Genomic DNA, 72,089 nt, shown 5'->3' on the forward strand with positions numbered 1-72,089 from the left:
AGGAGAGCCGTGAACCCCGTATAAAGCAGAGTGGGAGGAGAGCGGTGAACCCAGTATGACGCAGAGCGGGAGGAGCGGTGAACCCAGTATAAAGCAGAGTGGGAGCATAGTGGTGAACCCAGTATAAAGCAGAGCGGGAGGAGAGCGGTGAACTCAGTATAAAGCAGAGCAGGAGGAGAGCGGTGAACCCAGTATAAAGCAGAGTGGGAGGAGAGCGGTGACCCCAGTATAAAGCAGAGCGGGAGGAGAGCGATGTACCCAGTATAAAGCAGAGTGGGAGGAGAGCGGTGAACCCAGTATGAAGCAGAGCGGGAGGAGAGCGGTGAACCCAGTATGAAGCAGAGCAGGAGGAGAGCGGTGAACCCAGAATAAAGCAGAGTGGGAGGAGAGCGGTGAACCCAGTATAAAGCAGAGCGGGGTACCCAGTATAAAGCAGAGCAGGAGGAGAGCGGTGAACCCAGTATAAAGCAGAGCGGGAGGAGAGCGGTGAACCCAGTATAAAGCAGAGTGGGAGGAGAGCGGTGAACCCAGTATAAAGCAGAGTGTGAGGATAGCGGTGAACCCAGTATAAAGCAGAGCGGGAGGAGAGCGGTGGACCCAGTATAAAGCAGAGTGGGAGGAGAGCGGTGAACCCAGTATAAAGCAGAGTGGGAGGAGAGCGGTGAACCCAGTATAAAGCAGAGCGGGAGGAGAGCGGTGAACTCAGTATAAAGCAGAGTGGGTGGAGAGCGGTGAACCCAGTATAAAGCAGATTTGGAGGAGAGCGGTGAACCCAGTATAAAGCAGAGTGAGAGGAGAGCAGTGAACCCAGTATAAAGCAGAGCGGAGGAGAGCGGTGAACCCAGTATAAAGCAGAGTGGGAGGAGAGCCGTGAACCCAGTATAAATCAGAGCAGGAGGAGAGCGGTGAACCCAGTATAAAGCAGAGTGGGAGGAGAGCCGTGAACCCCGTTAAAGCAGAGTGGGAGGAGAGCGGTGAACCCAGTATGACGCAGAGCGGGAGGAGCGGTGAACCCAGTATAAAGCAGAGTGGGAGCATAGTGGTGAACCCAGTATAAAGCAGAGCGGGAGGAGAGCGGTGAACTCAGTATAAAGCAGAGCAGGAGGAGAGCGGTGAACCCAGTATAAAGCAGAGTGGGAGGAGAGCGGTGACCCCAGTATAAAGCAGAGCGGGAGGAGAGCGATGTACCCAGTATAAAGCAGAGTGGGAGGAGAGCGGTGAACCCAGTATGAAGCAGAGCGGGAGGAGAGCGGTGAACCCAGTATGAAGCAGAGCAGGAGGAGAGCGGTGAACCCAGAATAAAGCAGAGTGGGAGGAGAGCGGTGAACCCAGTATAAAGCAGAGCGGGGTACCCAGTATAAAGCAGAGCAGGAGGAGAGCGGTGAACCCAGTATAAAGCAGAGCAGGAGGAGAGCGGTGAACCCAGTATGAAGCAGAGTGGGAGGAGAGCGGTGAACCCAGTATGAAGCAGTGCGGGAGGAGAGCGGTGAACCCAGTACAAAGCAGAGTGAGAGGAGAGCGGTGAACCCAGTATAAAGCAGAGCGGGAGGAGAGCGGTGAACTCAGTATAAAGCAGAGTGGGAGGAGAGCGGTGAACACAGTATAAAGTAGAGTGGGAGGAGAAGTGAACCCAGTATGAAGCAGAGCGGGAGGAGAGCGGTGAACCCAGTATGAAGCAGAGTGGGAGGAGAGCGGTGAACCCAATATAAAGCAGAGTGGGTGTAGAGCGGTGAACCCAGTATAAAGCAGATTTGGAGGAGAGCGGTGAACCCAGTATAAAGCAGAGTGGGAGGTGAGCGGTGAACTCTGTATAAAGCAGAGTGAGAGGAGAGCAGTGAACCCAGTATGAAGCAGAGTGGGAGGAGAGCAGGGAACTCAGTATAAAGCAGAGTGGGAGGAGTGCAGTGAACCCAGTATAAAGCAGAGTGGGAGGTGAGCGGTGAACCCAGTATAAAGCAGAGTGGGAGGTGAGCGGTGAACCCAGTATAAAGCAGAGTGGGAGGAGAGCGGTGAACCCAGAATAAAGCAGAGCGGGAGGAGAGCGGTGAACTCAGTATAAAGCAGAGCGGGAGGAGACCGGTGAACTCAAAATAAAGCAGAGCGGGAGGAGAGCGATGAACCCAGTATAAAGCAGAGCGGGAGGAGAGCGGTGAACCCAGTATAAAGCAGAGCGGGAGGAGAGCGGTGAACCCAGTATAAAGCAGAGTGGGTGGAGAGCGGTGAACTCAGTATAAAGCAGAGTGGGAGGAGCAGTGAACTCAGTATATAGCAGAGCGGGAGGAGAGCGGTGAACTCAGTATAAAGCAGAGTGGGAAGAGAGCGGTGAACACTGTATGAAGCAGATTTGGAGGAGAGCGGAGAACCCAGTATAAAGCAGAGTGAGAGGAGAGCAGTGAAACCAGTATAAAGCAGAGCGGAGGAGAGCGGTGAACCCAGTATGAAGCAGAGTGGGAGGAGAGCCGTGAACCCAGTATAAAGCAGAGCAGGAGGAGAGCGGTAAACCCAGTATAAAGCAGAGTGGGAGGAGAGCCGTGAACCCCGTATAAAGCAGAGTGGGAGGAGAGCGGTGAACCCAGTATGACGCAGAGCGGGAGGAGCGGTGAACCCAGTATAAAGCAGAGTGGGAGCATAGCGGTGAACCCAGTATAAAGCAGAGTGGGAGGAGAGCAGTGAACTCAGTATAAAGCAGAGTGGGAGGAGAGCAGTGAACCCAGTATAAAGCAGAGTGGGAGGAGAGCAGTGAACTCAGTATAAAGCAGAGCGGGAGGAGAGCAGTGAACTCAGTATAAAGCAGAGTGGGAGGAGAGCAGTGAACCCAGTATAAAGCAGAGTGGGAGGAGAGCATTGAACTCAGTATAAAGCAGAGTGGGAGGAGAGCAGTGAACCCAGTATAAAGCAGAGTGGGAGGAGAGCAGTGAACTCAGTATAAAGCAGAGCGGGAGGAGAGCGGTGAACTCAGTATAAAGCAGAGCAGGAGGAGAGCGGTGAACCCAGTATAAAGCAGAGTGGGAGGAGAGCGGTGACCCCAGTATAAAGCAGAGCGGGAGGAGAGCGATGAACCCAGTAAAAAGCAGAGTGGGAGGAGAGCGGTGAACCCAGTATGAAGCAGAGCGGGAGGAGAGCGGTGAACCCAGTATGAAGCAGAGCAGGAGGAGAGCGGTGAACCCAGAATAAAGCAGAGTGGGAGGAGAGCGGTGAACCCAGTATAAAGCAGAGCGGGGTACCCAGTATAAAGCAGAGCAGGAGGAGAGCGGTGAACCCAGTATAAAGCAGAGCAGGAGGAGAGCGGTGAACCCAGTATAAAGCAGAGTGGGAGGAGAGCGGTGAACCCAGTATAAAGCAGAGCGGTAGGAGAGCGGTGAACCCAGTATAAAGCAGAGTTTTAGGAGAGCCGTGAACCCAGAATAAAGCAGAGTGGGAGGAGAGCGGTGAACCCAGTATAAAGCAGAGTGGGAGGAGAGCGGTGAACCCAGTATAAAGCAGAGTGGGAGGAGAGCAGTGAACCCAGTATAAAGCAGAGTGGGAGAAGAGCGGTGAACCCAGTATGAAGCAGAGTGGGAGGAGAGCAGGGAACTCAGTATAAAGCAGAGTGGGAGGAGAGCAGTGAACTCAGTATAAAGCAGAGTGGGAGGAGAGCAGTGAACCCAGTATAAAGCAGAGTGGGAGGAGAGCAGTGAACTCAGTATAAAGCAGAGCGGGAGGAGAGCGATGAACCGAGTATAAAGCAGAGTGGGAGGAGAGCGGTGAACCCAGAATAAAGCAGAGCGGGAGGAGAGCGGTGAACTCAGTATAAAGCAGAGCGGGAGGAGACCGGTGAACTCAAAATAAAGCAGAGCGGGAGGAGAGCGATGAACCGAGTATAAAGCAGAGCGGGAGGAGAGCGGTGAACCCAGTATAAAGCAGAGCGGGAGGAGAGCGATGAACTCAGTATAAAGCAGAGTGCGAGGAGCGGTGAACTCAGTATATAGCAGAGCGGGAGGAGAGCGGTGAACTCAGTATAAAGCAGAGTGGGAGGAGCGGTGGACTCAGTATAAAGCAGAGCAGGAGGAGAGCGGTGAACCGAGTATAAAGCAGAGTGGGAGGAGAGCGATGAACCCAGTATAAAGCAGAGTGGGAGGAGAGCGGTGAACCCAGTATAAAGCAGAGTGGGAGGAGCGGTGAACTCAGTATAAAGCAGAGCGGGAGGAGAGCAGTGAACTCAGTATATAGCAGAGCGGGAGGAGAGCGGTGAACTCAGTATAAAGCAGAGTGGGAGGAGCGGTGGACTCAGTATAAAGCAGAGCAGGAGGAGAGCGGTGAACCGAGTATAAAGCAGAGTGGGAGGAGAGCGATGAACCCAGTATAAAGCAGAGTGGGAGGAGAGCGGTGAACCCAGTATAAAGCAGAGTGGGAGGAGCGGTGAACTCAGTATAAAGCAGAGCGGGAGGAGAGCGGTGAACCCAGTATATAGCAGAGCGGGAGGAGAGCGGTGAACCCAGTATAAAGCAGAGTGGGAGGAGAGCGGTGAACCCAGTATAAAGCAGAGTGGGTGGAGAGCGGTGACCTCAGTATAAAGCAGAGCGGGAGGAGAGCGGTGAACCCAGTATAAAGCAGAGTGGGAGGAGAGCGGTGAACCCAGTTTGAAGCAGAGCGGGAGGAGAGCGGTGAACCCAGTATAAAGCAGAGTGTGAAGAGAGCGGTGAACATTGTATCAAGCAGAGTGGGAGAAGAGCGGTGAACCCAGTATAAAGCAGAGCGGTAGGAGAGTGGTGAACCCAGTACGAAGCAGAGCGGGAGAAGAGCGGTGAACCCTGTATAAAGCAGAGTGGGAGGAGAGCGGTGAACCCAGTATAAAGCAGAGTGGGAGGAGAGCGATGAACCCAGTATGAAGCAGAGCAGGAGGAGAGCGGTGAACCCAATATAAAGCAGAGCGGTGAACTCAGTATAAAGCAGAGTGGGAGGAGAGCGGTGAACCCAGTATAAAGCAGAGCGGGAGGAGAGCGATGAACTCAGTATAAAGCAGAGTGCGAGGAGCGGTGAACTCAGTATATAGCAGAGCGGGAGGAGAGCGGTGAACTCAGTATAAAGCAGAGTGGGAGGAGCGGTGGACTCAGTATAAAGCAGAGCAGGAGGAGAGCGGTGAACCGAGTATAAAGCAGAGTGGGAGGAGAGCGATGAACCCAGTATAAAGCAGAGTGGGAGGAGAGCGGTGAACCCAGTATAAAGCAGAGTGGGAGGAGCGGTGAACTCAGTATAAAGCAGAGCGGGAGGAGAGCAGTGAACTCAGTATATAGCAGAGCGGGAGGAGAGCGGTGAACTCAGTATAAAGCAGAGTGGGAGGAGCGGTGGACTCAGTATAAAGCAGAGCAGGAGGAGAGCGGTGAACCGAGTATAAAGCAGAGTGGGAGGAGAGCGATGAACCCAGTATAAAGCAGAGTGGGAGGAGAGCGGTGAACCCAGTATAAAGCAGAGTGGGAGGAGCGGTGAACTCAGTATAAAGCAGAGCGGGAGGAGAGCGGTGAACCCAGTATATAGCAGAGCGGGAGGAGAGCGGTGAACCCAGTATAAAGCAGAGTGGGAGGAGAGCGGTGAACCCAGTATAAAGCAGAGTGGGTGGAGAGCGGTGACCTCAGTATAAAGCAGAGCGGGAGGAGAGCGGTGAACCCAGTATAAAGCAGAGTGGGAGGAGAGCGGTGAACCCAGTTTGAAGCAGAGCGGGAGGAGAGCGGTGAACCCAGTATAAAGCAGAGTGGGAAGAGAGCGGTGAACATTGTATCAAGCAGAGTGGGAGAAGAGCGGTGAACCCAGTATAAAGCAGAGCGGTAGGAGAGTGGTGAACCCAGTACGAAGCAGAGCGGGAGAAGAGCGGTGAACCCTGTATAAAGCAGAGTGGGAGGAGAGCGGTGAACCCAGTATAAAGCAGAGTGGGAGGAGAGCGATGAACCCAGTATGAAGCAGAGCAGGAGGAGAGCGGTGAACCCAATATAAAGCAGAGCGGTGAACTCAGTATAAAGCAGAGTGGGAGGAAAGCGGTGAACCCAGAATAAAGCAGAGCGGGAGGAGAGGGGAGAACCCAATATAAAGCAGAGCGGGAGGAAAGCGGTGAACTCAGTGTAAAGCAGAGTGGGAGGAGAGCGGTGAACTCAGTATAAAGCAGAGTGGGAGGAGAGCGGTGAACCCAGTACGAAGCAGAGCAGGAGGAGAGCGGTGAACCCAGTATAAAGCAGAGTGGGAGGAGAGCGGTGAACCCAGTATGAAGCAGAGCGGGAGGAGACCGGTGAACCCAGTATAAAGCAGAGCGGGAGGATAGTGGTGAACCCAGTATGAAGCAGAGTGGGAGGAGAGCGGTGAACCCAGTATAAAGCAGAGCGGGAATGGAGCGGTGAACCCAGTATAAAGCAGAACGGGAGGAGAGCCGGGAACCCAGTATAAAGCAGAGCGGGAGGAGAGCGGTGAACCCAGTATAAAGCAGAGTGGGTGGAGAGCGTTGAACCGAGTATAAAGCATAGCGGGAGGAGAGCGTTGAACCGAGTGTAATGCAGAGTGGGAGGAGAGCAGTGAACTCAGTATAAAGCAGAGCGGGAGGAGAGCATTGAACCCAGTGTAATGCAGAGTGGGAGGAGAGCGGTGAACCCAGCATGAAGCAGAGCGGGAGGAGAGCGGTGAACCCAATATAAAGCAGAGTGGGAGGAGAGCGGTGAACCCAGTATAAAGCAGAGTGGGAGGAGAGCGGTGAACCCAGTATAAAGCAGAGCGGGAGGAGAGCGGTGAACCCAATATAAAGCAGAGTGGGAGGAGAGCGGTGAACCCAGTATAAAGCAGAGTGGGAGGAGAGCGATGAACCCAGTATAAAGCAGAGCAGGAGGGGAGCGGTGAACCCAGTATGAAGCAGAGTGGGAGGAGAGCGATGAACCCAGTATAAAGCAGAGCAGGAGGAGAGCGGTGAACCCAGTATGAAGCAGAGTGGGAGGAGAGTGGTGAACCCAGTATAAAGCAGAGTGGGAGGAGAGCGGTGAACCCTGTATAAAGCAGTGAGGGAGGAGAGCGGTGAACCCAGTATGAAGCAGAGTGGGAGGAGAGTGGTGAACCCAGTATGAAGCAGAGTGGGAGGAGAGTGGTGAACCCAGTATGAAGCAGAGTGGGAGGAGAGCGGTGAACCCAGTATGAAGCAGAGTGGGAGGAGAGTGGTGAACCCAGTATAAAGCAGAGTGGGAGGAGAGCGGTGAACCCTGTATAAAGCAGTGAGGGAGGAGAGCGGTGAACCCAGTATGAAGCAGAGTGGGAGGAGAGTGGTGAACCCAGTATGAAGCAGAGTGGGAGGAGAGTGGTGAACCCAGTATGAAGCAGAGTGGGAGGAGAGCGGTGAACCCAGTATGAAGCAGTGCGGGAGGAGAGCGGTGAACCCAGTACAAAGCAGAGTGAGAGGAGAGCGGTGAACCCAGTATAAAGCAGAGCGGGAGGAGAGCGGTGAACTCAGTATAAAGCAGAGTGGGAGGAGAGCGGTGAACACAGTATAAAGTAGAGTGGGAGGAGCAGTGAACCCAGTATAAAGCAGAGCGGGAGGAGAGCGGTGAACCCAGTATGAAGCAGAGTGGGAGGAGAGCGGTGAACCCAATATAAAGCAGAGAAGGTGGAGAGCGGTGAACCCAGTATAAAGCAGATTTGGAGGAGAGCGGTGAACCCAGTATAAAGCAGAGTGGGAGGAGAGCAGTGAACTCAGTATAAAGCAGAGCGGGAGGAGAGCATTGAACCCAGTGTAATGCAGAGTGGGAGGAGAGCGGTGAACCCAGCATGAAGCAGAGCGGGAGGAGAGCGGTGAACCCAATATAAAGCAGAGTGGGAGGAGAGCGGTGAACCCAGTATAAAGCAGAGTGGGAGGAGAGCGGTGAACCCAGTATAAAGCAGAGCGGGAGGAGAGCGGTGAACCCAATATAAAGCAGAGTGGGAGGAGAGCGGTGAACCCAGTATAAAGCAGAGTGGGAGGAGAGCGATGAACCCAGTATAAAGCAGAGCAGGAGGGGTGCGGTGAACCCAGTATGAAGCAGAGTGGGAGGAGAGCGATGAACCCAGTATAAAGCAGAGCAGGAGGAGAGCGGTGAACCCAGTATGAAGCAGAGTGGGAGGAGAGTGGTGAACCCAGTATAAAGCAGAGTGGGAGGAGAGCGGTGAACCCTGTATAAAGCAGTGAGGGAGGAGAGCGGTGAACCCAGTATGAAGCAGAGTGGGAGGAGAGCGGTGAACCCAGAATAAAGCAGAGCGGGAGGAGACCGGTGAACTCAGTATAAAGCAGAGCGGGAGGAGACCGGTGAACTCAAAATAAAGCAGAGCGGGAGGAGAGCGATGAACCCAGTATAAAGCAGAGCGGGAGGAGAGCGGTGAACCCAGTATAAAGCAGAGCGGGAGGAGAGCGGTGAACCCAGTATAAAGCAGAGTGGGAGGAGAGCGGTGAACTCAGTATAAAGCAGAGTGGGAGGAGCGGTGAACTCAGTATATAGCAGAGCGGGAGGAGAGCGGTGAACTCAGTATAAAGCAGAGTGGGAAGAGAGCGGTGAACACTGTATGAAGCAGATTTGGAGGAGAGCGGTGAACCCAGTATAAAGCAGAGTGAGAGGAGAGCAGTGAACCCAGTATAAAGCAGAGCGGAGGAGAGCGGTGAATCCAGTATAAATCAGAGTGGGAGGAGAGCCGTGAACCTAGTATGAATTAGAGCAGGAGGAGAGCGGTGAACCCAGTATAAAGCAGAGTGGGAGGAGAGCCGTGAACCCCGTATAAAGCAGAGTGGGAGGAGAGTGGTGAACCCAGTATGACGCAGAGCGGGAGGAGCGGTGAACCCAGTATAAAGCAGAGTGGGAGCATAGCGGTGAACCCAGCATAAAGCAGAGCGGGAGGAGAGCGGTGAACTCAGTATAAAGCAGAGCAGGAGGAGAGCGGTGAACCCAGTATAAAGCAGAGTGGGAGGAGAGCGGTGACCCCAGTATAAAGCAGAGCGGGAGGAGAGCGATGAACCCAGTATAAAGCAGAGTGGGAGGAGAGCGGTGAACCCAGTATGAAGCAGAGCGGGAGGAGAGCGGTGAACCCAGTATGAAGCAGAGCAGGAGGAGAGCGGTGAACCCAGAATAAAGCAGAGTGGGAGGAGAGCGGTGAACCCAGTATAAAGCAGAGCGGGGTACCCAGTATAAAGCAGAGCAGGAGGAGAGCGGTGAACCCAGTATAAAGCAGAGCAGGAGGAGAGCGGTGAACCCAGTATGAAGCAGAGTGGGAGGAGAGCGGTGAACCCAGTATGAAGCAATGCGGGAGGAGAGCGGTGAACCCAGTACAAAGCAGAGTGAGAGGAGAGCGGTGAACCCAGTATAAAGCAGAGCGGGAGGAGAGCGGTGAACTCAGTATAAAGCAGAGTGGGAGGAGAGCGGTGAACTCAGTATAAAGCAGAGTGGGAGGAGAGCGGTGAACCCAGTACGAAGCAGAGCAGGAGGAGAGCGGTGAACCCAGTATAAAGCAGAGTGGGAGGAGAGCGGTGAACCCAGTATGAAGCAGAGCGGGAGGAGACCGGTGAACCCAGTATAAAGCAGAGCGGGAGGAGAGTGGTGAACCCAGTATGAAGCAGAGTGGGAGGAGAGCGGTGAACCCAGTATAAAGCAGAGCGGGAATGGAGCGGTGAACCCAGTATAAAGCAGAGCGGGAGGAGAGCGGTGAACCCAGTATAAAGCAGAGCGGGAGGAGAGCGGTGAACCCAGTATAAAGCAGAGTGGGAGGAGAGCAGTGAAACCAGAATAAAGCAGAGTGGGAGGAGAGCAGTGAACCCAGTATAAAGCAGAGTGGGAGGAGAGCGGTGAACCCAGTATAAAGCAGAGCGGGAGGAGAGCGATGAACCCAGTATGAAGCAGAGCGGGAGGAGATCGGTGAACCCAGTATGAAGCAGAACGGGAGGAGAGCGGTGAACCCAGTATGAAGCAGAGTGGGAGGAGAGCGGTGAACCCAGTATGAAGCAGAGCGGGAGGAGAGCGGTGAACCCAGTATAAAGCAGAGCGGGAGGAGAGCGGTGAACCCAGTATAAAGCAGAGCGGGAGGGGAGCGATGAACCCAGTATAAAGCAGAGCGGGAGGAGAGCGGTGAACCCAGTATAAAGCAGAGTGGGAGGAGAGCGGTGAACCCAGTATAAAGCAGAGCGGGAGGAGAGCGGTGAACCCAGTATAAAGCAGAGTGGGAGGAGAGCAGTGAACCCAGTATAAAGCAGAGTGGGAGGAGACCGGTGAACTCAGTATAAAGCAGAGCGGGAGGAGAGCGGTGAACCCAGTATGAAGCAGAGTGATGGGAGAGCAGTGAAACCAGAATAAAGCAGAGTGGGAGGAGAGCGGTGAACCCAGTATAAAGCAGAGTGGGAGAAGAGCGGTGAACCCAGTATGAAGCAGAGTGGGAGGATAGCCGTGAACCCAGTATAAAGCAGAGTGGGAGGAGAGCAGTGAACCCAGTATAAAGCAGAGTGGGAGGAGAGCGGTGAACCCAGTATGAAGCAGAGCAGGAGGAGAGCGGTGAACCCAGTATAAAGCAAAGTGGGATGAGCGGTGAACCCAGTATAAAGCAGAGCGGGAGGAGAGCGGTGAACCCAGTATGAAGCAGAGTGGGAGGAGAGCAGTGAACCCAGTAAAAAGCAGAGTGGGAGGAGAGCAGTGAACCCAGTATAAAGCAGAGTGGGAGGAGAGCGATGAACCGAGTATAAAGCAGAGTGGGAGGAGAGCGGTGAACCCAGTATAAAGCAGAGTGGGAGGAGAGCAGTGAAACCAGAATAAAGCAGAGTGGGAGGAGAGCAGTGAACCCAGTATAAAGCAGAGTGGGAGGAGAGCGGTAAACCCAGTATAAAGCAGAGCGGGAGGAGAGCGATGAACCCAGTATGAAGCAGAGCGGGAGGAGATCGGTGAACCCAGTATGAAGCAGAACGGGAGGAGAGCGGTGAACCCAGTATGAAGCAGAGTGGGAGGAGAGCGGTGAACCCAGTATGAAGCAGAGCGGGAGGAGAGCGGTGAACCCAGTATAAAGCAGAGCGGGAGGAGAGCGGTGAACCCAGTATAAAGCAGAGCGGGAGGGGAGCGATGAACCCAGTATAAAGCAGAGCGGGAGGAGAGCGGTGAACCCAGTATAAAGCAGAGTGGGAGGAGAGCGGTGAACCCAGTATAAAGCAGAGCGGGAGGAGAGCGGTGAACCCAGTATAAAGCAGAGTGGGAGGAGAGCGGTGAACCCAGTATAAAGCAGAGCGGGAGGAGAGCGATGAACCCAGTATGAAGCAGAGCGGGAGGAGAGCGGTGAACCCAGTATAAAGCAGTGCGGGAGGAGAGCGGTGAACCCAGTATAAAGCAGAGTGGGAGGAGAGCCGTGAACCCAGAATAAAGCAGAGCGGGAGGAGAGCGGTGAACCCAGTATAAAGCAGAGTGGGAGGAGAGCGGTGAACCCAGTATAAAGCAGAGCAGGAGGAGAGCGGTGAACCCAGTATAAAGCAGTGCGGGAGTAGAGCGGTGAACCCAGTATAAAGCAGAGTGGGAGGAGAGCCGTGAACCCAGAATAAAGCAGAGCGGGAGGAGAGCGGTGAACCCAGTATAAAGCAGAGTGGGAGGAGAGCGGTGAACCCAGTATAAAGCAGAGTGGGTGGAGAGTGGTGAACCCAGTATAAAGCAGAGCAGGAGGAGACCGTTGAACCCAGTATGAAGCAGAGCGGGAGGAGAGCGGTGAACCCAGTATAAAGCAGAGTGGGAGGAGAGCGGTGAACCCAGTATAAAGCAGAGTGGGAGGAGAGTGGTGAACCCAGTATAAAGCAGAGCAGGAGGAGAGCGATGAACCCAGTATGAAGCAGAGCAGGAGGAGAGCGATGAACCCAGTATGAAGCAGAGCGGGAGGAGAGCGAAAAACCCAGTATGAAGCAGAGCAGGAGGAGAGTGATGAACCCAGTATGAAGCAGAGCGGGAGGAGAGCGGTGAACCCAGTATAAAGCAGAGTGGGAGGAGAGCGGTGAACCCAGTATGAAGCAGAGCGGGAGGAGAGCGGTGAACCCAGTATAAAGCAGAGTGGGAGGAGAGCCGTGAACCCAGTATAAAGCAGAGTGGGTGGAGAGCGGTGAACCCAGTATAAAGCAGAGCGGGAGGAGAGCGGTGAACCCAGTATGAAGCAGAGCAGGAGGAGAGCCGTGAACCCAGTATAAAGCAGATTGGGAGGAGAGCGATGAACCCAGTATAAAGCAGAGTGGGAGAAGAGCGGTGAACCCAGTATAAAGCAGAGTGGGAGGATAGCGGTGAACCCAGTATAAAGCAGAGTGGGAGGAGAGCAGTGAACCCAGTATAAAGCAGAGATGGAGGAGAGCGGTGAACCCAGTATGAAGCAGAGCAGGAGGAGAGCGGTGAACCCAGTATAAAGCAGAGTGGGATGAGCGGTGAACCCAGTATAAAGCAGAGCGGGAGGAGAGCGGTGAACCCAGTATAAAGCAGAGTGGGAGGAGAGCAGTGAACCCAGTAAAAAGCAGAGTGGGAGGAGAGCAGTGAACCCAGTATAAAGCAGAGTGGGAGGAGAGCGATGAACTGAGTATAAAGCAGAGTGGGAGGAGAGCGGTGAACCCAGTATAAAGCAGAGTGGGAGGAGAGCAGTGAAACCAGAATAAAGCAGAGTGGGAGGAGAGCAGTGAACCCAGTATAAAGCAGAGTGGGAGGAGAGCGGTGAACCCAGTATGAAGCAGAGCGGGAGGAGAGCGATGAACCCAGTATGAAGCAGAGCGGGAGGAGATCGGTGAACCCAGTATGAAGCAGAACGGGAGGAGAGCGGTGAACCCAGTATGAAGCAGAGTGGGAGGAGAGCGGTGAACCCAGTATGAAGCAGAGCGGGAGGAGAGCGGTGAACCCAGTATAAAGCAGAGCGGGAGGAGAGCGGTGAACCCAGTATAAAGCAGAGCGGGAGGGGAGCGATGAACCCAGTATAAAGCAGAGCGGGAGGAGAGCGGTGAACCCAGTATGAGCAGAACGGGAGGAGAGCGGTGAACCCAGTATGAAGCAGAGTGGGAGGAGAGCGGTGAACCCAGTATGAAGCAGAGCGGGAGGAGAGCGGTGAACCCAGTATAAAGCAGAGTGGGAGGAGAGCCGTGAACCCAGTATAAAGCAGAGTGGGTGGAGAGCGGTGAACCCAGTATAAAGCAGAGCGGGAGGAGAGCGGTGAACCCAGTATGAAGCAGAGCAGGAGGAGAGCCGTGAACCCAGTATAAAGCAGATTGGGAGGAGAGCGATGAACCCAGTATAAAGCAGAGTGGGAGAAGAGCGGTGAACCCAGTATAAAGCAGAGTGGGAGGATAGCGGTGAACCCAGTATAAAGCAGAGTGGGAGGAGAGCAGTGAACCCAGTATAAAGCAGAGATGGAGGAGAGCGGTGAACCCAGTATGAAGCAGAGCAGGAGGAGAGCGGTGAACCCAGTATAAAGCAGAGTGGGATGAGCGGTGAACCCAGTATAAAGCAGAGCGGGAGGAGAGCAGTGAACCCAGTAAAAAGCAGAGTGGGAGGAGAGCAGTGAACCCAGTATAAAGCAGTGTGGGAGGAGAGCGATGAACTGAGTATAAAGCAGAGTGGGAGGAGAGCGGTGAACCCAGTATAAAGCAGAGTGGGAGGAGAGCAGTGAAAACAGAATAAAGCAGAGTGGGAGGAGAGCAGTGAACCCAGTATAAAGCAGAGTGGGAGGAGAGCGGTGAACCCAGTATAAAGCAGAGCGGGAGGAGAGCGATGAACCCAGTATGAAGCAGAGCGGGAGGAGATCGGTGAACCCAGTATGAAGCAGAACGGGAGGAGAGCGGTGAACCCAGTATGAAGCAGAGTGGGAGGAGAGCGGTGAACCCAGTATGAAGCAGAGCGGGAGGAGAGCGGTGAACCCAGTATAAAGCAGAGCGGGAGGAGAGCGGTGAACCCAGTATAAAGCAGAGCGGGAGGGGAGCGATGAACCCAGTATAAAGCAGAGCGGGAGGAGAGCGGTGAACCCAGTATAAAGCAGAGTGGGAGGAGAGCGGTGAACCCAGTATAAAGCAGAGCGGGAGGAGAGCGGTGAACCCAGTATAAAGCAGAGTGGGAGGAGAGCAGTGAACCCAGTATAAAGCAGAGTGGGAGGAGACCGGTGAACTCAGTATAAAGCAGAGCGGGAGGAGAGCGGTGAACCCAGTATGAAGCAGAGTGATGGGAGAGCAGTGAAACCAGAATAAAGCAGAGTGGGAGGAGAGCGGTGAACCCAGTATAAAGCAGAGTGGGAGGAGACCGGTGAACCCAGTATAAAGCAGAGTGGGAGGAGAGCGGTGAACCCAGTATAAAGCAGAGTGGGAGGAGAGCAGTGAACCCAGTATAAAGCAGAGTGGGAGAAGAGCGGTGAACCCAGTATAAAGCAGAGTGGGAGGATAGCGGTGAACCCAGTATAAAGCAGAGTGGGAGGAGAGCAGTGAACCCAGTATAAAGCAGAGTGGGAGGAGAGCGGTGAACCCAGTATGAAGCAGAGCAGGAGGAGAGCGGTGAACCCAGTATAAAGCAAAGTGGGATGAGCGGTGAACCCAGTATAAAGCAGAGCGGGAGGAGAGCGGTGAACCCAGTATGAAGCAGAGTGGGAGGAGAGCAGTGAACCCAGTAAAAAGTAGAGTGGGAGGAGAGCAGTGAACCCAGTATAAAGCAGAGTGGGAGGAGAGCGATGAACCGAGTATAAAGCAGAGTGGGAGGAGAGCGGTGAACCCAGTATAAAGCAGAGTGGGAGGAGAGCAGTGAAACCAGAATAAAGCAGAGTGGGAGGAGAGCAGTGAACCCAGTATTAAGCAGAGTGGGAGGAGAGCGGTAAACCCAGTATAAAGCAGAGCGGGAGGAGAGCGATGAACCCAGTATGAAGCAGAGCGGGAGGAGATCGGTGAACCCAGTATGAAGCAGAACGGGAGGAGAGCGGTGAACCCAGTATGAAGCAGAGTGGGAGGAGAGCGGTGAACCCAGTATGAAGCAGAGCGGGAGGAGAGCGGTGAACCCAGTATAAAGCAGAGCGGGAGGAGAGCGGTGAACCCAGTATAAAGCAGAGCGGGAGGGGAGCGATGAACCCAGTATAAAGCAGAGCGGGAGGAGAGTGGTGAACCCAGTATAAAGCAGAGTGGGAGGAGAGCGGTGAACCCAGTATAAAGCAGAGCGGGAGGAGAGCGGTGAACACAGTATAAAGCAGAGTGGGAGGAGAGCGGTGAACCCAGTATAAAGCAGAGCGGGAGGAGAGCGGTGAACCTAGTATGAAGCAGAGTGGGAGGAGAGCAGTGAACCCAGTATAAAGCAGAGTGGGAGGAGAGCGGTGAACCCAGTAAAAAGCAGAGTGGGAGGAGAGCGGTGAACCCAGAATAAAGCAGAATGGGAGGAGAGCGGTGAACCCAGTATAAAGCAGAGTGGGAGGAGAGCGGTGAACCCAGTATAAAGCAGAGTGGGAGGAGAGCGGGGAACCCAGTATAAAGCAGAGAGAGTGGTGAGTGGTGAACCCAGTATAAAGCAGAGCAGGAGGAGAGCAGTGAACACAGTATAAAGCAGATCGGGAGGAGAGCGGTGAACCCAGTATAAAGCAGAGCGGGAGGAGAGTGGTGAACCCAGTATAAAGCAGAGCAGGAGGAGAGCGGTGAACCCAGTATAAAGCAGAGCGGGAGGATAGCGGTGAACCCAGTATAAAGCAGTGCGGGAGGAGAGCGGTGAACCCAGTATAAAGCAGAGTGGGAGGAGAGCGGTGAACCCAGTATAAAGCAGAGTGGGAGGAGAGCGGTGAACCCAGTATAAAGCAGAGTGGGAGGAGAGCGGTGAACCCAGTATAAAGCAGAGCAGGAGGAGACCGGTGAACCCAGTATAAAGCAGAGTGGGTGGAGAGTGGTGAACCCAGTATAAAGCAGAGTGGGAGGAGAGCGGTGAACCCAGTATGAAGCAGAGCGGGAGGAGAGCGGTGAACCCAGTATGAAGCAGAGCGGGAGGAGAGCGGTGAACCCAGTATAAAGCAGAGTGGGAGGAGAGCGGTGAACCCAGTATGAAGCAGAGTGGGAGGAGAGCGGTGAACCCAGTATGAAGCAGAGCGGGAGGAGAGCGGTGAACCCAGTAGAAGCAGAGTGGAAGGAGAGCGGTGAACTCTGTATAAAGCAGAGTGGGAGGAGAGCCATGAACCCAGTATAAAGCAGAGTGGGAGGAGCGGTGAACCCAGTATAAAGCAGAGCAGGAGGAGAGCGGTGAACCCAGTATGAAGCAGAGTGGGAGGAGAGCCATGAACCCAGTATAAAGCAGAGATGGAGGAGCGCGGTGAACCCAGTATGAAGCAGAGCAGGAGGAGAGCGGTGAACCCAGTATAAAGCAGAGTGGGATGAGCGGTGAACCCAGTATAAAGCAGAGCGGGAGGAGAGCGGTGAACCCAGTATCAAGCAGAGTGGGAGGAGAGCAGTGAACCCAGTAAAAAGCAGAGTGGGAGGAGAGCAGTGAACCCAGTATAAAGCAGAGTGGGAGGAGAGCGATGAACTGAGTATAAAGCAGAGTGGGAGGAGAGCGGTGAACCCAGTATAAAGCAGAGTGGGAGGAGAGCAGTGAAACCAGAATAAAGCAGAGTGGGAGGAGAGCAGTGAACCCAGTATAAAGCAGAGTGGGAGGAGAGCGGTGAACCCAGTATAAAGCAGAGCGGGAGGAGAGCGATGAACCCAGTATGAAGCAGAGCGGGAGGAGATCGGTGAACCCAGTATGAAGCAGAACGGGAGGAGAGCGGTGAACCCAGTATGAAGCAGAGTGGGAGGAGAGCGGTGAACCCAGTATGAAGCAGAGCGGGAGGAGAGCGGTGAACCCAGTATAAAGCAGAGCGGGAGGAGAGCGGTGAACCCAGTATAAAGCAGAGCGGGAGGGGAGCGATGAACCCAGTATAAAGCAGAGCGGGAGGAGAGCGGTGAACCCAGTATAAAGCAGAGTGGGAGGAGAGCGGTGAACCCAGTATAAAGCAGAGCGGGAGGAGAGCGTTGAACCCAGTATAAAGCAGAGTGGGAGGAGAGCAGTGAACCCAGTATAAAGCAGAGTGGGAGGAGACCGGTGAACTCAGTATAAAGCAGAGCGGGAGGAGAGCGGTGAACCCAGTATGAAGCAGAGTGATGGGAGAGCAGTGAAACCAGAATAAAGCAGAGTGGGAGGAGAGCGGTGAACCCAGTATAAAGCAGAGTGGGAGGAGACCGGTGAACCCAGTATAAAGCAGAGTGGGAGGAGAGCGGTGAACCCAGTATAAAGCAGAGTGGGAGGAGAGCAGTGAACCCAGTATAAAGCAGAGTGGGAGAAGAGCGGTGAACCCAGTATAAAGCAGAGTGGGAGGATAGCGGTGAACCCAGTATAAAGCAGAGTGGGAGGAGAGCAGTGAACCCAGTATAAAGCAGAGTGGGAGGAGAGCGGTGAACCCAGTATGAAGCAGAGCGGGAGGAGAGCGGTGAACCCAGTATAAAGCAAAGTGGGATGAGCGGTGAACCCAGTATAAAGCAGAGCGGGAGGAGAGCGGTGAACCCAGTATGAAGCAGAGTGGGAGGAGAGCAGTGAACCCAGTAAAAAGCAGAGTGGGAGGAGAGCAGTGAACCCAGTATAAAGCAGAGTGGGAGGAGAGCGATGAACCGAGTATAAAGCAGAGTGGGAGGAGAGCGGTGAACCCAGTATAAAGCAGAGTGGGAGGAGAGCAGTGAAACCAGAATAAAGCAGAGTGGGAGGAGAGCAGTGAACCCAGTATAAAGCAGAGTGGGAGGAGAGCGGTAAACCCAGTATAAAGCAGAGCGGGAGGAGAGCGATGAACCCAGTATGAAGCAGAGCGGGAGGAGATCGGTGAACCCAGTATGAAGCAGAACGGGAGGAGAGCGGTGAACCCAGTATGAAGCAGAGTGGGAGGAGAGCGGTGAACCCAGTATGAAGCAGAGCGGGAGGAGAGCGGTGAACCCAGTATAAAGCAGAGCGGGAGGAGAGCGGTGAACCCAGTATAAAGCAGAGCGGGAGGGGAGCGATGAACCCAGTATAAAGCAGAGCGGGAGGAGAGCGGTGAACCCAGTATAAAGCAGAGTGGGAGGAGAGCGGTGAACCCAGTATAAAGCAGAGCGGGAGGAGAGCGGTGAACCCAGTATAAAGCAGAGTGGGAGGAGAGCGGTGAACCCAGTATAAAGCAGAGCGGGAGGAGAGCGATGAACCCAGTATGAAGCAGAGCGGGAGGAGATCGGTGAACCCAGTATAAAGCAGAGCGGGAGGAGAGCGGTGAACCCAGTATGAAGCAGAGTGGGAGGAGAGCAGTGAACCCAGTATAAAGCAGAGTGGGAGGAGAGCGGTGAACCCAGTATAAAGCAGTGCGGGAGGAGAGCGGTGAACCCAGTATAAAGCAGTGCGGGAGGAGAGCGGTGAACCCAGTATAAAGCAGAGTGGGAGGAGAGCGGTGAACTCAGTATAAAGCAGAGTGGGAGGAGAGCGGTGAACCCAGTATAAAGCAGAGTGGGAGGAGAGCGGTGAACCCAGTATAAAGCAGAGCAGGAGGAGACCGGTGAACCCAGTATAAAGCAGAGTGGGTGGAGAGTGGTGAACCCAGTATAAAGCAGAGTGGGAGGAGAGCGGTGAACCCAGTATGAAGCAGAGCGGGAGGAGAGCGGTGAACCCAGTATGAAGCAGAGCGGGAGGAGAGCGGTGAACCCAGTATAAAGCAGAGTGGGAGGAGAGCGGTGAACCCAGTATGAAGCAGAGTGGGAGGAGAGCGGTGAACCCAGTATGAAGCAGAGCGGGAGGAGAGCGGTGAACCCAGTAGAAGCAGAGTGGAAGGAGAGCGGTGAACTCTGTATAAAGCAGAGTGGGAGGAGAGCCATGAACCCAGTATAAAGCAGAGTGGGAGGAGCGGTGAACCCAGTATAAAGCAGAGCAGGAGGAGAGCGGTGAACCCAGTATGAAGCAGAGTGGGAGGAGAGCCATGAACCCAGTATAAAGCAGAGCGGGAGGAGAGCGGTGAACCCAGTATAAAGCAGAGCGGGAGGAGAGCGGTGAACCCAGGATAAAGCAGAGCGGGAGGAGAGCGGCGAACCCAGTATAAAGCAGAGTGGGAGAAGAGCGATGAACCCAGTATAAAGCAGAGTTGGAGGAGAGCGGTGAACCCAGTATAAAGCAGAGTGGGAGGAGAGCGGTGAACCCAGTATAAAGCAGAGCGGGAGGAGAGCGGTGACCCCAGTATAAAGCAGAGTGGGAGGAGAGCGGTGAACCCAGTATAAAGCAGAGTGGGAGGAGAGCGGTGAACCCAGTATAAAGCAGAGCGGGAGGAGAGCGATGAACCCAGTATAAAGCAGAGCGGGAGGAGAGCGGTGAACCCAGGATAAAGCAGAGCGGGAGGAGATCGGTGAACCCAGTATGAAGCAGAACGGGAGGAGAGCGGTGAACCCAGTATGAAGCAGAGTGGGAGGAGAGCGGTGAACCCAGTATGAAGCAGAGCGGGAGGAGAGCGGTGAACCCAGTATAAAGCAGAGCGGGAGGAGAGCGGTGAACCCAGTATAAAGCAGAGCGGGAGGGGAGCGATGAACCCAGTATAAAGCAGAGCGGGAGGAGAGCGGTGAACCCAGTATAAAGCAGAGTGGGAGGAGAGCGGTGAACCCAGTATAAAGCAGAGCGGGAGGAGAGCGGTGAACCCAGTATAAAGCAGAGTGGGAGGAGAGCGGTGAACCCAGTATAAAGCAGAGCGGGAGGAGAGCGATGAACCCAGTATGAAGCAGAGCGGGAGGAGATCGGTGAACCCAGTATAAAGCAGAGCGGGAGGAGAGCGGTGAACCCAGTATGAAGCAGAGTGGGAGGAGAGCAGTGAACCCAGTATAAAGCAGAGTGGGAGGAGAGCGGTGAACCCAGTAAAAAGCAGAGTGGGAGGAAAGCGGTGAACCCAGAATAAAGCAGAATGGGAGGAGAGCGGTGAACCCAGTATAAAGCAGAGTGGGAGGAGAGCGGTGAACCCAGTATAAAGCAGAGTGGGAGGAGAGCGGGGAACCCAGTATAAAGCAGAGAGGGTGGAGAGTGGTGAACCCAGTATAAAGCAGAGCAGGAGGAGAGCAGTGAACACAGTATAAAGCAGATCGGGAGGAGAGCGGTGAACCCAGTATAAAGCAGAGCGGGAGGAGAGTGGTGAACCCAGTATAAAGCAGAGCAGGAGGAGAGCGGTGAACCCAGTATAAAGCAGTGCGGGAGGAGAGCGGTGAACCCAGTATAAAGCAGTGCGGGAGGAGAGCGGTGAACCCAGTATAAAGCAGAGTGGGAGGAGAGCGGTGAACTCAGTATAAAGCAGAGTGGGAGGAGAGCGGTGAACCCAGTATAAAGCAGAGTGGGAGGAGAGCGGTGAACCCAGTATAAAGCAGAGCAGGAGGAGACCGGTGAACCCAGTATAAAGCAGAGTGGGTGGAGAGTGGTGAACCCAGTATAAAGCAGAGTGGGAGGAGAGCGGTGAACCCAGTATGAAGCAGAGCGGGAGGAGAGCGGTGAACCCAGTATGAAGCAGAGCGGGAGGAGAGCGGTGAACCCAGTATAAAGCAGAGTGGGAGGAGAGCGGTGAACCCAGTATGAAGCAGAGTGGGAGGAGAGCGGTGAACCCAGTATGAAGCAGAGCGGGAGGAGAGCGGTGAACCCAGTAGAAGCAGAGTGGAAGGAGAGCGGTGAACTCTGTATAAAGCAGAGTGGGAGGAGAGCCATGAACCCAGTATAAAGCAGAGTGGGAGGAGCGGTGAACCCAGTATAAAGCAGAGCAGGAGGAGAGCGGTGAACCCAGTATGAAGCAGAGTGGGAGGAGAGCCATGAACCCAGTATAAAGCAGAGCGGGAGGAGAGCGGTGAACCCAGTATAAAGCAGAGCGGGAGGAGAGCGGTGAACCCAGGATAAAGCAGAGCGGGAGGAGAGCGGCGAACCCAGTATAAAGCAGAGTGGGAGAAGAGCGATGAACCCAGTATAAAGCAGAGTTGGAGGAGAGCGGTGAACCCAGTATAAAGCAGAGTGGGAGGAGAGCGGTGAACCCAGTATGAAGCAGAGCGGGAGGAGAGCGGTGACCCCAGTATAAAGCAGAGTGGGAGGAGAGCGGTGAACCCAGTATAAAGCAGAGTGGGAGGAGAGCGGTGAACCCAGTATAAAGCAGAGCGGGAGGAGAGCGATGAACCCAGTATAAAGCAGAGCGGGAGGAGAGCGGTGAACCCAGGATAAAGCAGAGCGGGAGGAGAGCGGCGAACCCAGTATAAAGCAGAGTGGGAGGAGAGCGGTGAACCCAGTATGAAGCAGAGTGGGAGGAGAGCAGTGAACCCAGTATAAAGCAGAGCGGGAGGAGCGGTGAACCCAGTATAAAGCAGAGTGTGAGGAGAGCGATGAACCCAGTATAAAGCAGAGCAGGAGGAGAGTGGTGAACCCAGTATAAAGTAGAGTGGGAGGAGAGCGGTGAACCCAGTATAAAGCAGAGCGGGAGGAGAGCGGTGAACCCAGTATAAAGCAGAGCGGGAGGAGAGCGGTGAACCCAGTATGAAGCAGAGCGGGAGGAGAGCGGTGAACCCAGTATAAAGCAGAGTGGGAGGAGAGCGGTGAACTCTGTATAAAGCAGAGTGGGAGGAGAGCCATGAACCCAGTGTAAAGCAGAGTGGGAGGAGAGCCATGAACCCAGTGTAAAACAGAGTGGGAGGAGAGCTGTGAACTCAGTATAAAGCAGAGTGGGAGGAGCGGTGAACCCAGTATAAAGCAGAGCAGGAGGAGAGCGGTGAACTCAGTATAAAGCAGAGTGGGAGGAGGGCTGTGAACTCAGTATAAAGCAGAGTGGGAGGAGAGCCATGAACCCAGTGTAAAGCAGAGTGGGAGGAGAGCCATGAACCCAGTGTAAAGCAGAGTGGGAGGAGAGCTGTGAACTCAGTATAAAGCAGAGTGGGAGGAGCGGTGAACCCAGTATAAAGCAGAGCAGGAGGAGAGCGGTGAACCCAGTATAAAGCAGAGTGGGAGGAGAGCCATGAACCCAGTATAAAGCAGAGCGGGAGGAGAGCGGTGAACCCAGTATGAAGCAGAGCGGGAGGAGCGCGATGAACTCAGTATAAAGCAGAGTGGGAGGAGAGCGGTGAACCCAGTATGAAGCAGAGCGGGAGGAGAGCGGTGAACCCAGTATGAAGCAGAGCAGGAGGAGAGCGGTGAACCCAGTATAAAGCAGTGCGGGAGGAGAGCCCACTGGAGGGAGCATTTTGAAGGCCTCCTTTACATAGACTCAATGCGAGTGCCTTTCCCACAGCGTGCTACACACCAGCTTCTCAGCTTAACCCCAACCCGCACGAGGTAGAAAGACTAACGAAAAACAAGGCAACAGGATCAGATGGAATCCCAGTGAAGCACTAAAACATGGAGGAAAAGCACCATTGGCGCAAATAAATAACCTCCTTTCCCTTATCCTGCTGGGGGAGAACATGCCAGGAAATGTCAGAAATCCTGTTGGTCACAGGAAAGTTGATCGCAAGAGTCCTCCTGAATTGCCTTCTCCCTGTGGCTGAAGAGCTCTTCCCAGAATCTCAATGTAGATTCCACCCACTAAGGGGCACAATGGACGTGATCATCACCGCTTGGCAACTACGAGGAAAATGCAGAGAACATCACCAACCCTTGTACGTGCCCTTCTTTGACCTCACAAGGGTCTTCAACACTCTCAACCATGAGGGATTATGGAGCATCTTTCTCCTTATCAGCTGCCCCCAGAAGTTTGTCACAATCGTGCTCCTACTCCATGGTGACGTGCAAGCCATAATCCTGACTAATGGATCCACCACAGACCCAATTCACCTTCGGACTAGGGTCAAGTGATGCCATGTCATCGCACCGATGCTCTTCTCGATCTCCCTTGCTGCAATGTTTCATCTCACCCTCAGTGAAGCTAAACTACAGAACAAACAAGAATCTGTTCAATCTCTGTTGCCTGCAGGCCAGATCCAAGGTCATCCCATCCTCTGTCATTGAACTACAGCATGCAGACGAGAGTTGTGTTTGTGACCACTCGGAGGCTGAGCCTCCGAGTGGTCGTCAACACCTTCATTGAGGCATACAAGAGCATGGGCCTAACACTAAACATCCCCAAGACAAAGGTCTTTGACCAACTTGCTCGGCCACACAAAGCTGTGCCCTCCCCTAATCAAAGTCCATGATGAAGTCTTGGACAATGTCGACCCCTTTCCCTACCTTGGGAGCCGAATGTTGACAAGGGCGGACATCAACAAAGAGGTTCAAGACCACCTTTGTTGTGCCAGCACAGCCTTTGGTCCCCTGAGGGAGAGAGTGTTTGAAGACCATGACCTCAGACCCAGAACCAAACTCGTGGACTATAGAGCAATAGTGATACCCACCATCCTATGTGGCTGAGAGATGTGGGTTATGTACAGCAGGCACTTCAAAACCCTGGAGAAGTATCACCAGCACTGCCCTGATTACCTTCAATGATTTATGCACATATACACTCAGACGCCTCTGCTCCATTTAGAATTGTATTTATTTCACATTGTCTCTCCATTTTCTTCCTACTAAAATGAATCACTTCACATTTCCCTGCACTGAACTTCATCTGTAAAATAGATCCCGCCATCTTTTGACCTTGCATGTCGTATAACTGTACTCAAACTCTACCATTCAGACTCTGCATGGAGCACAGCTGTAAATAACCTCCTGGGTTTCCCAAGTGGAACACAACTGTAAGTGACCCCAGTTCTCAGATTCAGATATGGGGCGAAATTCTCTGTTATCGGCGCAAAGTCCGCCGATCGGCGCAAAAAACCGCAAATCCGACTTGCGTCACGCCGCGAAAATCATCGCGAAGTCTCCGGCCCGAAATGGGCTAGCAGCGACGTGACGGGATCCGCGCTTGATCACGTGGTTCACGCCATGCGGCGTCATACACGCCGCACGGCGTGACGGCTCATAAGGACGCGCTGCTCCCCCCCGCCCGACCGGAACACCCGATCGGAACACCAGACTGGATGGCTGGCTGCCGCTCAGCCCCGAGGTTCCAGTCACGGGATGTGGAGGCGCTCCTGGACGCAGTGGAGCAGAGGAGGGAGGCCCTGTATCCCGGGCACGGCTGCAGAGTTGCCCCACGCCACAGCTGGCGTCTGTGGAGGGAGGTGGCAGAGGCCATCACCCGCTGCGGCCCTGACACCACGGACAGGCACCCAGTGCCACAAGAAGGTGAACGACCTCGTCAGAGCAGGCAGGGTGAGCCTCCCCCCCCTTGCCCGATATCCATATCCCCCATATCCCCCCTCCCCCATATCCCCCTCTCCCCATTTCCCCCTCCCCATATCCCTCCTCCCCCATATCCCCCCTCCCCATAACCCCCATATCCCCCCTCCCCCATATCCCCCTCTCCCCCATTTCCCCCTCCCCATATCCCTCCTCCCCCATATCCCCCCTCCCCATAACCCCCATATCCCCCCTCCCCATATCCCCCCTCCCCCATATCCCCCATATCCCCCATATCCCCAAGTGAATCCAGCCCTAACCTTAACCTCTGCAATACACGCGTAACCGATGGCGTGCATTCATTTACCTGTCTAACACTGTTGCCTTTTACCCCTGCCACCCTCCCCCCCCACCCCGCCACAGGAGAAACGCGCACACAACTCCAGGGAGCATGTGAGGACTGGAGGAGGCCCCGCTGATGAGAGGCCACTGACCGAACACGAGGAAAGGGCCCTGGAACTGCATGGCGGACCTGAGGACCAGGAGGTTGCTGATGCAGAGGTCGGGGGCCTACTAGCAAGTGAGCCACCGACAGCCCGTCCCCATATCCCCCCTCCCCTATATCCCCCTCCCCCATATCACCTGATCACTGCCTGCGTGTCTAACCATGCATGCTTCATTGTGTATCGCAGGAGCAAACGTCGAGGCACCCATCCCCGCAGATACAGACCGCCCGCAGGATGCCCCTCGGAGGCTACGGGAGACGGAGAGACCCGGACCCTCCGGCATGCGACGCCCGCAGGATGCCCCTCGCACACCACAGGAGATAGAGAGACCCGGACCCTCCGGCATGCGATGCCCGCAGGATGTCCCTTGGAGACCACGGGAGACGGAGAGACCTGGAGCAACAGGGAGACGGCGCCCCCGTCACGTGCGGGTACGACGACGCAGGCGTGTGCCACCCAGCGACGAGAGGGGCAGCCACAGGCCCCCGTCACAGCCGAGCCAGGACACCACTACCCAGGACACCCCTACCCAGGACACCCCTACCCGGGACACCCCTACCCGGGACAGCACTACCCAGGAAAACGAAATACCGGACAGTGACTCAGAGTGGATGGGTGGAGACGAACCCCCACCCCAAAGTGCCATGGACTCAGAGTGGGACGAAGAACACGACACAACGCCACTGCTGTCACCAACACCCTCCACCATCGCAGAACCACTCACCTCGGTTGGGCACTTTAGTGATGAGGCGTCTGGTACACTCACTGGTGCGCACAACACAGCCGTCCCGGTACAGCAGGTAGAGGTAGGAGCAGCAGAGGGGCCGGGCGGTCGGAGGGCAGCCCAGCCCAAGCGAACATCTGCCGCCCAGATGGATCCCGGGTTCCTGGAGTTACCACACCCACCCATAGATCCGATGCAACCACCGACCCGGAGACGAGCGAAGAGGGTGACGGCCGGCTTGCGGCGGCTGCAGTCGCAGGTGGAGGAGTCCATCCGCGTCCAGGAGCTGGGAGTGGTGCCGGTCATACGCGCCACCCAGGCCGACACCGCACGGGTGGCGCCCGTGGTGGAGGCAATGGGTGCTACGGTGTCAGACATGGGGAACGGTTTGCGAGGCCTGGGGCTTTCCGTGCAGTTAGACGGGGCGTCTGTGGCCCAGGACATGGCTGCCCTCTCACAGGAGGCCATGAGCCAGTGCCAGCGCCAGATGGCAGAGGCGCTCAACGCCATGGCCCAGTCTCTGCAGGCCATGGCCCAGTCTCAGCAGGCCATAGCCGAGTCTCTGCAGGCCATCACTGAGGGCATCGGCGCCATTGGCCATGTGCGAGCCGGCGTCGCACAGTCACAGACAGGGTTTGCCAATCCCCTGGGCTCCATGGCTGCAAACCTGCAGACCCCTGTCGATACCAGCACGGGCCTCCAGGACTGGCAGCGCCAGATGTCGGGGGGGGGAGTTTGATGGCCAGTCCGTTCGCATCCCCAACCCATGTAGAGGCCTGGGGGCCATCGGGCACCCCGAGGGAGGAGGAGGTGGTGTGGTCCGTCCCGGGTCCCCCTGTAGGGGAGGTCCCGGAACACCGCGACACCTTGGACTCCCCCCCCCTTCCGTCCCAGGTGCATCGGGTGGGCAACGGGCAGGACAGGCTGGCAGCTTGCCATCCCAGTCGCCCAGGCCGCAGCCTGGCCCATCTAGGCCAGGACGCCCCAGGAAACAGCTGCCAAAGGGATCCCGTGTCAGAGGGCAGGAATCACAGGAGTCCACCTCCAGTTCTGCTGTACCGTCTGGGGAACCACGTAGACGTAGTCAAAGGGCCCGTAAGGCCAAACAATTAGACACTGAGTAAGTTGGCACGGGTGCAGGGCACAGATGAGTTTTAGGGGCTAGGGCACATGCATGAACTCCTTTGGTTATTAAAGTCAATGTTACACCTATAGAAGCTGCCTTTGTACTCTGTCCAAAGCATGCGGGGGTGTCATGTACGTTGAGCGCAAGTGTGTGTGTGTGAGGGGTGGTCTTACCTCAGCCCCAGGTGAGTCTGCCCCTTCCCCCTGGGCCGCCATCAACATCCCCCCGGGCAGAGGACGGGACCGTGCGCTGCAGTGTCATAGCCGCATGCAGGGATGGTCCGGGTGGATGGTGGTACTGTGGCCATGGGTCAGACATAGTCCAACGATGTGGAGCCAGGAGCTCATCGCAGGGCTGGTTGTCATCATCCTCCATGGCCTGCAATAGACACGCGTCCACCCGCAACTGTGTGAGCCCGCCCATTGTGCTGCAGGTGGATCGGCAATGGGGGGGTGGTGTGCATGCGGGTGGGGTGGGTGGGGTTGGGGAGGGGGGTGAGGGTGCTGGGTGGGTGGATGGGTGGGGGGTGTGGGTGGTCGGCTGTTGCCATGGTGTGCGGTATGTGGCCGTACTACCCGATTCCCACGCCCATCTAGTCAGTGAAGCGGGCGGCTATCAGCCTGTCCCGTGCCCGCTGGGCCAGCCGGTAACGGTGGACAGCCACCCGCCTGTGTCTAGCCCGTCTGCCCTGACCATTGCCCCCATCCCCCTCATCTGGGGAGGACTGCGCCTCTTCCTGCTGCTCCTCCTCTCCGCCCTCCTCTGCCTGCGGCACATCGCCGCTCTGCTGGGCTATATTGTGCAGGACGCAGCACACCACAATGATGCGGCCGACCCTATCTGACCGATACTGGAGGGCGCCCCCAGAGAGGTCCAGGCACCTGAAACGCATCTTCAGCACGCCAAAGCACCTCTCTATCACTCCCCTTGTCGCTACATGGGCATCATTGTAGCGGTACTCCGCCTCATTGCGTGGCCTCCGTATAGGCGTCATCAGCCACGATTGCAATGGGTAGCCCCTGTCGCCCAGCAACCAGCCCCTCAGCTGGGGATGGCGTCCCTCGTACATGCTGGTGATGGATGACCGCGACAACACGTATGAGTCGTGTACACTGCCCGGCACGGGCCCCCCATCCCCCTCCCCGGCACGGACCCCCCATCCCCCTCCCTGGCACGGACCCCCCCCATCCCCCTCCCCGGCACGGGCCCCCCATCCTCCTCCCCGGCACGGACACCCCCCCATCCCCCTCCCCGGCACGGGCCCCCATCATCCTCCCCGGCACGGACCCCATCCTCCTCCCCGGCACGGACCTCATCCTCCTCCCCGGCACGGACCCCCCCCCCCCATCCCCCTCCCCGGCACAGACCCCATCCTCCTCCCCGGCACGGGCCCCCCATCTTCCTCCCCGGCACGGACCCCCCCCCATCCCCCTCCCCGGCACGGGCCCCCCCCCCATCCCCCTCCCCGGCACGGGCCCCCCTCCCCGGCACGGACCCCCATCCCCCTCCCCGGCACGGACCACCCATCCCCCTCCCCGGCACGGACCCCCCCCATCCCCCTCCCAGGCACGTACCCCATCCTCCTCCCCGGCACGGACCCCATCCTCCTCCCCAGCACGGATCCCCCCCCCCATCCCCCTCCCCGGCACGGACTCCATCCTCCTCCCCGGCACGGACCCCCCCCCATTCCCCTCCCCGGCACGGGCCCCCCATCCTCCTCCCCGGCACGGACCCCCCCCCCCCCATCCTCCTTCCCGGCACGGACCCCATCCTCCTCCCCTGCACGGACCTCATCCTCCTCCCCGGTACGGACCCCCCATCCCCCTCCCCGGCACGGACCCTCCATCCTCCTCCCCGGCACTGACCCCCCTCCCGGCACTCCCCCGGAGCCCAGTCCACTCTAACCCCCCCCCGCCGCGCACACACACACACAACCCTAGACACACCTCTCCCCCACACATTCAGACTGCGGCCACGCCATCGCCTGCCCAGCGGCCAACCCCCCAGGCCGTCACTCACCTCCACGCTGGTCGGCGTGAACCTGGAGCACAGGTTGAAGCCGATTAAAAGGAGGTTTGATTTACGGCGACGTGACCCGTCATCACGTCGACGGACTTCGGCCCATCCGGATGGGAGAATATCGGCAGGCCCAAAATCGGCTGCCTTGCGCCCACCCATGCCATTCTCCGACGTCTGCGGCGCCATTAACGCCCCACCGACTTTTCTTCCTTCGGAGACTTCGGCAACCGGCGGGGGCGGGATTCACGGCGGCCAACGGCCATTCTCCGTTCCGCTGGGGGGTCGGAGAATGACGCCCATGGAATGTATGTTGGTAATGGCCACAAGATATCAAAACAGAAATAGGTCTTCCAGCCCATTGAGTCTGTTCCACAACTATATCTAACCTGGTGTCTCCCATTCATGGGGCTTGACCATGAATCATTCTCTCTCTCTCTCTTCTCTCTCTCACGCAGATCAGGTTTTCTGGTATCGCAGGAACTCATTACCCTCCTCTTATACTCTTCATGTGGGCAATGACAGTAAGTAAGTTGCTGCTTCTCGGAACCAGCACATGTTCTAACTGTAACTAACCTGCCTCCCCTGTGAGTGGCATCATTGTAGATAACTCCCTGCCTGCTCCTGAATGGTCAAACACCATGGGTGGGCCCGGAACATCCTCGCCTGCATGTTTGTTTGTGTCCCTCAGTCTGGCTGTTTGTGCAGAGGAAAGAAACTAATACAAAATAACATTGGACAGTTCTTCCATATTCCAATAACCTGGTCATTGTATCGGGGTAATCCAATGCTCTGCGTGGCACAATCTGATAGTGAACAGTAGAACATCTCTGGAAAGACAGGAAGCCATAAAAATAAATTCTCATTAGATATTCAGTACATAACTTCAACCAAAAGACAATAATTTCAGTTGAGGGGGAACACAAACGTTAATGGGAAATGGGAAAGTGTTATGACATAGAACATAGAATATACAAGTGCAGAAGGAGGCCATTCGGCCCATCGAGTCTGCACCGACCCACTTAAGCCCTCACTTCCACCCTATCCCCGTAACCCAATAACCACATCTAACCTTTTTGGATACTAAGGGCAATTTAGCATGGCCAATCCACCTAACCGGCACGTCTTTGGACTGTGGGAGGAAGCCGGAGCACCCGGAAGAAACCCACGCAGACACGGGGAGAAGGTGCAGACTCCGCACAGACAGTGACCCGGCGGAGAATCGAAACTGGGACCTTGGCGCTGTGAAGCCACAGTGCTAGCCACTGCCCATTGTTCTGCACAAAACAGAGTTTTATCTTACAGTTTAAAGAAGCTTCATTTCTTTTTACAGCCTGGAGGTAAAACAAATTATTCAGAATCAGTCTCAGATTTTACTGCTTAGCAACAGCTGTGTATCTGAGTTTATTTCATTCCTTCACTCAATCCAGTCCCTTCTCCAGGCCTGACATGTTTAAAAATATGCCAATCTACAGTTACCTCTAATGTCATGTCAGCTGTGCCCAGCCTCTCCCTAACTCCGCAAATACCTTTCTGAAAATTGCTGGGTGCGGTTGCACTAAAAAGACTATCTCTTCTCACTGTTTAAAAGAAAGAAAAAGTTTGAATTTAATTAGCACCTTTAATAGCTCAGGAAGTCCCAAAGTGCTGTCCAACTAATGAAGTACTTTTTGAAGTGTAGTCACTGTTGGAAAAATGGAAGGTTGATAATCAAACAATGCACAGCAAACTCCCACAAACAAAAATTAGACAAACGACAAGATTATCACTTTTAAGTGATGTCATTTGAGGGAGAAATATTAATCTAGACACAAGTGAGAACCTTTTTGCTCTTCTTCGAAATAGAAACTCTGTAGACGAAGGGGCTGAAATTCTCGAGTATTTCTGCCAGTTTCTACCTGACTCCAAGAGGATTAAACCCAATGGGAAGCAGTGAAAGCCCAGGAGTTTCTGATTTGCCTATTAGAGGGCAAAATCTCCATCTACTGGTGGATGTTGTCTGGGCAAAGCCAGGGGCAGGAATCCCTTTGCCAGGGGTTTGTGCTACCCTGACTCAGTCAAGATCTGAAATATCACTGGAATGCAGCCTTCCAAGGGCGCTGGGATGTACCACCTCCAGATGAATACAGGTATGGCCAACTAGCAAGGCCAAGGGCAGGGAGGCCACCTGGACCCTCCATGAGGGGAGCTCATTTTTATTTTTATTTTTAAAAAGCTATGAGGTTGGATTCTCCACAGGATTCTCCGTTGCGCCGGATTTCCCAGCGGCATGGGGCTTCCCACAATGGGAAACCCCATTGGCTGGCTGGCGGGACGGTGAATCCCTCCCATGGTATTCCATGTCCCAGATGGGAAGCTTGAAATGACTGCTATCAACTGTATTTTACAATTTGGTATAATGTGAGGAAGGATGTGAAGAGCATGAAGGATGTCCCAGCTGTTTTTTTGTGTGGTGATTTCAAGCTAAATAAACAATAGAGCACACAACAAGAAAACTCAACTGGAAATAAATGTAACTACCTTAATGGCTATACACAGTATCTTTAACTCGAACCAGTTCCAAATCCCTCTATTTTTCAAACTCTAGAGTTAAACGTCCCAAAATAACATCCCATAGATTTGAAAACTATAGGCAAAATCCAGCAATAGTTACCTCACCAGGCATTAATTCTTTTGGGGTTGCTTTCAACTTAGGATAGAACACCTGGGTTCTGAAATAGACTTTTCTCCAAGCACACCGTGGCATAGCTTCCTGCTGTGTGCTCAATTCTCAAAACAGCCAGCTTGCAGAGGGGAACATCCCCTGATATTTGTTTCCCCTTTGATCTTCACCTATCTGAACTGACCTTCTCAGAAGTCATTCATAATTACCTTCATTTTGTCAGTTCACCATTTAGAATTTAATTGTGGAATTCACACCTCATCACTTCCTTTGAACTTCTAACATCTTTGCTACCCCTTCCACAAACATTGAATCTCTCCACCACTGAGGCACAGTGGCAACCGTGTGTACCATCTACAAGATGCACTGCAGGAACTCACCATAGAATCATAGAAACATAGTATTTACAGTGTACAAGGAGGTCATTCGGCCCATTGAGTCTGCACTGGCCCTTGGAAAGAGCACCCTGCTTAAGCCCACGCCTCCATCCTATCCTCGTAACCCAGTAACCCCACCTTACCTTTTGGACACTATGGGACAATTTAGCATGGCCAATCCAACTAACCTGCACATCTTTGGACTGTGGGTTAAAATCGGAGCACCCGGAGGAAACCCACGCAGGCACAGGGAGGAAGTGCAAACTCCATACAGACAGTCACCCGAGGCCGGAATAGAACCTGAAGCTGTGAAGCAATTGTGCTAACCACTGTGCCACCGTGCTGTCCATAAATGCTCCTCAGGGACTTTTCAAACCTACAACCACTTCCATTTAGAAGGACAAGGGAAGCAGTTGTATGGAAACACTAACACCTGGAGGTTCCCCTCCAAACCACTCACCATTCTGGCTTAGAAATATATCACTTTTGCCAGCAGTACCTACACCACATGGACTGCAGCAGTTCAAGAAGGCAACTCACCACCACTTTCTCAAGGGCAATTAGGGGTGGGCAATGAATGCTAGCCTAGCCAGTGACACCCACATCTACTGAATGAATAAAAAAGCAAATTCCTCCCTTATACAAGGGGTTGAGGAGAATGTGGTTGGCATTAAGGGAAGGACCTGGGCATTTCCACACAATCACTCCCTCTCCCTGATACAAAGATGGAGAGCTCTTGGAAATTCTGGCCACGTTGGACAGGTGGGTTCCAGAGAAGCACCCATAGCAAAAGATATGTGCTTGTTGTAAGATGCCTTTAAGGGATTACAGCATGACATCACTAAAAAGGACATGTGTCACATGATTCAGTTTTGGTTCACATTTGGTTTTCAGCACACATGCACACACACATACCCCCCCCACACACACACGCACACGCACGTACACACATGCACTCATGCACACACACACACACACAGCTCTGCAGTTCTGATCTCTTAAAGCTTTATACCTTTGTATAGTTGCTTTCATGTGTCTCTTTCTTAATCAATGAATGAAAAACGTATTTATCCAATCCCTTATTAGTGATTGGTGCCTTTTATCTCATTATAAATATACAACGGGGCCCTTCCCTGACTGCTCAAACTCTGATGCAGTCAGTGCTGGAGAGTGCTGTTAGGTGTTGTCTCGGTAGCTCCCAAGAGATTGTCTTTCACGATTCTTATTTAAATTTCTTATATACAAACAAAGATGTGCAGGCTAGGTTGATTGGCCATGCTAAAATTGCCCCTTTGTGCCCAACAGATATGCTGGTTAGGTGGGGTTACGGGTTACGGGTTACGGGGATAGAGCAGGGGAGTGGGCCTGGGCAGAGTGCTCTTTCAGAGGGTCGGTGCAGACTCAATGAGCTGAATAGCCTCCTTCTACACTATAGGGATTCTATGGATTCTATGGATATGAAATTGGCATGCAGAGAAAAAACAGCTGGATCTTCATGGTTAAAAACCTCTTCCCTCCATGTCCATGTCTCCTCAAAGTCTGAAGTCAGACTTCCTCAGATGGGGAGGCAAAACCCATGGCCAGTAGAGAAAATAAGTACTCTGTAAATTTCCTCCTTCACGCCTTCAGGCTATTGAAGCCAATCCAGGAGATCGGATGGACCAAGTGTTACCTGTAAAGACACTTGTACCAGATGATATAATCTCTGTCCAATCAGGGAAGCAGTCCATCTTCCTTTTGAAGCCACACAGAGAGTTGGTATCCATCACGCTAACTAACTGGCGATGTATTTCATAAACTCATCCTTTGGCAAAGAAGAACCATGTAATATCCTGTCTATTCCTGTTCTCACAGAGTTTAACCTCATGTCCCCAATCTATTACATTGGAACAATTCATCAATAGGGACACTATTTTATAGATCATTGTCAGATTGTCTTGAAGTCTATGCTCCTCTAAAGTAAATAGACTGAGTTCCTTGAGCCAATTTGAGTAGCTTGAGGTTTTTTAAGTTGCAAATTATGATTCTTAAATTGTTTTCTTTGGTTAATTTGGTTTCCTTTTAAAAAAAAAAAAATAATTCAAGTTTTTCAACAAATTATCAACAATCCCCCCCAACAAAAAAGAAAGCAACAAGAACACAAGTAAAAATTATACATTGGATTTCCCCATGTACAGTAACCCCCGTTCTAACAGTAAACAGCACAAATAGGGAAAAAAAAAACACCTCGACCCAAACACCCCCCCAAAAGAACCCCCCCCCCCCCCCTCTCCCTTGGGCGGCTGCTGCTGCTGACCTCCTAACGCTCCGCGAGATAGTCTAGGAACGGTTGCCACCACCTGAGGAACCCCTGCACAGACCCTCGCAAGGCAAACTTTATCCTCTCCAGCTTGATGAACCCTGTCATGTGTGGCGCACAAAGACTCCGTGAGACAAATAGAGTGAAGTCGATGAGGCTTTATTAAGCGTGTCTGTTCCCCAGCAGCCCGATAGTAAACTGGCCTGCGGGGGAAGGCACGGGCTTCTTATACTTCGCCTTCAGGGCGGAGTATGAGGTCAACGGCCAACCAGGACCCGGGATCTGTCAGCCAATGACATTAGGGCTTCCAGTCCCACATGACCCCCAATACATACTACCACATTATGTCATTGATCCAAGCTTCCACACTAGGGGACTTCGCATCCTTCCATAGTAGCAAAATCCTCCGCCGGGCTACCAGGGACGCAAAGGCCAGAATACCGGCCTCTTTTGCCTCCTGCACTCCCGGCTCGTCCGATGCCCCAAATAATGCTAATCCCCAGCTCGGCTTGACCCGGGCATTCACCACCTTGGACATAGGCCTCGCAAAACCCCTCCAAAACCCATCCAGTGCCGAGCACGACCAGAACATGTGGACGTGATTTGCTGGGCTCCTCGAGCACCTCCCACATCTGTCCTCCACTCCAAAGAACCTATTCAACCTCGCCCCTGTCCTGAATCCCACGTGCCGGAAGCAGTGGGAATTCCCTCACCTGCCGCCTCACAAATGCCCTCATTTGCATGTACCTGAAAGCGTTTCCCGGGGGTAGCCCAAACTTCTCCTCCAACGCCCCCAGGCTCGCAAACATCCCATCGATGAACAGGTCCTCCATTCTTCTAATCCCCGCCCGATGCCAGCTCCGAAACCCCCCATCCATCCTTCCCCTGTGTCGCCGCCACTGTCCCCAGATCTTCAGCGTCGCCGCCACCACCGGACTCGTGTGTACCTTGTCGGCGAGAGCGGCAGCGGTGCCGTCACCAGCGCCCTCAGGCTCGTGCCCACACAGGACGCCATCTATAACCTCTTCCACGCCGCCCCCTCTCCCTCCATTACCCACTTACGGATCATTGCCACATTGGCTGCCTAATAATAGCCACACAGATTCGGCAGCACCAGCCCTCCCCTGTCCCTGCTACGCTCCAGAAACACCCTCTTCACCCTCGGGGTCCTATTCGCCCACACAAATCCCATGATGCTCCTGCTTACTCGTTTGAAAAAGGCCTTGGGGATCAAAATGGGAAGGCAATGGAACACAAAGAGAAACCTCGGAAGGACCTTCATTTTTACCGACTGCACCCTACCTGCCAGTGAGAGTGGCAGCATAACCCATCTTTTAAAATCCTCCTCCATCTGCTCCACCAACCACGTCAAATTGAGCTTGTGCAGGGCCCCCCAACTCCTAGCTACTTGGATCCCCAGGTACCAAAAGCTCCTTTCCGCCCTCTTCAGCGGTAACTCGTCTATTCCCCTTCCCTGGTCCCTTGAGTGCACCACAAAGAGCTCACTCTTCCCTACATTGAGTTTACACCCCGAAAAGTCCCCAAACTCCCGAAGGATCCGCATGACCTCCGCCATCCCCTCCACTGGATCCGCAACATACAACAGGTCATCGGCATACAACGACACCCAGTGTTCCTCTCCCCCCCCGAACCAATCCCCTCCATTTCCTGGACTCCCTCTGTGCCATGGCCAGCGGCTTAATTGCCAGTGCAAACAACAAGGGGGACAAGGGGCACCCCTGTCTCGTCCCCCGGTACAGCCGAAAGCACTCCGACCTCCGCCGGTTCGGAGCCACACTCGCCACTGGGGCTCTATATAGCAGCCTGACCCAACTGATGAACCCCTCCCCGAACCCAAACCTCCACAAAATTTCCCAAAGATACTCCCACTCGACCCGATCAAAGGCCTTCTCCGCGTCCATAGCTGCCACTACCTCCGCTTCCCCCTCCACCGAGGGCATCATAATCACATTAAGGAGCCTCTGCACATTTGTATTTAGCTGCCTACCCTTCAGAAATCCCGTCTGGTCCTCATGAATCACCACTGGGACACAGTCCTCAATTCTCGTAGCCAGCACCTTCGCCAGCAACCTAGCGTCAACATTGAGGAACCAGATCGGTCTATACGACCCACATTGCAATGGATCCTTGTCCCGATTCAAGATCAAAAAAATCAGCACCCTGGACATTGTCGGGGGCAAGGTCCCCCCCTCCCTCGCCTTATTAAAAGTCCTCACTAGCAACGGGCCCAGCAGGTCCACGTATTTCCTGTAGAATTCAACCGGGAACCCATCCGGCCCCGGGGCCTTCCCCGCCTGCATGCTCCCCAATCCTTTAACCAGCTCCTCCAGCCCAACCGGCGCCCCCAAACCAGTCACCTCCCCCTCCTCCACCCTCGGGAACCTCAGCTGATCTAGGATTCATGGCATCCCCTCCTCCCCCGCTGGGGGCTCAGACCTGTACAGATCCCCATAGAAGTCCCTAAATACCTTGTTTATTCTCACCGCACTCCACACCGTATTCCCCCCTCTATCCTTAACTCCACCAATCTCCCTCGCTGCCTCCCTCTTACGAAGCTGATGTGCCAGCATCCGACTCGCCTTCTCCCCATACTCATACGTCGCCCCCTGTGCTTTCCTCCACTGTGCCTCTGCTTTCCCCGTGGTCAACAGGTCGAATTCCGTCTGGAGGTTCCGTCGCTCCCTAAGTAGCCCCTCCTCGGGGGCCTCTGCATAACTCCTGTCCACCCTTAAAATCTCCCCCACCAACATCTCCCTCTCCCTCCCCTCTCTCTTCTCCCTGTGGGCCCTAATGGAGATTAGTTCTCCCCTGACCACCGCCTTCAACGCCTCCCAGACTACCCCCACATGCACCTCCCCGTTGTCGTTGGCCTCCAAATATCTTTCAATGCACCCCCGCACCGGCCCGCACACCCCCTCATCCGCCAACAGTCCCACATCGAGGTGCCACAGCGGGCGCTGGTCCCTCTCCTCCCCCAACTCCAGCTCCACCCAATGCGGGGCGTGGTCCGAGATGGCTATGGCCGAATATTCCGTTCCCTCCACGTTCGGGATTAGCTCAAAATGACTCAAAATGAAAAAATCTATCCGGGAGTAGGCTCTATGGACGTGGGAAAAGAAGGAAAATTCCATGGCCAGCGGCCTGGCAAATCTCCTTGGATCCACTCCCCATCATCTGGTCCATAAACCCCCTAAGCACCTTGGCCGCAGCCGGCCTCTTACCCGTCCTGGACCTAGAACGGTCCAGTGCTGGGTCCAGCACCGTGTTGAAGTCCCCCCCCATTATCAAGCTTCCTACCTCCAGATCCGGAATCCGACCCAGCATGCGTTTCATAAATACGGCATCATCCCAATTCGGGGCATATATGTTCACCAGTACCACCAGCACCCCCTGCAACCTACCACTCACCATCACATATCGACCTCCATTATCCACTACAATATTCAGTGCCTCGAACGACACCCGCTTCCCCACCAGTATTGCAATCCCTCTGTACTTCGCATCCAGCCCTGAATGGAAGACCTGTCCTACCCATCCCTTCCTCAGCCTAACCTGATCTGCCACCTTCAGATGTGCCTCCTGGAGCATAACCACGCCTGCCTTCAGTCCCTTTAGGTGCGCAAATACCCGGGCCCTCTTGACCGGCCCGTTCAAGCCCCTCACATTCCAAGTTATCAGCCGGATCGGGGGGCTACTCTCCGCCCCCCCCTCCCCGCCCTCTCCCCCCCGCGAGATCCTCATCTAGCCATTTTGCTCCCCCCATGACACTCCCGTAAGTCAGCTGACTCCTGCTGACCCCGGCCTCTCCCGCCCTTCCATCGACCCCCCAGTGTGAGAAGCCCCCACCCCTTGGCAGTCAGTGTGCGCCCCCCTCCAGCACCGCCCCCCCCCCCCCCCCCGCCCCACCCCCATCCTTGCCTAACACGGGAAGAAGCCCGCGCTTTCCTGAGCTGGGCCCCCCCCCTGGCGCAGCTCCTTTTTGCCGCCTTACCCCAACTCCCCATCCCCGGGCCTCCACCTCCCCCTTCCTCCGTGGGGCCCTGCCCCTCCACCACCGACGCCCACACTCTCCCACAGCCCCCACATCAAATCCATTCACCCATCCCCACCCAGCACTCAAACAAACAGAACATTCCCCAAACGCAGTAAACACAGTAAACACAGTAAACATTCCCCCCACAACAAACCCTCAATTTGAGTCCAACTTTTCAGTCTGTATAAAGTTCCAAGCCTCATCAGGCGTTTCAAAATAGTGGTGACGATCTTGGAACGTGACCCACAATCGCACTGGCTGCAGCATCCCAAACTTCACTCCCTTCCTATGGAGCACCGCCTTAGCCCGGTTGAAACCAGCCCTCTTCTTAGCCACCTCCGCACTCCAGTCCTGGTAAATTCGGATCTCCGTGTTCTCCCACCTGCTGCTCCGCTCTTTTTTGGCCCATCTCAGGACACACTCTTTATCCATAAAGCGGTGGAACCTCACCACTGCAGCCCTTGGCGGCTCGTTGGCTTTGGGTCTCCTTGCCAGGACCCGATGAGCCCCATCCAGCTCCAGGGGCCTCGGGAAAGCTCCCGCGCCCATCAGCGAATTGAGCATCGTGCTCATATATGCCCCAGCATCGGGCCCCTCCACTTCTTCAGGGAGACCCAGAATCCGAAGATTCTTCCTCCTCGACCTATTCTCCAGGTCCTCAAATTTTTCCTCCCACCTCTTGTGCAGCGCCTCGAGCGCCTCCACCTTCACCGCCAGGCCCAAGATCTCATCCTCATTCTCCAAGGCCTTTTGCCGCACCTCTCGGATTGCCGCCCCTTGGGCCTTCTGGATCTCCACAAGCTTCTCAATCGCTGCCTTCATTGGCGCCAGCATTTCTGTCCTCAGCTCCACAAAGCAGTGTTTAAGAAACACCTGCTGCTCCTACGACCACTGCGCCCACACTGCTTGGTCTCCACCCGCCGCCATCTTGCTTTTCCTCTCTTGCACTTTTCGCTGCACCAGGATCACTTTTTTAACCGCTCCACTCCTGGTCCAATCCATATAATGTCGGGTGGACCTTGCTGTCACCTACCCACACTGGAAGCCGTCGAACAATTGCCGTTGGGGCCCCTCTGAAGAGCCCAAAAGTCCGTTCCCGGCAGGAGCTGCCGAACGTGCGACCGACCTAGGCATAGCCGCAACCGGAACTTAATTTGGTTTTCAAATGACCACTTTGATTTCTTAAATGGGCCGTTCCAATGTTGACAGTTGATCTGAGGGACCTTTCTGTGTCTGGGATGAAAGATCTTCAGTCAAGACACCCCAGAGACCAAGATCATTGGACATTTTGTATCTATTTCCTTCAGCTGGTATTTCAGGCTCTGTAACATCCTCAGGTGTAGTAGTCGCATTCACATCTATGCCATCTATCTTAGTGGAAGAGGTGGGTGCGTGTGGTTGTTCTGGGCCCGGCCGACCCACTTGACGATGAGTTCCTTCCCTTCTCACGGTGAAATAACTGGCAGCTTTCGGTAATTTTTTAGTCCACCTCTCCATTGGCTCCATTTTCTCTTCCAACATCCACTTTCAAAAGTTCTTCTCATTTATGACAGGCCTCTCTAGAATGATGAGATGATTAAACCTTAAATTGTTTGGGTGGATTTTTACCATATTTGTTCAGAGTGTCGGGCTCTGATTGAAACCTAGTATGCAGCTCTCCAGCTGAACAGCTGAGTTCTTAGTCCAGATCTAGAGCTTCTCTGAAAAAATTCAGGGGTGTAGTTTACGCAGTCATCATGGCAGGGCAGTGCCCGACAGAGCCGACTCCAAAGAGAATGGGCACCCTTTAAAAACAGCACACCGATCAGCAAGCCTCGGGGCTCCTCTCCACTACCACAAACAGCATCGGGCACTTTCCTGCCCACCCCCCACCCCCAATCATCACCGCTGCATCAGGCTTGTAAAGCAGAACAAGGCCAGCAGCACGGGTTCAAGTCCCGTACTAGCCTCCCTGAACAGGTGCTGGAATGTGGCGACTAGGGGCTTTTCACAGTAACTTCATTTGAAGCCTACTTGTGACAATAAGTGATTTTCATTTCATTTCATCGAGTTTGTCACAGCCTCCCCTCTACCAATGGGGCTCCCAAGAAGGTCTGCCCCTTGCACTGCCAACCTGGCACTTCCAACCTGTGTCAGGGGCAGTGACAGGGAGCAATGCCAGGGCATGCCTCTCTTCCTCCTCCGGAGTGTTGCTAACTTTTGGTTGGTTCAATTGGTTCTGTTTTATAACCTTTGCTCTAGAGTCGCCAGGGATCTTTATGATACCGCCACAAGGTTCAAGTTCAAGTATTGATCAATAACTCAATGCACCAATTAGTAAGATTCAAATCAAAGCACATTTATTATACACAGTAAATCGCTACTCATGCATAAACTCTACTTTCTAAGCTATTTCTATCACTAACACGCCTATACTTAGCTTCGAACTGGCCCACCAGGTATGGGGAACAAATGGCCTTTCGTTCGGGTTCTGAGTCTGCGGGATTCAAAGCTGGTATGGACTGGTAGCTAGGAGCGCCTATCTCGTAGCGAGCGTTGACTTGAAACTTACGTTCTTGGAGGCCGCCGGACAGGTCACTGTCAAGGGTTGCTTCGCGTTGCTGAGTGACCCTGTCAAGAAGGACGATTTGAACTTGGGGGCTTTACTTTATAGTCCCCAGGGGCTTCCCGCCTTTCGGGGCGGACCCCGTACCTGGTTTCAAGTGATTTGACTTTGGTCCAATCGCTTGGTTCGATTTCTCCAATACTGGAGCTGTTCCCTGATCGTTGGGCGGTCCTTAAGTGTCCGTTACCCTCTTTTGTGTTGGCTCCTGCTGGCGCCGAGGAGTCTGGCTTGGCCTTGTTTACCTCAAATGTTTTGATTGTTCCCGGGGACCGCTCATTACTATGTAGACGGCTGCTTGTATCGATGCTGTCTGGGTTTTTTGCAGAGTCTAATACACAGTAAACTTGCACCTGCTAGTTTTTGCCTGTGTTGGCTGAATTTCCCTTCAGCCTTTGCTGTTCTCCATTTTAAGTCGGGAAGTGGCCAACTCAGGTGGCTACAGGAGGCTATAGTTATCTTTGCGTCCCTGGGAAGGACGTCTCGACTGATTCCCATTTTTCCAAACTTACTGTAAACCTCGCTGACGCAACATCCCATTGGCGAGGTTTTGAATATGTGTAGCGGGGGGAGGGGATGTCAAGTGGCGAGGACGGGGAGGCTCGGTAATTAGATTAAAACGTACGTAAATCTATTAGAATTAGGTTCTCGCCCTTTGTGGGCGAGGGACCTGGATAATTGGGAAACAAGATCTCGCCGCCCAGAATCCTGTTTCCTGATTCTGATGAGATTTTGAACCATTCTCGCTCCTTTGTGATTACGAGTAAAATGGAATTTAAAAAATACCATACCTACATTTTAATAATACGTATATATTTAGCAGATGGCAAGGAGAGAAGGGAGAACCCTGCGCAAGATTTTCCGAAGAAAACTGTATCACAGATTACGACTGCATCGTGTGTTTTTCACACCTTTGTAGCTTTGGAATTTTTTTAAAGGAAGACATTTTAAAATTAAAAAGTACTTTCATATATGTTATTGTCTTGAAAAAAACGTATAAGGCGCACTTTTAATTAGTGATTGAAGTGTCTAAATAGATCATCTGACTGTTGGTGCTCAGCGAAATAGCAGCACCATGGATATAAATTATAGTCATTTCTGTATAAACTCGATATGACAAACAATTGTACAGCCATATCAGTACATTTTTGTCATATCAGTACCAAAATGTTTGTTTTAGAGAATATTTTTTTCTCTGTTCCTTTTATTTGTCAACCGATTATGAAATGTAGACTGGGATTTTCCGGCCCCGCTAAAGGTGACTCCCCCACCCCACCCCCACCCCCTCCGCCGCACACCGGTGGCACGACCGGCGAGCAATGCAAATGGTCATTGACTTTGGCGGGGCTAGAAGATCAGGCCGGTGGCCAATGGCAAGCTGCCTCCGCTGCGGGAACACACGCTGCGAGGGGACAGTGGGATGGGGTGGATGAGTGGGGGGAATCCCAACCGTAGTCTTTTCTGTCAAATTTAAAGGCCCCTCATAATGTCAGGGTGTAAGCTGTGGCTTCCTTAGCTTATGCATAAAACTGGCACTGCCTCTTGACTGTGTGACCAGCACTTGGGGAGACCACAACGCCACAGTCCTGGTGGGGTCTGACCGGTGACCTTACAGCATCAAAATAATGTCCTTCCATTTAAACTGAATGGTTCTGTGAGTACAATCCAATACTTTATTAACTTTAGCACAGCTTCTCTGGTCATGAACCTTCATTGACCTGTGCACTGGAGATCAATTTTAATTTGGCTTGTTACAACCCGCTCGCAGAAAGACACACCATTAAATTACAGCCCACTGAAGGGGAACCATAAATCCAATCTTCTATGGGACGTTTGGAAACTTTCCAATGGAAGGTGTAACCTGCAAGGCATTAACAAGCTGTAAATTACAAGAATGCTGCTGACAGACACATCAATGTGGGTTCACACCATTCCACAGGCAAGACAAAATGCTGCACAATATATGCAAAAATTAATTGTTTCATCAATCCTTAGCACAGACGAGAGGAGAATAGACCTTCCCTTCACTAACTGCAACCAGACTACCTTCCTGACAAGCTCTACCGCCAAACGGACCCCCCCGCCCCCGCAAAGACCATTGGAAGTGATGGACTCCATAACTTTAGCAGGCTACACAGCACTAACTGTCATAATATACACCAGTATATCATGGTGCAGACACACACACACACACTGATGGTCATGCAGTGGGACCAATCAGCATACACAACACCGCAGCCAATCACCAGTGAGAGCACTTAACCAACACCAAGCTTGAGCTGTGGGGCGATAAAAATATTGTGCTTTATGTAACCTTTTTTTTAAACAAGGTGACTGAAAGTGAATTAAAGGCTGCAGTAGTTCCACAAAAGATCCAGAAAACACTCACAGAAATACCTGCACCTGAGTACCTCCTCACCCATGTGTCAAACGTTGACCATAGTGGATCTCTAGTATCCCCTGCTGGCAGAAGTGAGGGTTACCTCTTACACAGCACCAGGCACTCAGGAAATAAAATGTGCATATAGTTTTTCTAGGAGCTGACACCGGCATGATAAGCTGAATGCTGTTATCATTCTAACATTTTTATTCCATGGTCTCAGGCTATCCCAAGGTGCTATTCGGTAATTTAAATAGGCAGTCAAATTTATAATGTAGGCCACTTTAACCATTACAAAGACACCCTTGAATTTTTTCAGAAAAGGAGGATGGTGGAATACATTTTGCTTCTACCTACCCACGAAGAAACAATACTTGTTAATGAGGTGTAGGATTGCCACAAAGTTTCTGTCGTTTAAAGATTAATTTAGGGACATACCTATGTGCAACTTGAGAGAAAAATCACAGGGATATTTTAAAACAGTGTGATTTTCTTTGTATTTTCTTTGAACGTTTCTGTTTATTAGTTATTAAAATATTGGAAATAGGGGGAAAAGGCTGTTGGACTGGGCCAGGTGATTGAAGGTAGAGGTCATGTGGAGTTTACAGCCCTCCTGCGGGGAAAGAAATTCGGTACTGGGTGTTGCATCCCAGGGATTGGTGGTTGAATGGTTTCTGATTATTATTCATATTAATAGCTTAGATTTTGATATAAATTGCTAAAATTTACAAATCATACTTGCTGTATATGCCTTTAAGGGACAGCAGTATGCTATTGTGGTATAGGGGTGTTCGACAGTGCAAGGGTTGATGTGGGATTGGAGACTAGTATCGCTGATGGTATGATATAAATAGTCACATGGTGGTAGACAACATAGCAGCATCTGGAATGGGCCAGCATGGAGACAGCATCCATGCATGTCGCAACCTTCTGGGGAGGCAGTGGCGTAATGGTATTGTCACTGGACTAGTAATTCAGAGACCCAGGGTAATGCTCTGGGGACTTGGGTTCGAATCCCGGGTAGTCCCAGGGCAGATGATGGAATTTGAATTCAGTAAAAATCTGGAATTAAAAGTCTAATGACGAAGATGAAACCATTGTCGAATGTTGTAATAACCCATCTGGTTCACTAATGTCCTTTAGGGAAGGAAATCCCACCTGGTCTGGCCTACATGTGACTCCAGAACCACAGCAATGTGGTTGACTTGTAAATGCTCTCAGGGATGGGAGCATTTCCTCATAAAAGAGACCCTTGCTTGGAAGCCCACCAGAAGAGAGCTATTACGATGCCAGACCAGACCCCAACAGTGGCTATGATGCTTGGACAGAAACCCTAACATTTTATTTTAATTTTGAAAGACTGTGAGGAAAGCATACTTTGCTCCAGGAGTGATTTCACAAAGAATTTGGAAATAGTATATTGAAACAAACTTTATTCCTAACACGGTATTAAAATATCTTTAACATCATACCCAAAAAGAGCTTATAATTCCCCTTAGACAATGACACTCAATGTGAATACACCCTTAATTGTTACCTTTATTCTCCCTTAAACAACAAGAAAATAAACCATCTCAACTCTCAATCCACATTAACTACCAGTGGCACAGAGGAATTATTGCTTTACAGAGTTATTCTTTGAGAAAGAGATCTCTTGACACTGCTTTACAGACCAGATCTGACTAGGTCTGAACCCCTGCAGAAGCTTTGGCTAATGTCTTCAAAAGCCGTTTTCAACTGGCTTGTTTCAGCTCCCTTTGTCATCAGACAAGTCTGCACTAATTTAAATACAGTTAATCTCCTTCAACTAACTTACAGTGAGAACAAACTGCCATTCTTGGTCTCAGCTTCAGCCAGAATCAGAACTCAACTGAAAAACGCTTTCTCAAAAAGCCTGATGCCTTAGCTCCAACCAGCAATGACTTCATCTCACTAAGATGAAAACCAATTAAGAGAATCCCCTTAATCAAAACAAAATTGCGTTAGCCCAAGCTTTTTACAATGGTCAATTGCACCTTTGGCTCCTAAAACCTTTGTTGCCTTTCAAACCAAGATTATTTTAAAACATGACTTCAGCAGTCAAACACACTCCAACCCAGGCTTTTGTTTTATAAATTTAGAGTACCCAATTCATTTTTTACAATTAAGGGGCAATTTAGCATGGCCAATCTACCTATCCTGCACATCTTTGGGTTGTGGGGGCGAAACCCACGCAAACACGGGGAGAATGTGCAAACTCCACACGGACAGTGACCCAAAGCCGAGATCGAACCTGGGACCTCGGCGCCGAGAGGCAACAGGGCTAACCCACTGCGCCACCGTGCTGCCCGCAAACCCAGGCTTTTAACCAGTACTACACCAAATACTTATAATCCAATATATCTATAATCCTACATTTATCTCATTGCCCCTGTCTGGAAATCCCCCAGAAGAGAGATCCCTGCCTGGAAGCTGAAGGACATGACTAGGGCACGCTTTGGTTTATTGCCAGACCTGATCAAAGCCAGAGTGAAAGAACCTGGCCATATCACAAAATATTCCAAAAACAAAGGAAAATATGCTGCAAAGAATAGCCTTCTATAAGAATCTACTTCAAATGGGAAGATATTAGGATCAGCACATCCAGAGGCCAGCTGCGAGAAGGCTGCAGAAACGGGTCCCCAGCCAGCACCATAATAAAGTGGTGGCTGCATTAGGCTGAAAAGAAAAAGGTTTTGAAATACGAAGGCAGAAAGAAAATTGCCTATTAATATTTTTATCCAATTTAAACTCCAAACAGATGGCCAAAATTACTATTTTAAAGACTTCCAGTTTTGCTCATAACTTTCAATGAAGAAATGAATGGCCCCACCAGTGTGACTGGAACCTCTCGAAACTGACAAGCTCTGGAAGATAAAAGCAGGGAAGAAAAATGACAGCTGCGGAGCCATCTTGAACAGAAACAATGGGGGTGATTTTCAGCCCTTGTTTGCATCAGAAATCATGGCGATGCAGGTGGAAAATCAAGAGAGAATCAGGATACACGATTCACTCTGCAGAGATTGCGTTTTCCGATTTTCCCCGCCCAGCACTGGTGACATCACGAGGTTCATGCCCACAACAGACGAGAATCTCATTTTAATGGATCTGAATAATTTCAAATATCATTTCCCAGCACCCCCGCCACATGATCCTCCCTCACTGAATATTCAAACCTTGCCATTGTGACATCACAAAACCTGAAGGTGTCTAGATTAATACCTTTTTAGACTCATTTGGTGAACTTGCTGATAAAGTATTCCTAATGCAGTGCATTATAAATCCTCAACCAGCTTCAATTAACTATTAAATTCCTTTGACAAATGCTTTAATCTTCAAGTTGAGGACCTCGCAGAGCTGAAAAAGAGGTGGAGAAAGCTCCCAGCAAAGAGATGAAAAGACAAGAGACAGTCCGAAGAAACCGCACGAGGATTGCCAGAGAGGCATAGAACATTCTGGAAATCCTATGAATCTATCTTTTGGGGAAATCTGCGACAGAAATCCCAGATGATTTCCTCTTCGAAGACACAGACATGCTTCCAGAACAGTACCAGAAATAACATCATAAAATGATTGTATCAATGCTGAAATGAAAGATTTGAAAGGCAAGATTCAGTCTGGGTATATATCTTTGGCACTGCATGATAGACTGGAGCTTTCAATGAACCAATCTATTCAAGGTCTGAACAAACAAATGTCAGAGACAACACAAATGTACCAGGAGGAAATAATGACCCTCAATTCCACTGTTGGCAAATTAAAGGCATAACAACAGGCAGATAAGCTAGTGAATGAAGTTGCAGCCCTGAAAGGCTCTTTGAATCAATATTTAGCCATGGAAAAACATGGTGAGCTAAAAGAGGATGTTGAATTTTCTTTACAAATAAAAGCAGCATTGAAGCTATTAGTAGTGACAAAGTAATGCACTGAAATGCATCATGAATTCGGAAGAGGTCAACAAGAAAATGAACAGTTAAAAGAACAGGCAATTGTCCTTCAAGATCAAATGGAAAATCCTTTGGCACTTGAAGAAATGAAGACTGTCTTAAACAGCCGAGTGGATGAACAGCAGCAGATGAAACTTGAGGAGACTGTGTTGAATTATAGGAAAGATCAAGATGAAGCAATTGAGTTTCTCAAAGAAAAGAAGTAAAACCTATTGAGAGACCTTCACATGCTACAATAACCCTTTAGGTCAAAGTTTGTTCTTCTTGGAAATTATGAAGAGAAGCAAAATTAATTTAATGTCACTCTGAATGAACTGAAGAACCATTTGACAATAAAGACACAGCAACCTTCTGCAGGAAAGAGGTACAAGAAAGAGATTCACAGCTAAAGAAAATGAGAACCGATGAGAACACTAGAGTGCCACTCACAGGAAGCTGAATACTTTAAACAAGACTTGGAAATGTCTAAGTGATAAACATGTGGAAGAAAATTCAACAAAGATAGATTTTCAGTTGAAACTTGGTGAACTTCAAGCATCAGCGGCCTCCATTAAGGATCATGAACTATGGCTGAAATAGGAGAAGGAATTGCTATTAACTAGAATGTTTGGTTGAATGTGGAATTAACGAGCAAAACTGATGAAATTCTTGAATTTCGATCTTATTTGAAGAGCATGAAAGATCTGCTACGCAGTATGAAAGAGCAAATCCAGACTTTAAAAGCAGGAAAGGAAAATTCTAAAAAAATAGATTGAGGATCTAATGAGTGAATTAGAAGAATTGAAGAAGCAGTCAGTGACCACAGGAGAAAGACTCCGAAAGGAACTGGATGCCTCGGTGAAGTTGTTAAGTGTGTTTAAGGATCTCACAGATAAATCTGAAACATAGACAATTGAACTCACCGGAATAGTTGCTGGGCTGACTGAAAAGATTGATAAGCTTGCAAAGGGATTGGAAAATAAAGTACTTGGCTGAAATTGTGCAAAGAGTAGAAATGGAAGTTCTATTTTTTAAAATTTCAGCGCCCAGGAAGAATGTGGCGGGACACCACGAAAAAAGAAAATCCGAGTCCACTCTCGAAATGAACGCAGTGCACATTCACTTCAAAAGGAATGGGCCAAACCTGCAGTTTCAAAACAAAGCAGACAGGCTGTCAATTCAGAGAAACATAACTTAAAGGAGCGCAAAAGATGATTAAAATGGAGGCAACCAAGCACCTGAAAAACAGAGTCCTACAATTTCAATACCAATCCGACAGACTCAACACAAAGCAACTAAGACTACCATTCCTCCATATGTGACAGACCGAGATCTGGAAGAATTGTCACGTCTCAAGGCCGTCTAAATTTTTAAAGTCAGACAATTGGGGTAGGGTGGGGGGGGGGGGGGCGGATAAGGGTAGCAAGTAAATTAAAGATTGCATTTTAAATAGTTATACTTCATTGGAAGGGGTGAATGTTTTATTTTATAAAGAAAGGGGGATGTTGTATATGTCTTTAAAGATTAGCAGTATAAGGGTGTTCAACAGAGCAAGGGTTAATGTGGCATTGGAGAACAGTACCATCCACGGTATGATATAGAGAGTCACATGGTGATAGACTGCGTAATCGAGTCTGGAAGGAGCTGCCAATTTAGTTGTAGAAAGTCACCCGCAGTCTGAAAAAGAAGTTCGATAAAATGTGTTAATTCAAGAGACTTAAAACACAGGCACACAATTTCTTGCCGAACCAAAGCAATTCTGTACTGCTGGATGTGTCATCTTTCAATTGAGGCTTTAAACTTAGGTCCTTTCAGTTGCTGTAAAAGAAGAGGAAGGGAGTTCTCCAACTGTTCTAGTCAACATATATCCCAGAACCAACATCACAAAAATAGTTTTTAAAATATATATATTTTTTATTCTCCTTTTTCACATTTTCTCCCAAATGTACACCCACCAACAATAAACAATAATCAGCAACAAATGTGTCAATCCCCATATCTTTTTAAAACATTTAAAAAAAATTCTCCTCCTTTTTCACATTTTCTCCCACATTTACACCCATCAACAATAAACAATAATCAACAAGATATGTTAATCCCCATAATAACAACAATCCCACCAACCCCCAAACATCAGCCCGCATGTTTACATAAACAAATGACAAAAAGGAATCAGGGATTACCCGTAGTCACCCTTAATCGACACAGCTCTCCACCCCCCCCCCAACCAACGCCATCCCGCCTCTAAGAGAGTACCGTACATGATACCCCAAAGATGTACCCCCCCCCCACCTCCCCCCCAAGTCTCCAGCTCCTCCCGTCCACTGCCTCTTGTAAAACTCCTCCTCCCAACCTCGGTATCAATCCCCATATCAATAACAACGATCCCATCCTCCCACCAAACCCCAAACATTAGCCCGCATGTTTACATAAACAAATGACAAAAAGGAATCAGGAATCACCCATAGTCACCCTTAATACACACAGCCCCCCTCCCCCAACCCTCCCACCCATCACCCCACACAAATGTTCGATGTTATCCAGTTCTTGAAAGTGCATAATGAATAATGCCCATGAATTGTAGAACCCCTCCATCCTTCCCCTCAGTTCAAACTTAGCCTTCTCAAGAGTCAAGAATTCCAACAGGTCCCCCCCGCCACGCCAGGGCACAGGGTGGAGAGGTTGCTCTCCATCCCAACAGGATCCGCCTTTGGGCGATCAACGAGGCGAAGGCTACGATATCTGCCTCCGCACCCGTTTCCAACCCTGGATGGTCCGACACCCCGCATATGGCCTCCCAGGGACCCGGGTCCAGTTTCACACGCACCACCTTGGAAATTACCCAAAAAACCTCCTTCCAGTAATCCTCTAGCTTTGGACAGGACCAAAACATATGAACGTGATTAGCGCCCCCCCCCCCGCAACGCTCACACGCACCTTCTACTCCTTCAAAGAATTGGCTCACCCTCGTGAGGTGTGCTCTGTATATCACCTTCAGCTGTATCAGCCCCAACCTCGCGCACGAGGTGGAGGCATTTACTCTCCGGAACACCTCACACCAGAACCCCTCCTCCATAACCTCTTCCTCCCACTTTGCTTTGATCCATTCCAGTGGTGCCTTCTCCTCTTCCAAAATAACTCCGTGAACTGCTGACACTACCCCCTTCTCCAGTCCCCCTGTCGTCAGCACCTCCTCCAGCAATGTGGAGGCCGGTTCCACCGGGAAGCTCTGTATCTCCTTTCTGGCAAAATCTCGAACCTGCATGCATCTAAACACTTCCCCCTGCTCCAGCCCATACTTCGCTTCCAGCTCCTTCAGCCCTGCAGCCGACCCCTAGGAAACAAATCTTTTAGCGTTGTAATCCCCTTCTCCCATTTCCGAAAATTTCCATCCTACCTCCCTGGCTCAAATATGTGGTTCCCCCGAATCGGCATTTCGTTTGACCCTGCCCCCATCCCAAAGTGTTGGCGAAACTGCCTCCAAATTCTCAATGAAGCTATTATTACCAGACTCCCTGAGTATTTCCCCGGAGCTATCGGGAGCGGCGCTGTTGCTAGTGCTTTCAGTCCCGGCCCCCTGCACAAACTCTCCTCCATTCTGACCCACTGGGAATCAACCCCTCTGACCCAACTCTGCACCTTCTCCACCTTCGCCGCCCAGTAGTAGTACAACAAGTTCGGGAGACCCAAATCCCCTGCCTGCCTTCCCCTCTGTAGCAGCACCTTTCTCACTCTGGCCACCTTCCCTCACCATATAAACGAGGTAATCCTTCCCTCAATCTCTCTGAAAAAAGCCTTTGGCAGGAAAATCGGTAGCATTGAAAAATAAACAGAAATCGCGGCAACACATTAATTTTATCTGCCTGTACCCGACCCGCCAGTGACAGAGGGAGGCAATCCCACCTTGCCAGATCAGCTTTCACTCTCCCCCCCAAACTAGAGATGTTGTACCTGCGAAGCCCCCCACACTCCCGGGCAACCTGCACCCCCAGATACCTAAAGTGAGTCCCTGCCCTACGGAATGGTAGCCCCTCCAGTAACTTCGCCAACACTTTTGCGTCCACATTCAGAAGTGATACGGGCCTATACGACCCACACTCCGTTGGATCCTTATCTTTTTTTAGCAGCAGGGAAATCGATGCCTGCCCCAAAGTTTGTGGCAACACCCCCTTCCCTATCGCCTCCTCAAACATCCCCACCGTCAGGGGCGCCAGCTCATCCTTGAATTTTTTATAATATTCCACCGGAAACCCATCCGGCCCCGCCAACTTCCCCGACTGCATCCTCCCAATTGCATCCTTTATCTCCTGCTCCACTATCGCTCCTTCTAATGTAGCCCTGTCCCCCTCCCCTAGCCTCGGGTACTCCAACCCATCAAGAAATTCCTGCATCTCACGGTCTCCCCCAGGTGGCTCTGACAACCTCTCATAAAACTCCTCAAAAACCTTGTTAATCAGATCCGGAGCCATCACCAACTTCCCTGCCCTATCCCTTACCTGAAGAATTTTCCTTGCCACTGCTTCCCTCCCCAGCTGACCTGCCAACATACTCCTTATCTCCATGTTCATAAACTGCACCCCTTGCTCGTCTCAGTTGGCGCACCGCCTTCCTGGTAGATAGCCGGTCAAAACTCGCTTCCTCTGTTCCAGCTTCGCTGGGTCCCCACCTTCTGCATAACTCCTATCTATCTCCAACATCTCATCTATTACCCTCTGCCGCTCCAACCTCTCCTCTTTGTCCATCCTGGCCTTAAACAAAATTACCTCAACCCTCACCACTGCCTTTAGAGCCTCCCAGACAACTGCCTTCGACACCTCACCCATACAGTTGAAACCTACATATTCCTTAATTACCTTTTCAATTTTCTCACAGAACACTTGGTTCCCCAAAAGTCCCACATCCAGTTTCCACCCCGGCCTCTGCGCTACCCCCTTCTCCAGCACCATATCCACCCAATGCGGAGCATGACCTGTGTGGAAGTATGTATTGGGGGTCATGTGGGACTGGAAGCCCTAATGTCATTGGCTGACAGATCCCGGGTCCTGGTTGGTCGTTGACCTCAAGCTCTGCCCTGAAGGCGGAGTATAAGAAGCCGGAGTCTTCCCCCGCAGGCCAGTTTACTATCGAGCTGCGGGGGAACAGACACGCTTAATAAAGCCTCATCGACTTCACTCTATTCGTCTCATGGAGTCTTTGTGCGCTACAATTTATTAAGCGTGCCTAAAAAGGACTATGGAGCTCAGGATCATTCCAGAATGCCTGAGGATCAGCCCCCACGCAGTGAACGCGGCAGCAGCCTTCAAACACTGGCAGACTTGCTTCGAGGCCTACCTCAGAACGACCACCGGCCGAGTCTCAGACGAACAAAAACTGCAGGTCCTGCACTCGAGGGTGAGCACGGAGATTTTCACCCTCATTGAAGACACCGACGATTTCCAGACGGCGTTCGCATCACTGAAAAGTCTCTACGTTCGCCCAGTTAACCAAATCTACGCTCGCTACCAGCTCGCGACGAGACGGCAAGCTCCCGGAGAATCGATGGACGAGTTCTACGCCGCGTTGCTGATTTTGGGACGAGCCTGCAGCTGCCCGTCGGTGAACGTAAACGAACACACGGACATGTTAATGCGCGATGCTTTTGTGGCAGGTATGCAATCCTCCCAAATCCGCCAAAGACTTCTAGAAAAAGAGTCGCTAGGACTCTCAGAGGCACGGGCCCTAGCAGCCTCCCTAGACGTGGCCGCGCGTAATACCCGCGCCTACGGCCCCGACCACGCGGCAGGCCATTGGGCCCCGTACGTACCCGTCGCGGCAAACCCCCTACCCCCCCCCCGGACACCCCACAGGCTTGCGCGGTCCAAACGCCGAGTCGCACCGGGGGCGCCCGCTGTTATTTCTGCGGCCAGGCGAAACACCCCCGACAGCGCTGTCCGGCCCGCGCAGCCATCTGCAAAAGATGCGGGAAAAAGGGCCATTATGCGGTTGTGTGCCGGTCCCGCGTGGTCGCCGCCGTCCCGGGAGCACAGGGAGCCCTGCAAGCAGCCTATGCGCCCCAACCCCCCCAGCACGCCATGTACGACCCGCAGGCGCAGCCGCTCTGGGTCCCGACCACCGCGGTCCCGGGAGAACTGGGAGCCCTGCACGCCGCTTACGCTCCCCAACCCCCCTCCCCGCAGCCCATGTATGACCCGCCGCCGGCGCTACCGCTTTGGGTCCCGGCCAACACTCTCCACGGAGAGGAGGGAGTTTTTCACGTCCCTAACGCCACCCTAACCCCCGTCCCGCGCCCCACGCCTGACCCGCCGGCGCCACCTACTTGGTCCCCGACCACCGCTGTCCCCGGTGAGGGAGCTCCACGCGGTCCTTGCGCTTGCGGCCCCACGCCTGACCCGCCGGCGCCGCCGACTTGGGCCCCGACCACCGCTGTCCCCGGTGAGGGAGCTCCGCGCGGTCCTAGCGCTCGCGGTCCTAGCGCTCGCGGTGAGGGAGCTCCGCGCGGTCCTAGCGCCCGCGGTCCTAGCGCTCCCAGCCCCTCCAGCACACCATGTGCGACCCGCAGACGCCGCCATTTTGGGTCCCGACCACCACGAGGGGAGGAGGGGCGCCACCATCTTGGACCGCCCCAGACCTGTACGACGCATGGGGGCGGCCATTTTGTCCACCCCCGCCGCCATCTTGTGACCCCCCAGCCACGTGCGATGTATGGGGGCGGCCATTTTGTTCATCCCCGACGCCATCTTGGACGGCAACAACGGACCCCACTCCACTACTACAACCACGGCTCGCTTCGATTACGTTCGATCAGGCTCGGCCCCGGACACTCCAGACGACGACGACAACGGTCCTAATAAACGGCCACAAGACGCCATGCCTAGTCGACTCCGGGAGCACGGAAAGCTTTATGCACCCCGACACGGTAAGACGCTGTTCCTTGACCACCTATCCCAGCGCACAAAAGATTTGCCTAGCTGCAGGATCCCACTCCGTACAGATCCAGGGATTCTGCATAGTTACCCTTACGGTGCAGGGGAGGGAGTTCAAAAACTACAAACTTAACGTCCTTCCCCAACTCTGTGCCCCCACCTTGCTGGGATTAGATTTCCAATGTAACCTACAGAGCCTTACGTTCAAATTCGGCGGCCCCATACCCCCACTCACTATCTGCGGCCTCACAACCCTCAAAGTGCAACCCCCGTCCTTGTTTGCGAACCTCACCCCGGATTGCAAACCCGTCACCACTAGGAGCAGACGGTACAGCGCCCAGGACCGGACCTTCATTCGGTCCGAAGTCCAGCGGCTACTAAAGGAGGGCATAATCCAGGCCAGCAATAGTCCCTGGAGAGCGCAGGTGGTAGTAGTGAAGACAGGGGAGAAACAAAGGATGGTCATTGACTATAGCCAGACCATCAACAGGTACACACAACTAGACGCGTACCCTCTGCCCCGCATATCCGACATGGTCAATCGGATTGCCCAATATAAAGTCTTCTCCACCGTGGACCTCAAGTCCGCCTACCATCAGCTCCCCATCCGCCCAAGTGACCGCAAGTACACAGCCTTCGAGGCAGACGGGCGATTATACCATTTCCTACGGGTCCCGTTTTGCGTCACAAACGGGGTCTCGGTCTTCCAACGGGAGATGGACCGAATGGTTGATCAACATGGGTTGCGGGCCACGTTCCCGTATCTCGACAATGTAACCATCTGCGGCCACGATCAGCAGGACCACGACGCCAACCTCCAGAAATTCCTCCAGACCGCCAAAGCCTTGAACCTCACGTACAACGAGGACAAGTGCGTTTTTAGCACCGACCGGCTAGCCATTCTGGGCTACATAGTACGCAATGGGATAATAGGCCCCAACCCCGAACGTATGCGCGCACTCATGGAATTTCCCCTCCCGCACTGCCCAAAAGCCCTGAAACGCTGCTTGGGGTTCTTTTCGTACTACGCCCAGTGGGCCCCCAGTACGCAGACAAGGCCCGCCCCCTAATACAGACCACGACCTTCCCTCTGTCGACAGAGGCTTGCCAGCATCAAAGCGGATATCGCAAAGGCCACGATGCGCGCCATCGACGAGTCCCTCCCCTTCCAGGTCGAGAGCGACGCCTCCGACGTAGCTCTAGCGGCCACCCTTAACCAAGCGGGCAGACCCATGGCCTTTTTCTCCCGGACCCTCCACGCCTCAGAAATCCGTCACTCTTCAGTAGAAAAGGAAGCCCAAGCCATAGTGGAAGCTGTGCGACATTGGAGGCATTACCTGTCCGGCAGGAGATTCACTCTCCTCACGGACCAACGGTCGGTAGCCTTCATGTTCGATAATGCACTGCGGGGCAAAATCAAAAACAACAAGATCTTAAGGTGGAGGATCGAGCTCTCCACCTTCAACTACGAGATCTTGTATCGTCCCGGAAAGCTGACCGAGCCGTCCGATGCCCTATCCCGCGGCACATGTGCCAATGCACAAATTAACCGCCTCCAAACCCTCCACGAGGACCTCTGCCACCCGGGGGTCACTCGGTTTTACCACTTCATCAAGTCCCGCAATCTCCCATACTCCTTAGAGGAGGTCCGTACAGTCACGAGGGACTGCCACATCTGCGCGGAATGCAAGCCGCATTTTTTCAGGCCAGATGGAGCGCACCTGATTAAGGCTTCCCGCCCCTTCGAGCGCCTCAGTCTCGATTTCAAAGGGCCCCTCCCCTCCACCGACCGCAACGCATATTTTCTTAACGAAGTGGACGAATACTCCCGCTTCCCTTTTGCCATTCCCTGCTCTGACATGACCGCGGCCACAGTCATTAAAGCCCTGAACAGCATCTTCACACTGTTCGGTTACCCCGCATACGTCCACAGCGACAGGGGGTCCTCTTTCATGAGTGACGAGCTGCGCCAGTTCCTGCTCAGCAAGGGCATAGCCTCAAGCAGGACGACCAGCTACAACCCCCGGGGGAACGGGCAAGTAGAAAGGGAGAACGGCACGCTCTGGAAGGCCGTCCTACTGGCCCTACGGTCCAGGGACCTCCCAGTTTCAAGGTGGCAGGAGGTCCTCCCGGACGCTCTCCATTCCATCCGGTCGTTATTATGTACGAGCACTAATCAAACGCCGCATGAGCGTCTCCTTGTCTTCCCTAGGAGGTCCTCCTCTGGAACGTCGCTGCCGACCTGGCTGGCGGCCCCAGGACCCATCCTGCTCCGAAAGCATGTGCGGGCACATAAGGCGGACCCGTTGGTCGAAAGGGTTCACCTCCTCCACGCGAACCACCAGTACGCCTACGTGGAGTACCCCGACGGCCGACAGGACACGGTCTCCCTGCGGGATCTGGCGCCCGCCGGCAACACGCACACCCCCCCGACACCATCAACCCAACCCCCCCATCCTGCCACCGCCGCACCCCGCGACCGCCCCCTTCCCAGGAGGATCGGTCCCCCTCCCCTTTGCACCAACAGCTGAAACCGTACGGCTCCTGGAGGCGACAACACTGGTACAAGCACCACCACCACCGCCGGGGCCGAGGCGATCGACAAGGACGACCAGACCGCCCGACCGACTCGTGGCGTCGATGTAAAACAAATATGGACTGTTCACAAGAACATTTTGCTTTTCTTCCTATACCCTCTGTAAATAGTTGCAATAGGACGAAATTGTCCAATACTGTATTGCCATGTGAATGTTTTATCCTCCCAGGACCAGCCCTGTAAACCCTTACCACCATACGAAGCATCACCCCGCCGGGTTCATTTTTGACAAGGGGTGAATGTGGTAGTATGTATTGGGGGTCATGTGGGACTGGAAGCCCTAATGTCATTGGCTGACAGATCCCGGGTCCTGGTTGGCCGTTGACCTCAAGCTCCGCCCTGAAGGTGGAGTATAAGAAGCCGGAGTCTTCCCCCACAGGCCAGTTTACTATCGAGCTGCGGGGGAACAGACACGCTTAATAAAGCCTCATCGACTTCACTCTATTCGTCTCATGGAGTCTTTGTGCGCTACAATCTGTCACTGCAATTGCCGAGTATTCCGACCCCTTAACCCCAGCCAGCAAAGCCATCCCCACCACAAAAAAGTTGATCCGCGAGTATACCTTATGGACTGCTGAGAAAATCGAGCACTCCCGTTCCCTTGGGTGCAGAAACCTCCAAGGGTCCACCCCTCCCATTTCCACCATTAGCCCAGCCAACGCCTTCGCCCCCCCCCCCCCCTGGATGGGACCAGCGAGTGCAGCCAATGTTGGCTTTTGCACCAAGTTCCAGTCCCCCCCCCCACAATCAGTTTGTGTGTATCCACGTCGGGGATGGCCCCAAACACCTTCTGTGCGAATCCCACATCGTCCCAATTGGGACCGTATACACTTAACAGCGCCACTAATCTCCCCTCCAGTGCCCCTGTCACAATCACATATCTACCCCTCTGATCTGCCACCACCTTCTCCATCTGGAAGCGTATCCTTTTGCTGACCATTACCGCTACCCCTCGAGCCCTTCCGTCAAATCCAGAGTGAAATACTTGACTAACCCAGCCCTTTTTAAGTCTCACCTGGTCCTTCATCCTCAATTGAGTCTCCTGCAGCATTGCCACATCGGCTTTCAAACTTTTAAGATGCGCAAGCACCCTTGACCTCTTGACCGGACCTCCTAACCCTCTCACGTTCCACGTGACTATCCTAACTGGGGGTCTCTCACCCCCCCATCCTTCTTACCCACCATCATCATACCACCGGCCCTGCCCCATACGCCTGGCGCGCCCCTGTCCATTATTAGCATCGAACCCCTTCCCCCCCTCCAAAAAATCCCCCCTACATTTCCTCTTGAAAAAACATCTCCCAGCATGAATCCCCCCCTCCACCCCCCCTCTGCTCGCCTCGTAGGCCCATTGAAGCCTGCTATCCAGGCTCCAATGTCCGCAGCCCTCCTCTCACCTCACCTCCGTTCACTAACCGACTTTAGTTAGCTAGCGCGGGTGGCTCCCCCCGCCAAAATATACCATCCCCACCCACCCAGTCCCAGAGAAAGAAAAAACAAAAACAACAATCCAACCCATATAATTCACTAAAATAAGATATAACCGTCGCAACACAGAATGCCAATCAACCCAACCAATAACTTGAACTCTGTAACAATGCAAACAGAAATAAATTATAATACACATCAGTAAGAAGAAAGCTGTAGCATTTATACATTTTCCAGCTGCCCAAACACAGTCCACAGTCACTCTTCCAGCTCCACTCCTCACGTCTGTCCCAAGCCTTCTGCCCTCGTGAACGCCTCAGCTGCCTCCGCTGTCTCGAAATAAAAGTCTTTGGCATTATACGTTACCCTCAGCTTCACCGGGTACACCATACCAAATCGCACCTCCTTTTTATACGAATGCCGCTCGTTTTTTTTTGCCAGCTCCACCGTCAAGTCCTGGTAGATCCGAACTACAGCACTATCCCACTGCACCACGCGCTTCTGCTTCGCCCAGTTTAACACCTTCTCCTTCATGCAGTACTTATGGAAGCAGATAATTACTGCTCTTGCGGCTCATTCACTTTGGGCTTCGGTCTTAATGACTGATGAGCTCGGTCTAGCTCGTACCGGGAGTGGTTCTCACCCTGCCCCATCAGCTCTGCCAACTTCTTAGCGAAGTATTCTGTTGGCCTTGAGCCCTCTGTCCCTTCGGGCAAGCCCACAATTCTCAAATTGTGCCACCTTGAGCGGTTCTCCAAGTCCTCGAGCTTTGCTTGGAGTCCTCTGTTGACCTCCACCACCCTCCGCAGCTCGTCCCCCATCGAGGTGAACTGGTCGCTGTGCTGTGACACGGCCTCCTCCACTTCTTTCATATTCTTGCCCTGCTCTCTCACCTCGGCCGATGCCTTTGCCACCTCCACCCTCACCGGGGCGATTGCCTCCTCCACCAATGACTTCAATGCGACCGCCGTCTCCTTCCTCAAGGCCTCCACATGCCTCGCAAACTGTTTTTCCAGCTCCACCACCATCACCTCGGTCATCTTCTCCACCGTCAGTAGTGCGGCCCCACCATGCGGTTCGGCTTCCGCCATCTTGTCAGCATTTTTGCTCGTCCTCTCATTCAGCGGGCGAGCCCACGTTTCCTCCTTTCTTCGACGCTGCTCTTCGCATCCTTTAACGGCTTATTGTTTTTTCTTTATTTTTTTCCCTTTTCACCCTTCTGTCCTTCTTTAATCTGGGTTTTTGAAAAACAAACAATTTTTCTACCTTCACGCAAAAAAAAGGGGAGAAAAAAAACTTTCACCAAACTTCTTTCTCTTCTTTTTTACATTCCTCCAGAGTTCCTCTGGCAGCGGACTTCAGCCTTCTTATCACATTCTAGGTGGGAGCCATCCGATGTGGGACATCTCACCTACATCACGCCCTGGCTTCGGGCCTACCGCCTTGGTCTCCGTTTGGCTCCGCCCCCGCTGCTCTGGTCTTCGAGTGCGCTGGGCCCAACACCCCAACCCCTGCCGCCCGACACCCGAGTGGGGTTCCTCGCCGGTTTTCAAACTGGCCCTGCTAGCTGCCCGTGATGGCCCCAAAGGCCGACGATAGTCGGGCGGGGGGGGGGGGGAGATCGGAAAATCGGGGAAATCCCCGAAAGCGCCGCAAATCATGGCCACCGGCGGGAGCTCTTCTCGATGCAGCCAACCCGCTCGCAAACGCCACCGGACATCACTAAAATAGTTTAATTGTCATTTATGTCTGCTGTTCGTGGGCCTTGCTGCAACTTACATACAGCAGTGCTTGCAGTTTAAACATACTTTATGCCAAGAAAGCATATTGGGGTATCCCAATGTTGTTAAAAGGGATATGTAGAAGCAAGTTTTTTCTCTTACTTCTTAAATAGGCAGACCAATGGCACATTTAATTCAATAAAGCCATGTGCACAGTAGCATTGGAAAAAAAAAATCATAGTCTGGCTAGTGTAGAAATAACTAATGTTGAAGTTGAAAGGGATTCTGGTGATAGTAGGTCCAATAATTTATAGGGAAGAGTTTTTCAGGTCACTATGTGTACTGATGTTATAAATCTATCAGAAAGTACGTGATAATGAAAGGATAGCAAGAAGAACTTCGTCACACAAAGAATGCTCAATACATGGAGTCACTAAAACATTTGATTCATTCTAGATAAACGTAGATGATCCTTTTATAAGTTCCGGCCGCTAAATGGCCTTCCTCATAAATATATATATATAGATACCTGTGACTTTGTGAAGGTCAACACTCTATCTGGATCTTTCCATACTGCTCAGCCAAGCCTTTCCCAATTACATGTAGCACAGATTAGATGGAAAGGTGGGGGTTGTATGAAGATTGCTTTGAATCAGAGAATGTTTCTCATAAATGGTACAAAATGTTGGTATGCAAATGTTGTTCGATAGTTTTATGAGCATAGAACATACCTTGCAGAAGGAGGCCATTTGGCTCATTGAGTCTGCACCGACTCACTTAAGCCCTCACTTCCACCCTATCCCCGTAACCCCAAAAACCCTCCTAACCATTTTGGTAACTAAGGGCAATTTATCATGGCCAATCCACCTAACCTGCAAGTTTTTGGACTGTGGGAGGAAACCAGAGAACCCGGAGGAAACCACGCAGACACGGGGAGAACGTGCAGACTCCGCACAGACAGTGACCCAGCGGGGACTCGAACCTGGTACCCTGGCACTGTGAAGCCACAGTGCTAATCACTTGTGCTACTGTGCTATCTCAAAGAATAAATACTGCAGACTTAAATACAAAATCTACTTCCCATGCTTGCTTTTGTTTCACTCTGTCTTTACTCTTTTCTTCATTTCATGTATTCAGGTGAGATGTTCTCACTGTCAAACATGAAAGCAAGAGCTGGGTGGGGTTTTGACAATGGCGCACCATTCCTGGTGGCATAATTGGGAGTGGCCACGACTTCTGCTGTCTTTCTTTTTCCTGTTCCCCAGGCTTTTATAATTAAACTTTAAGTGCTGGCGGCGTGCATGGAAGAAGACACATGCGATCACGTGGTGGGAGAGCTCTTCAGTGGTGAAAGCTGCCATCGGCTGACAATGTGCAGCTATGGGTGGGCTATAAAGGAACCTCTTAGTCAAACAGAGAGGTTCTACACCACAACCACAACCTTCCTGCCAAACTCCATTGCTGTTAGCATAAGAGTTGAGAGCACAAAGGTGGAATGGATGTTTTTCAAAATTAAAGTTCACTTCACACATAGGAACAGGAGCCTGTTCCTCAATTCAATTAGATCATGGTTGATTATCCACCTCAATGCCACTTTCCCATACTATCTCCATATCCCTTCATGTCAGGAATCTATCTACTTCTGTCTTGAATATACTCAATGATTGAGCTTTCACAGCCCTCATGGGTAGCAAATTCCACAGATTCACCACCCTTTGAATGAAGAAATCCCTTCTCATCTCAGCCCTAAATGGCCCTAAATCCTGAGATTCTGTCCCCTGGTTTTAGACTCACCAGAGGAAATATCTTATTTAGGTTCACCCTGTTACGCTTTGTAAGAATTTTGTATGTTTCAATGAGGTCACCCCTCTTTCTTTGAAACTCGAGGGTATACTAACCCAATTTCCTCAGTTCCTCCCCAGAAGACAATTCCTGATGGGACGGAGAATTGGGTCTCTGGCGGAAATCGATCTGTTTCTGACACCTCGAAGCCCCGCTGGCGGCGGGATCGGGGTTCGTGCCCGCGTGCCAGCAGGAGGATGTAAATGAATGCAAATGGATCTTAGTATATCTCAATAGATCTCACCAAACGTGAGTCTGACGTGAGCGACCTTGCCATGGGCTAAGGGGGTAACTCCTTAAGGGAGTTGTCCCCCAAAGTCTACTTGAGGGCCATCCTCTCCCCACAATGAATGACCTGCCCATCCCTAATCCACCAGACCCCTCCACAGACCCCCCCCCCCAGAGACTTCCTAAAAAGGGAGACCCCCCCCCCCCAAGAAACCCCTATATAGGGAGACCACCTTAATAGGAGGACCCCCAGAAGGACTCCCTTAATAGGGAAATCCCCCCCAGGGACCACCTTAATAGGAGAATCCCCCCAGGGACTCCACTAAGGAAAGGAAACCGCCACAGCAACTCCCTCGTGCAATCACATGCTTGAGTGATTGAAATACACTTCCCTCTCTCTGATGCAGTTGATGTTTGTAAATTCTGGTGTTTCAGCACTTAGAGTCACTCACCCATGAAGGGAGATGAATGAATCAAGGCTGCAGCTGTTTTTTGGAAGCTCTCAATCATAGACCGCTATTAGAAATGAATGAATGGGTTGCAGCCACAGGAATTGAGGGGTTTAAACACAGGTTTAAACCCCTGTTTTCTTTCCAGGAATGGACACGTGGTGCTTCCAGGTAAGTGTTACAACTGTATTTTTTGTCACTGGCCCTGTCTGGACTGCTCTCTAGCTTCCAAATGGGTTTTTTTTTCTCGGCGGTCTGTACGTGGTTCTGGGGGCTCTGTACGGGGTCCCCTCTAGTTAGGAGGTCCCTGTGGGGGTCCCTCTACCTAGCGGGTCTCTGTGGGGGGTTGCATGTGGTCTGATCCAGTGGGAACGGTATGGCGGCTGCAGACTCAGTTCAGCGCCGCCACAGTCGGGGGAGGGCCAATCCGCGGGCAGCGGGGACTTTGCACGGGGCTGGGGGCACTGTTGGGGGGGGTGGTCCAGGGCACACGAGCCGGCCAAAGACTGGAACTATTTCGCAGGGCGGGTCCGCGAGCGACCGGCACCATGTTGCACGGCACGGCCTCTGTAGGCCGTTGCCGTGCGTATGCGCGGACACGGATCCGACAATTCTCCGGCCATATCCGCAGCTAGAGCCTGGTGCTGTACGCTGCCTTGATGCTAACTTCCAGCCAAAGAGAGGACCGGTGACTGTTTTACGCCATTTTTCCTGTTGTAAAACACCACCGTTCCCACACCAATGTGGGGACATAGCCTCAAAATCGGAGAATCCAGCCCATAGTCTCCTAAACAGAGAATTTCGCCCAATGATTCATGAACAAAGAAGCTTAGCTCCCTTTGGACAACTGCACTTCACAAACTTTCAGTATTTCAAAGATATTCACAATATATTCCATCTGCCATGTTCTAGCCCATTCATTTAGCCTATCCATTTCCTCTTGAAACCTCCTTGCATCCTGTTTAAGATATATATTCCCACCCAGTTTGGTGTCATCAGCAAATTTGGAAATACTACAATTAGTTCCCACATCCAAATTATTTATATAGATTTTGAACAGCTACTGATTCTCGTGGTAGCCCGCTGGTAAGTCTGCCATCCTGAGAATGGGGCTTCCGACTCTTTGTTTTATGCCTGTTAACCAATTCTCAATTCATATATCCCCCAATCCCATGTGCTCTAATTTTATTTACTAACATCCTGTGTGTGATCTCATCAAAAACCTCCTGAAAATCCAAATACAACCACTGATCCTCCTTTATCAACACTACAAGTAATATCCTCAAAAAACTCCAACAAGTTTGTGAAACTCTACATGTCCAGTTATCACATTCTTTAGAATAGATTCTAACACTTTACCTACTACTCTCGTCAAACTAATGAGTCTATAGTTCTCCATTCTCCCTCTTCCTCCATTCTCAAATAGTGGGGTTACATCTGTGCACCATCATCATTTGTTGAGGCTAGCTTAGTTACATGTACTGGCTTACCTCATGGTTGGCACGCATGACAGTTGCAGGGGTGTTAGAGATTTTAAATTTATTGTTGAAGAAACAATGTTGTGTTTTTTGTTCACTCTTTATTGAATTTCATGTTAGTGTTGTACTCCCCACTCTGTGCGACATGGCTGAACTGTAGGCTCAGCTGGCCCTTCCTTCCATGCATCGTAAAGGACATTGCCCACGGTCACTCTCAGCAGGAATAATTGAAAAGTTAGGTGAACCCAAAGCTGTGTAAGGACTTTGCCAGAGGTGGGCCCACATATGGACAGTATTGACACAGCCCTTTAGGTTCTTTATTTTCTCATGTTGGCTGGCAGCTCCCCCTCACACCCAGGACGCCAGGCCCTTCCCTTTTCCACTCCTCCATGCCCCCTGACCCAACCCTGTTCATTTTATCTTGAAGGTAGTATGCAATTTAAAAAGTTTTGTGCTAATGGGCATTCCTGGCATGCAAATGTATTACATGTATAAACTTTATACAGGCTGGTGGGAGGCTCGACACACTGCTGACTTTACCTCTGCATCTCAACCAGCATCGGGAAATCAAGATTTTGCCTAATTAAGTCGCTCCACTCGTGCGGGTATTCCACCTCTCGTGTCATTTGTGCCACTCAGACATTTCATTCAGAAATTCCCACTCTGGGCTTGAAGGTGTAGTTGTGACATGGTGCCACATGATGGCAGTGAAGACATCATTCCTTTGCATTCGTTTTTGTGCAATTTGCATCGAATTTCTAGATGGGCTATTGAAATGAAATGAAATGAAAATCGCTTATTGTCACAAGTAGGCTTCAAATGAAGTTACTGTGATAAGCCCCTAGTCGCCTCATTCCGGCGCCTGTTCGGGGAGGCTGGTACGGTAATTGAACCTGCTGGCCTGCCTTGGTCTGCTTTAAAAGCCAGCTATTTAGTCATGTGCTAAACCAGCCCCAATGACCAAATCTCATCACAGAGGAATTTCAGTCCCTTCTCTTAGTATTAAACTGGGAAATACTGGGCCAGATTTTTGTTCCTGGCTCAGATATACAGAGATGAGGGAACTCCCAGCTCTGCAAACTTTATCTTTAAAAATGGCTGCCCAAAGTTCCAATTTACTGAAACTCTACTGCCTGGTATAGATATATATTTAGCTGCCGTCTTGGAGTGGGTGGATAAATAATGAGCACTGCCATGTTCATTGTCCCATTCACTTGGGGTCTTGCCACCTATCTATCAGGATGCACCCACACTCTTGAGCAGGTCCCCCGAAGCTGCATGGTATGACAGTGTGGCTAAGAGAGAGAAAAGCAGTGGGGCTGGCAGTGGTCGCAGAGCACACATGCTACCATGGGACCATAGCCACAGCATGCATGGCACCAGGTGTTTGCGCAGAGCTGTTTTCTCTACCAAACCTTATCAGTTGATGATATGGTGAAAATGGTTAATGCATGTAAGCACACAAAGTGATTGAGAGCAATGTAAACTGAATGACTCCGCACCCTTTTTGCTTCCATCTTTACTAATAGAATGTCAAACAGAGGAGGTGTGGGGGGAAGGGAAGGGTTCAGCTGCCCCACAATTTTCTAAGCAATACCTTTGCATTTGGGTGGTAGAGGTCCAGTTGAGGAGACCAGTGCTCTGCCCTGCTGGCCCCTTTAATGTCCCGAGAGAAACCAAGAAGGCCTGGATTCAAATAGCAGCTGCATTGAGCACAGCTGGAAACCTTTAGCACTCAGAGATTCAGTGCTGGGAAAGGTTCAATGATCTGCTTGATTGCGCTGCAAGGTAAGTGAAGTGTTGGGTACTCTGAGACACAGACGAACCAACACGGTTGCGATTGGTACAACGCAGTTTTATTTCTTTTAACTATTTATATAACAAACTTGGTACTCAGCACATGGTGACTGTCTGAGTGTCTGGCTTGGAGGTCCTTGCCCTGAGCCATCTCCTGCTGGACTCCCCAGGAAGTGTCGTGTTCCTTGTTTTATACTGTGTATGCTCTTGTCTGTGATTGGCTGTCGTGTTGTGTGTGCTAATTGGTCCGTTGATCTGTCCATCACTATGTATGTGTGTATGTGCTGTGATGTTCACTTGAATATCATGACAGTAAGTAGCTCATCCACACAGAGCTCCAATGGAAGGCTTCTATCTGCTTGCTGCAGCTAAGGTGAGAGATCTGTGGAATACCTCTGCTTCAGTATTGAGGCTGCCACGTGTAAGCGCTCATGTAGATGTGCACACAACACATGTGAGTGCACACTGTGATGCACACCTCCATGCATGATATATAGATATGGCTGACATATATTCATGTTGTTGCTATACTGAAAAAGAGTGCCGAACACCACACAGATGGTCTGGACTGGGGGTGCGTCAGCCTGGCTGAGACACATCCATCCCATTGAACAGAAGGCACTGGAAATTGCCAAGGCTCCTGAACTCTATCTGTCGGTGATGGTAAATCAGCATTAGCAGGTGATAAAGGTGGTGCTGAAATCACCATGGCACTTGATGGCAATGGTGGAGGTCAGGAAGGAAGTGTAAGGCTGGGGTTATATCTTACAGGCATGGTTAAGGGAATTGCGTGCGTCAGAGAGTGCATTCACAATGAGAAGGGTTATACTGAAACAACTCTTGCACAGGTCCCAACTCTGCTTTCTCACACTCACTGCCACTCCCCTCGCCGCACTACACCCCCGCCGACCCACCCAGCTAGATCAGCCCTTGCGCACTGAGAGGAGGCAGTATCATATCATACTAGCCCTCACATCGGCAACTCAAATGCAAGCAATTCGGAGGGATGTACCGTGTGTTTAGTCGGTGGCACAGTATGAAAGACACTGCACCAGAATGCAGGAGGTGGTGTCAGATTCACAAATATCTGTGCACAGTCCCCCCTCACAGGAGGGAGGAAAGTCACAATGAGGCTCCATTGGGCAGGAACATGAAGGCTCAGGAGTCACCTTTTGGAACATAATATTTAGATAATAAGTAGCAGATGTGTGAACATCTGGCGGATTCCTCTGAGGGAGTGGGAGCTCTTGGTCTGTGAATGGAAGAGTATTGCCACATTGTCCTGGAGGCACAATCGCATGAGCTATGCCCACGAGAGATTGGCCAGTCTCATGGAGAGACTCTGAGTGGATGCAAGAGTAGCATCTCAGCCAGGGGCTGGTTTAGCACAGTGGGCTAAACAGCTGAATTGTAATGCTGACCAAGTCCAGCAGCGCATGTCAAATTCCCGTACCTAGTCGCCGGAATGTGGCAACTAGGGGCTTTCACAGTAACTTCATTGAAGACTGCTTGTGACAATAAGCGATTATTATTATACGAAAGGGTAAAAGTCTCTGTCCATAGATTTAATATATGGATCTTGGATATATTGGGTTAATGTGGGACTAAGCTCAGTACTACCCACCACAGTGATGGAAGAAGGTACATGACCCAAAGCTAGGATCAGTGTAATGCTGGCCAGAGGTGAGTTAAGGTCTAGATGTGAAAAGAGCTACTATCCTGTATTCTCCTCTATATATGTATATAGTTACAAGTAATAATAAATTTTGCTGTTAAAGTATAGAAGACTATAAATACTTCCTTAACAGACATGTTCTGGACAGAACGCCATTATAGGTCACTCTGCTCAGAGTATGAGTGCTGACATCCATGGAATACATGAGGAGCTGTATACATAAACAGGGCAGTCGCAGTATTGGCCCAGCGGTTGCGGGAATGGCCGACTGCTGTGCACCAGCAACCAGCCCCATCACCTTCACCTGAAGGCTAACCCAGGGTCGTGCAGGTCACTGAGGAGAGTGAAGGTACCACAAACTCCTCAGCATCCCCATCTTCCTCCACTTCCCCAGTCCCTCAACACTAGAGTCTGCTGCTCATGTATTAGTAACCACAGAGATGCAGAGGCCACAGTCTGAAAAAGGTCCTCAACAGCTAAGGGTCTAAGACAGGCCACCATGCTGTATTATAAAACTGTATTTACAGGATGTGGCGTGACTGGTTAGGCCAGCATTTTTTCCCCATCCCTAGTTGCCCTTCAGTAGGTGGTGGTGAGTTGCCTTCTTGAACCACTGCAGTCCTTGAGATGTAGGTGAACCAACTGTGCTGTTAGGGAAGGAGTTCCAGCGACAGTGATATATTTCCAAGTCAGGATGGTGAGTGATTTGGAGGGGAACCTCCAAGTGGTGGGTTTAGCAGGTATCTACTGCTTTTGTTCTTCTAGATGGTAGTGGTCATGTGTTTGCAAGGTGCTGCCTAAGGAACCTTGGCAAGTTACTGCAGCGTATTTTGTAGCTCATACACACAGTTGCCACAGTTCGTCGATGGTGGAGGAGGGTTTGAATATTTGTGGAAGGGGGAGCAATCAAGCGGGGCTGCTTTGTCCTGGATGGTGTTGACCTTCTTGAGCTCAACTGTTGATAACTCCGTCCATCACTTTGCTGATGTTTGTGAGTAGACTGATAGGGCGGTAATTGGCTGGATTGGATTTGTCCTGTTTCTTGAGTACAGGACACCATGGGCAATTTTCCACATTGCCGGCTAGATGCCAGTTTGTAGCTGTATTGGAACAGCTAGGCTACGGGTGCGACAAGTTCTGGAGCACAAGTCTTCAGTACTATTGTTGGAATATTGTTGGCACTGCACTCATCCAAGCAAGTGGAGAGTATTCCATTACACTCTTGACTTGTGCCTTATAGATGGTGGACAGGCTTTGCGGGGGGGGGTCAGGAGGTGAGTAGGCACCACACGATTCCTAGTCTTTGACCTGCTTTTGTAGCCATAGTATTAATATGGCTAGCCCAGTTCAGACTCTGATCAATGGTAAGCCGTGGAATGTTGATTGAGGGGGATTCAGCGATGGTAATGCCATTGAATGTCAAGGGGCGGTGGTTTGATCCTCTCTTGTAGGAGATGGGTCATTGCCTGGCATTTGTGTGGCGCGAATTTAACTTGCCAGCCCAGCCAAGCCTGGATATTGTCCAGGTCTTGTTGCAGTTGGACAAGGGCTGCTTCATTTTCTGAGGAGCTGCGAATGGTGCTAAACACTGTGCAGTCACCTGCAAACACCCTCACTTCTGACTTTATGAGGTCATTGATGAAGCAGCTGAAGATGGTTGGGCCGAGGACACTACCCTGAGGAGCTCCTGCAGTGATGTCCTGGAGCTGAGGTGATTGACCTCCAACCACCACAACCATCTTCCTTTGTGCCAGGTACAACTCCAACCAATGGGGAATTTCCCCCCTGTTTTCCATTGACTCCAGTTTTGCCAGTTCCTATATGACACAATCGATTAAATACTGCCTTGATATTGAGGGCCGTCACTCTCACCTCACCTCTGGCACTCAGCTCTTTTGTCCATGTTTCAACCAAGGCTGTAATGAGGTCAGGGGTTGAGTGACCCTGGTGGAACCCAAACTGTGTATCCATGAGCAAGTTATTGCTGAGTAAGTGTCGCTTGATAGTACTGTTGATAACTCCGTCCATCACTTTGCTGATGATGGAGAGTAGACTGATAGGGCGGTAATTGGCTGGATTGGATTTGTCCTGTTTCTTGAGTATAGGACACACCTGGAAAATTTTCCACATTGCCGGGTGGATGCCAGTGTTGTAGCTGTACTGGGACAGCTTGTCCATGGTGTGACAAGTTCTGGAGCACAAGTCTTCAGTACTATTGCTGGAATATTGTCAGGGCCCATAGCCTTTGCAGTGTTCGGTGCCTTCAGTCATTTATTGATATCACGTGGAGTGAATCGTATTGACTAAAGAATGACATCTGTGATGCCGGAACATCCGGAAGAGACCAAGATGGATCATCCATTTGGCATTTCTGGCTGAAGACTGTTGCAAATGCTTCAGCCTTGTCTTTTGCACATACCTGCTGGGCTCCTCCATCATTGAGGGTGGGGTATTTGTGGAGCCTCCGCCTCCAGTGAGTTGTTTAATTGTCCACCACCATTCATGGCTGGATGTGGCACGGCTGTAGAGCTCACATCTGATGCGTTTATTTTGGAATTGCTTAGCTCTGTCTATTACTTGCTGTTTATGCTGTTGTAACTTCACAAGGTTGACACCTCATTTTTCGGTATACCTGGTGTTGCTCCTGGCACGCTCTCCTGCACTCTTCATTGAACCAGGGTTGATCCCCTGGCTTGGTGGTAATTGTAGAGTGGAGGGATATGCCAGGCCATGAGATTGCAGATTGTGGTTGATACAATTCTGCTGCTGCTGATGCCCACAGCGCCTCATGGATGCCCAGTCTTGAATTCCAGATCTGTTCAAAGTCTATCCCATTTAGCATGGTGGTGGTGCCACACAACATGATGGAGGGTATCCTCAATGTAAAGACAGGACTTTGTCTCCACAGGGACTTCATTTTCATTTAGACTTAGAAGTGAGCAGCCTGCCTCCACTTTCTCCCAGACAACAGCAGGGCACTTTATAGGAGCGTGCAAGAGCAAAGTGTGTCATCGCGTCCAGTGCACTAATGGATTCACCGTAGTTACACTTTTCACATTGTATATATAGCAGGTTTGCATGCTTCTTTACTGACACTTTTGCATGACTCAGCGTCCTAGAACCATGTAGCACGGTGGCACAGTGGTTAGCAATGCTGCCTCACAGCGCCAGAGACCCAGGTTCGATTTCGACCTTGGGTGACTGTCTGTGGAGTTTGTACTGTCTCCCAGTATCTGCGTGGGTTTCCACCCGGTGCTCCGTGGTCTGTGTCAGGAAAACGGAGGGTGTGGGCGGTATGCGGCTGGGCTGGCGAATCATGTCCACATGTTTTGGGCCTACACGAAGCTTGGGGATTCTGGCAGGGGTTTGCTGATGTTATGTCAGAGGTCTTGAAGATAAAGGGGGTCCTGAGTCCGGAAGTGCTGATATTTGGATTGTCAGAACACCAGTGGGCGAGAGAGGCCGATGTCTTGGTCTTTGCTTCCCTGGTAGCCCGGAGACGGATCTTATTGGAATTGAGGGACTCAGGGCCGCCGGAACCGGGGTGTGTGGGTGAGTGTTTTTTCGGCTGGAGAAGATGAAGTGCGCCTTGAGAGGGTCTGTGGAGGGGTTTGCCCGGAGGTGGCAGCCGTTAATCGACTTCTTCAGCGGGATGGAAAAAGGAAAACAGAGATAGTTTTATGGGATTTATATTTATATTGTTAAATATTAGAAATGTAGGGCGGGATTCTCCGACCCCCCCACCGGGTCAGAATCGCCGGGGGCGGGCGGCGTGAATCCCGCCCCCGCTGGCCGCCGAATTCTTCGGCACTGAAAATTCGACAGGGGCGGGATGGGCCGAAGTCCCGTTGCTGTCACGCCAGTCCCGTCAGCATTAATCAAACCACCTCCCTTACTGGCGGGACTGGTGGTGCGGGCAGGCTCTGGGGTCCTGGGGGGGGACGGGGTGATCTGGCCCCGGGGGGTGCCCCCACGGTGGCCTGGCCCGCGATTGGGGCCCACTGATCCGCGGGCGGGCCTGTGCCGTGGGGGCATTCTTTTCCTTCTGCCTCGGCCATAGCCTCCACGATGGCATATGCGGCAGTGACACCCCCCACGCTCCCGCGCATGCGCGGACTTCCGCCAACCGGCGAAGTCCTTTCGGCCCCGGCTGGTGTGGCGCCAAATGCCTTTCCCACCAGCCGGCGGTGCGCCAACCACTCCGGCGCGGGGCTAGCCCCTCAAGGTGAGGGCTTGGCCCCTAAAGGTGCGGAGAAATCTGCACCTTTGGGGCGGCCCGACGCCGGAGTGGTTCCCACCACTCCACCCCGCCGGGACCCCCGCCCCCCCGGGTAGGGGAGAATCCCGGCCGTAAAGTTCCAAACGAGCGACAGCACGGAAGCAATGACTGTAAGAAAACTTAATATTTATTTTACTGACTATAACACAACTCCTACTCCCCGAAGGGTCGCCCACACCCGGCCCAGGCCGGGACTGGGGTATTTATGTCCCATGGGACCCTTGGCTTAAGGGTGTTGCTCCGCCCCCTCATCTCAGAAGATCATATTCAGGTGAGGCCACAGGGACTCTGATGTTGCAGACCCCGTGCCCTCCGGTCGGGTTTTAACAAGAAATAAGGTTTACATTTAGGTGGGTTAATTTAGTCGTTCTGTGTGAAAAGGGTAAAACTCTAGTTAGATTCATGCCAGTCAAAGGTGTTTGTATGTGTGGGGATTGGGTCAGCACAAACTGTGCTTCTCTTGTGCTTAGAGAGAGTTACGGCGTGAAAAGTAAACAATCTACAGTAGGTACTGAGTCTTGTTGGGATACAGATCCATCCTCCATTACCTCCCGCCAATTACCGTTCTTACTGCGGCAGTCTAAATAGTGAGAGTTAGCAAGCTATTTAACCATAGGAGTCTGTGCATCTGTGCTCTGTCCTCACACATGCACTTTCCAGTTGTGATTACAGGACTATAGCCCCGTGTCGAGCTTATTTCTGTGGTTTTGTATTTTTGTCTCCAGATTAGAGAAGGGGTAATTAAGACATGGGTATTTAGACAGATATTTTTATTATTTTCAAATTAACATGTATTTTTAAAATAGATTTTTGGTTAATATA

Source organism: Scyliorhinus torazame, chromosome 5 (genome assembly GCF_047496885.1).
Source record: "Scyliorhinus torazame isolate Kashiwa2021f chromosome 5, sScyTor2.1, whole genome shotgun sequence".
Lineage (NCBI taxonomy): Eukaryota > Metazoa > Chordata > Chondrichthyes > Carcharhiniformes > Scyliorhinidae > Scyliorhinus > Scyliorhinus torazame.